Consider the following 72,089-nt stretch of genomic DNA (forward strand, 5'->3'; position numbering starts at 1 on the left):
AGGTAGGTGGATCACCTGAAGTTACAAGCCCGAGACCAGCTTGGCCAACATGTGAAACCCTGTCTCTACTAAAAATACAAAAGTTAGCTGGGTGTGGTAGAGTGTGAACTGATGCCTGTAATCGCAGCTACTCAGGAGGCTGAGGCAAGAGAACTGCTGGAATCCAGCAGGCAGTAAGCTGAGATCATGCCACTGCACTCCAGCCTGGGTGACAGAGCAGGACTCCATCTCAAAAAAAAAAAAAACAGAAAGAAAGAAAGAAAAGAAGGAAAAGAAAAGCTCCGCCCTTGGCCTAGATCATGGCAGGCAGCCAGCTAGAAACCGCAGGGAGAGTCTTCATGCGGACTTGAGACCTGATTTGGGCTGGGGTGCTGAAGGAGAAGCCCCTGTGGTTTGACATGTATAATGTCTTTCCCCCATTGAGGGAGCACATCTTCCAAAGGCCCCGACTGCAATATGGCAAAGCCAAAGCTTCCATCCAAGACATCTGGTACCATGAAGATCGGATCAGAGTGAAGTTTTATTTGGCGTATGGGTCTGGTCAAAGAGCTTTTGATCTGTTCAATCCAAACTTCAAGTCTACCTGTCAACGGTTTGTGGAGAAGTACACTGAGCTGCAGAAATTTGGAGAAACAGATGAAGAGAAGTTATTTGTGAAAACAGGGAAGGCTTTATTGGCAGAAGGTGTCATTTTAAGACAAGTAGGTGAAGTCTTAAGCTGTGTAAATGTTTCTTTGATCTCTAAGGTATTACATTTGCCTTCTCTTAGTTATTTCTGGGTTGTCAAAAAGCTCAGTATCATGGTTTGACAGAAGCAGTTATGTGAACTTTTATATTACTAAATAAAGAATTCCCTAGCTGGGTTATAAAGTAAAACAAAAATAATAATAATAATAATAATAATAATAATAATAATGTCCTTTGCAGGAACATGAACATGGATGGAGCTGCTGGAACCCATTATCCTACACAAACTAACACAGGAACAGAAAACCAAAAACCGCATGTTCTCACTTGTAAGTGGGAGCTAAACGAAGAGAACACATGGACATACAGGGGGGAACATCATACACTGAGGCCTACCGAAGAGCAGGGGTAAAAGGAGAGAGCAGATCAGTAAACGACACAAGTTTACCTATGTAACAAACCTGCACGTCCTGCACATGTACCCCTGAACTTAAAATAAAAGTTAAAGACTGACATACATAGGCCAGGTACAGTGGCTCACACCTCTAATCCCAGCACTTTGGGAGGCCGAGGCGGGTGGACAACGAGGTCAGGAGTTCAAGATCAGCCTGGCCAACATAGTGAAACCCCGTCTCTACTAAAAATCCAAAAAATTAACGGGGCGTGGTGGCAGGCACCTGTAATCCCAGCTACTCAGGAGGCTGAGGCAGGAGAATCGCTTGAACCGGGGAGGTGGAGGTTGCAGTGAAAGGAGATCACGCTACTGCACTCCAGCCTGGGTGACAGTGCAAGACTCTGTCTAAAAAAAAAAAAAACAAACAAAAACCAAAAAAACAAAAACAAACAAACAAAAAAAGGTATATAAAGCACTTAATAGAATTGTGAGTACAAAGTAAAGTGCTCAAAGGTCACTCTGCGGATTTTCGTTTTGTTTTTTTTTTTTAGAGGCAGAACCTTGCTCTTGTTGCCCAGGCTGGAGTGCAGTGGCATGATCTTAGCTCACTGCAACCTCTGCCTCCCAGGTTCAAGTGACTCTCCTGCCTCAGCCTCCTGAGTAGCTGGGATTACAGGTGCCTGCCACCATGCCTGGCTAATTTTTGTACTTTTTTAGTAGAAACAGAGTTTCCCCGTGTTGGCCAGGCTGGTCTCAAACTCCTGACCTCAGGTGATCCATCCGCCTCGACCTTCCAAAGTGCTGGGATTACAGTGCTGGATTACCGCGGCAAGTCAACTTTAGTCATTTTTATTGCAGCATGGTGACATTCTGTCCCTATAAACACTAAGAATAATCTTAAAATAACGTTAGATGATCATAATGTTGGTTAGAATAATAAAGAATGACTGCCTACTGGAACTGTGGTAGAGTGTGAACTAATGTAGAACGTTATAATATAGTTGTACTTTAAAGTCACTCCTGAATAAAAGTCATTACATTTATATTAATCTAATGTGTAATAATTAAAAGTAGAATTGTATGTTTAAAATTATATGATTACATCAAATGATGTAATCCATGATTTTTCCATAAGATTATCTTTCCTGAACATTCTATAATTCATTATAGATGAATTAGCAAAGTCTTCTTATATCTTCTCTTAGGATAAAGCAAGAGAAGGGTTATAGTAAAAGAACATAGCTTCAATAAAAGCAGGAAATAATAATGGGAACCAAGATTAAGGAATTAAACAGTCTATCCCATAAAATATTAACTATTTTAAAGCAGAGTCTTGTATCAAAGGTTGACTTTGAGTCCTCTATTGATCTCTCAGGCCCTCTGCATACTTTGACTGGACAGTTGACCTTATCACATTGTTAGGATAAGTGCTACACAAAGGCATCTTCTAGACCCTCCATTGCTCATAGGTGGCCCCTGCAAACCTCTTGCCTGTGTGTGTTCTGGAGGTGCCACTAAACTCGGTAACAGCATCAGGAGGCACATTTGGAAAATCTTTTTACTCGGGTTTAATTATTGGCTAGCTTTCAATTTTCTTTAGTTTATCAGAAATATCCTTACCTGTAAAGAGGTACAGATTTTACTCTCCAATCAACAGCTATAACTGTCATATTATGAGATTCCAGGGGCTTCTGCTCCTTGAGGCATCCACAGAATCATAGCATTTTCCGGTATTCAAAGACCTGAAAGATCACAGTGCTTTCATTTCAACTGTGAGACGTTAAGTAATTTTCCCAAACCTACAACACTAACTGATGGTGTAGTAAAGGCCAGATTAAAAATCACTTGATATGCAATCATGTTCCCTCCACCCACTTTAGTCCCAAACACACACACACTTGTCCAAACAGCTCCATCTTCAAGGGAGAGATAAATGCTTCTACAAGCCTCAAACTTGTGAACACAAACTGACCAGCACAAAGCTGGCTCACAATAGGAGCCAAATTAAAGTGTTTCACATGCAACTGGATCAAACTTTAAAGTCTAAATTAAAGCAATCCTTTCACGAAGGAAATTTTGTTTCAGAAGAGGATCTTCAATTAGCAGGGTGTTGTTGCGCACGCCTGTAGTCCCAGCTACTGGAGAGGCTGAAGTGTATGGATCACTTAAGCCTGGGAGGTAAAGGCTGCAATGAGCCCTGATCATGCCACTGTACTCCAGCCTGAGTGACAGAGCGAAATCCTGTCTCAATAAATAAATAAATAAATAAATAAACCTTATACTACATCTCATCTCAGACCGGCTATTCACCTCTGAGGCTGATTACTTCTTCAACACTAAGATTACCAATCCAGGAGCAAAGAAATTAGTAACTTGATTCCTATGATTTGGAATGTGGGTGGAGGAACATAAGTCATAGTTCTCTTTGAGTGAGACTTGCCGGCTCCTGTGGCACCTGGTCCTGTCCTGTTCTCCAGCATGGTGTGTCTGAGGCTCCCTGGAGGCTCCTGCATGGCAGCTCTGACAGTGACACTGATGGTGCTGAGCCCTCACCTGGCTTTGGCTGGGGACATGCAAGGTAAGTGCACACTGTGGATGCTGAGCTGCAATAGGGTGGAGGAGAAAGGGAGTTAACTTTGTCACTGTGCCCAGGCTATGCATCTTAAAAAATTGTGACATTTTCTTCAAGGACCACTCATCTTTATCATATGAATTCCCAATTATTTCCGTAACAAAAGAAGCCTGGCTACTTGCCCTCTGCATAAGATCTGCATAAGGGGCCTCCATATAGAACATTCCTTCTCAGATCTCCTACAACAAAACCCCTCCAGCTTTGCATCACATTTTCTTGGGATCTTCAGAGGATTTATAAATAAAAACACTGAAATGAATTCCCCTATACAGCACTTCCCTTTATTATGTTGAGTTTTGCCATAAAAAAAAAATTCTCAGCTGGGCGCAGTGGCTCACGCCTGTAATCCCAGCACTTTGGGAGGCCGAGGCCTTTTCTGTGCAGATCACAAGGTCAAGAGATTGAGACCAGCCTGGCCGACATGGTGAAACCCCGTCTCTACTAAAAATACAAAAATTAGCTGGGCGTAGTGGCACATGCCTGCAGTCCCAGCTACTCAGGAGGCTGAGGCAGGAGAATCGCTTGAACCCGGGAGGCGGAGGTTGCAGTGAGCCAAGATGGCGCCACTGCACTGCAGCCTGGCAACACAGTGAGACTCTGTCAAAAAAAAAAAAAGCAAAAACAAACAAAAAAAATCTCACAGGGAGTCAAAAGGAATTTGAAGGGTCTTTCCTAGAGAATCTTGTGTCATGTCCTCAACAGGATCTGTGAGGTTAGTGTGAGGATGCACCAAGAAGCCGCCCTGTTATCTTCTTTTTTCTCCCTTAACTCCAATGTTTGTAAACCCTTTATCTTTGTACTGTAGATTCCTGACAAAAGTTGAGGTTAGTACCCTCTCTTTCTCTTGGGAAAAACACATTGGAGTTGAAGTAGAGACCCTTAGTACTTGGAATGACCCTATAGATAAGGAGCATCTATGGAGTATTGTTCAGTACCTTAAAGAACTTAAGGTATCCTCTGAAATGCTACTAATGCTACTAACCTGGCTTGAATCTTTCTAGGTTAGTTTCTCCTACATTCTCTGACTTGAGCTTATAAGAAGGGATTCAACTAATGTAGGATAAATTATGTAAAATTCTATTTTTATAAGTCAAAATCATCAAATATCAGCAATTTCATATTGTTCAAACTATACACTTTCAGTGGGGTTACAGACAGATTGTAAAGGTTGCTAAAATCCCATAGGGCTGAAAGCCAACGAGCAAGTCAAGGGGACTCATTGTCCTACTGGGGATATGTCCCAATTTTTAGAGCTGGATTCAGCATGCTCTCTGCTTTCCTTAATTATTCAAGTCTGCTTACCTCTACCTCAAGTTCCTCTCTGTTTTTTACTTAACTATGTCATTGTCATTTCCGAAAATCCCTAAAGCTTATCCAGACATTCGGCACTATGAGACCCATCAAAAGAGATCATTCTTAATGCAAATTTTTCTTTCTTGCAATCACTGTTTCCTTATCTGTGATTCCTTCTTCCAACTAGAAAGAGGAGAGAAAGGAAGTATGCCTAAATTTCTCACAGGGAGGAGAAGGGATACAGCATGTCATTAGAACGAAAGGGTGCAGGAGCTTGAGCCCTTTTCTGCTTTATAGAATACCCAGAATGATCAGTTCCCGGAACCTGGTCTATTCATTTAGACCACAGGTATATTTCTGAGCAACTGTTACATTCTGGGCTCTGTTCTAGGCTCAGAGAATTCTACTTGAATAAGATAGAAAAGGTACCTACTCTCACAGAACTCAATGCCAGAGGAGACAGACAATATCCCAGTAAATATTTAACAAAAAAGAACAAATCAGACAGCAATATTGCCTTTTAAAAAAAGACATCAGGGTGATAGGGCAGAGAGATTTGGATTCACCCAACTTCACTTCACATTGGAGTCACAAGTAGTGAATCTATCACAGAGGGAGATAGATTTTGTGTAGAAAAAATACGAGGGCCACAGGACAGCATAAGGGACTGAGAAGATTTTACCACATTTAGCTAAGACGAGAACAATAAGACAGCCATGTGAAGATCTGAGGGACAAGTGTTCCAGAGAGACAGAAAAGGGAAAAGACCAAGGAATGGGAAGATGTGTGCTGTGCTGAAGAGACAAAAGGAAGGCCAGAGGGGCTGAAGGATGAAAAGCAAGGGCTGGAATGGCAGAGGATGAGGAAGAGGGACAGAAAGTCAGGAGCTGCATCATATTCGGCCTTGGTGGCCATGGTAAGGGATTATATTTTATTTAAACATGTTGGAAGCTCCTGGGAGATTACAAGGAGAGTCCATTAATATTCAATTTTAAAAATAATTCTAGCTACTATCTGGGGATTGGATTGTTGGGGTTCACAAGTGGAGAACAACAGAATTCTCCAGGGAAGACAGAGTTGTGGATTCATGTAATGCAGCTGTGCCAAAGATGGAGATAAAGATAAAGTGAATAGATGGGATGTGTTTTTGCATGACTTGTTAATGGATTAAATGTAAACTTATTTCTAAGTATTTTTCCTTGATAAATAGGTGGATGGTGGTGCTGTTTATTGAAATAGGGAAGAATATGGGAGGAAATGATTTGAAGTGGGTGATTAGAAATGACAATTGTGTTTATTAAAATTGAGATGATTTTTGAAATCACATGAAGCACTCAGGAAGTCAAGTGAATATAAGAGAGGAGTTCATGGTGAGGCCAGGGCTGGAGGTATTTATATTGGGGTCTGTGTTAAATTCCAGGGAAGTGGAAGAAGTTGCAGAGGGAGATAGATTTTGTGTAGAAAAAATATGAGGGCCACAGGACAGCATAAGGGACTGAGAAGATTCACCACAGATGCTGGAGAAAAAAAAAGAGAGAGAATGTGATGCATGGGAATCAAAGAAAAATGATTTTTTCAAGGCGAGGGAGTGGCCAGTTGTGGTAAGAACTACTAACAGGTGAGTAAAGTGAGAACGTGACAGAGAAGCAAGTGCTGGGTTTGGTGGAGTTGATGTTTGCAGTCAAAGAGTATCCAGGATGGAAAGTGGATTGGACCATTTGAAGAATGGGTGGAAGAAGTGAAGCCTGGATGAAGTTTGACTCTTTTGAGTAGTGAGCCTCAGGGAAAGATTATGCTCTGGGATCAGGCAGCCAGCAGGACCTAAAGAAAATTAATAAAGAAGCTGGAGAGAAGCAGGAAGACCTGGGCACCAGAGCCAGATGCTCCGTCGTTGGCAATGAAGCACTAGAAGGCCCCTGTGTACAGTGGTGACTGGTTATGCAAAAGGCCATTCGTTCATACAGTCAATATTTATCAGTGACTTAGAATATACTAGTTATTACTCTAGGTGATGAGAATGGAGTGATAAACAAAGCAAATCTGGTCTGTATCAGCGTGGAGCATTGTAACATTTTGCAGTGACTAATTACCAGGCTTATAAATTTTGGTATAGATATGTAATACCCATCCTATCATAGCTTTGGTATTTAAAAGTATATACATCTTTGGAATCTAAAATTCAAAGGGTATAAGTAACTTACCCACTGTCACAAAGTCTGTGCTAGAAATCAGATTGCAGTTTAAATCTGAGTACATAGAAAGTCCCTCTCTTTGATGTCAGCACTCTCCTTTTGTGTGAGGTTTAGGCATATAAATTATTATTATTATTTTTTTTTTTTTTTTGAGACGGAGTCTCGCTCTGTCGCCCAGGCTGGAGTGCAGTGGCTGGATCCCAGCTCACCACAAGCTCTGCCTCCCGGGTTCCCGCCATTCTCCTGCCTCAGCCTCCCGAGTAGCTGGGACTACAGGTGCCCGCCACCTCGCCCAGCTAGTTTTTTGTATTTTTTTAGTAGAGACGGGGTTTCACCGTGTTAGCCAGGATGGTCCCGATCTCCTGACCTTGTGATCTGCCCGTCTTGGCCTCCCAAAGTGCTGGGATTACAGGCTTGAGCCACCGCGCCCGGCCAGGCATATGAATTATTATATATAAACCAATGTTTCTGCCCTCAAGTGTTTAAAATGGTAATTAGTGATAAATTAATAAAGGACAATTGCCAAATCATGATGTAGACATTATTTGCTTTAGAAGTTAAAGAATAGAAAAATAATGAAGCTTTCCTTTATAGGGATTGTAAAAATAAAATGGTAATATATTAGAGTGATTATTATGTTATCAGCACTAAGAAGAGTCACTACTTTTACCCTTAACAATAATCCGGTGAAGAATATATTATTGTTGGATTCATTTTATATAATTTTTAAAGGTTCATGGTTGTTAAAATTAATCCAAGTAGAAGAGATCATGTTTAAATTCAGATTTCCTGATTCTAGAGCCTGAGCTTACAACCACCGTTAGTGAATAGTGACTAGACTGAGTCTGAATTGTTGATAGAATCTCTTATGTTCATATGTACTGGGTGTGTCTCAGGGTAGGGAAGAGATGCAAGGTCTGTTAGTCCCAATGTAAAGGAGAAACTTTCATTCATTTTGCATTTATCATTTGAAAACTTCCATATGTATAGGCTGTCATTGGCATGTGTTAAAGAACACAAAGTATTCAATTCACTTCTTCTGAGCATTAGTAGCAAGTTGGGCTAAGGTTGCCAAATAAAGTACAGGGTACCCAGTTAAATCTGAACTTTAGATAAACAACAATAATTTATTTGAAATCCAAATTTAACTAGGCATTCTCTATTTTCATTTGCTAAATATGCAATCTAAGCCGGACACATGAGTGTAGACTGCAGTGCTAACCATGCAAGCTACAGTGACGGCAACTTCATATATTTTTATTTTTCAATGTTCTTATCTGTGAAGAAGGTGCTCAGAGAATTTAGGAATAATAAGATAGACCTTATCTCATCCAAAGTGCTCTCCTCCCTGCTATCATTTCTAAAGGGCGATGGGAGCTTGTGGAGCTCTCTACTCAAAATCTGGGGACTCGCTCGTTTTTTGTAAACTATCTGTAAGAGAATGCCATCTTCTTAGTTCCTCCCCGTATTAGTCCGTTTTCAGGCTGCTGATAAAGATATACTCAAGACTGGATAATTTATAAGGAAAAGAGCTTTAATGGATTCACAGTTCCACGTGGCTGGGGAGGCCTCATATCACAGAGGAAGGTGAAAGGCACGTCTCACACGATGGCACACAAGAGAAGAATGACGGTCAAGCAAATGGGTTTTTCCCCTTATAAAACCAGATCTCATAAGACTTATTCACTACCATGAGAACAGCATGGGGAAAGACCTGCCCCCACGACTCGATTATCTCCCCCAGGTCCCTCCCACAACACGTGGGAACTGTGGGAGCTACAATTCAAGACAAGATTTGAGTGGTTACACCGCCAAACTGTATCACTCCCCTTCAGAGAAGACTTAACTACAGAAATGAGAATTCTGCATCTGTCCAAGGTTGGTAATTTGATGCATGCTTGTATTGTTGGGAGTAGGAGACTGAAAGTTAGAAAATGAATTAGCTGAGGCAGCGAGTAGTGGACCAGTGACACAGAAATTAAGAATATGACTTGGTGACTGATTGGCAAGGCAAATAAATCAGTAAAACTTGGTTCTAAATGAATTAATTTTACTGGAAAAATAGTCTGCACTGGGACCAGATTCCTAAAAATCCTGTTTTATGTGGGACCAAGATTTTAAATAGATAGAATATTGGCAGAGTTTTCAATGTACATCTCAAATGTTCCATAATTAATAGCAGCTTTTTAATCATAGATTTATCAGATGGTTTACACTAGTGGGTCTCACTCAGGGATAGTTCACCATCCTTCTGTCCCTCCCTGCCCTCTCACAACTCCCTAGGGAACATTTGGCAATGTCTGGAGCCATTTGTGGTTATCACACCAGGAGTTTCTTCTGACATGTAACAAGTAGAAGCCAGGGACACTAGTAGACAGCTCCTCTCATCAAGAAAATATTATCTATTCCAAAATGTCAATGGTGCCAAGGCTGAGAACACTGGTTTACATTGTGCTTCTTCTAAAAATTCCAGACTCACAGTTTTTAAACACATTTATCTCCTAGTTCGGCTCTTCATGGCTTAGTTTTGCTTGTTTCATTATCAAAAAAAAAACAGTTGCATAAATTCACTGCTTTCTTGGTGAATCCATTTAATCAATGCAGGTTCAAGATCTTCATTTTTACTTTTTGCACATTATGCACTTTCTTTCAAAAGGTTCATTGTGTTCTTGATCATTACTATCTATTAACTTTCAACAACTGGTCATTATAAGTCACGAATGGTGATGACTGTCACAAATATTTTTCAGTAAAATGCCTCAGATTTCTGCAGTAATTCTACCTTTTATACCTTTTATAATGTAAGATGCTTCTATTCATTGTGGTACATATACACCATGGAATATTATGCAGCCATAAAGAGGAATGAGATCATGTCCTTTGCAGGGACATGGATGAAGCTGGAAGCCATTATCCTCAACAAATTAACGCAGGAACAGGAAACCAAACACCGCATGTTCTCACATATAAATGGGAGCTAAACAATGAGAACACGTGGACACAGTGAGGAGAACAACACTTACTGGGGTCTGTTAGGGGAGGGCAGAGCGGGGGTGACCATTAGGGAAAAGAACTAATGCATGCTGGGCTTAATACCTAGGTGATGAGTTGATAGGTGCCGCAAACCACCATAACACACGTTTACCTATGTAACAAACCCATACACCCTGCACATGTACTCAGAACTTGAAAAAACAGTAAAATAATTATTTAAAGAATACTTTCTACTCATCTTATTTTTATTAAACACAAAGATTTTTCTTTTTTTTTTCTGGATAATAAGTTTTATAAACATCACATATCTTCAACATTTTAAATATTCTCAATGGATACATTTCACATAATATAACACAGTTCCACTTTTTAAAAAAATAGCAAAATAAATATAATCTCACTTTTTCTTGATGATTCAGGATCATTATTATCAATGTCACTTTGGAACACAATAATATCCTTAAGGTATAGTAATAAATGTAAGGCTGTTTGCCTTTATCCTAAGTGAATTTGGATTGTTTTTATGATTCTCCGCTTTTCATTTTCTCTGCCTCGTCCTTTTACTTACTGACATTTCTTTGTTTTTGTAATCAGTGTGTTCTGATGGTTATTTTTCAGAAAAGTCTTTAGGTGAAGGCCTGTGAATGGTTACATTCTCCTAAAGAGCTAAGTGTATGGGTGCAGGGGTTTTGTGACTGTCATTTGCTAGTCAGAGGACCTTTTCTTCCCTCATTATTTCTTTTTTAAATTATTATTATTTTACTTTAAGTTCTAGGGTACATGTGCACAACATGCAGGTTTGTTACATAGGTATACCTGTGCCATGTCGGTTTGCTGCATCCATCAACTCGTCATTTACATTAGGTATTTCTCCTAATGCTATCCCTCCCCCAGGCCTCTGCCCCGCAACAGACACTGGTGTGTGATGTTCCCCACCCTGTCTCCATGTTGTTCAACTCCAGCCTATGAGTGAGAATGTGTGGTGTTTGGTTTTCCGTCCTTGTGATAGTTTGCTGAGAATGATGGTTTCCAGCTTCATCCATGTCCCTGCAAAGGACATGAACTCATCCTTTTTTATGGCTGCATAGTATTCCATGGTGTATATGTGTCACATTTTCTTAATCAAGTCTATCACTGATGGACATTTGGATTGGTTCCAATCTTTGCTATTGTGAATAGTGCTGCAATAAACATACATGTGCTTGTGTCTTTATAGTAGCATGATTTGTAATCCTTTGGGTATATACCTAATGGGATTGCTGGGTGAAATGGTATTTCCAGATCCTTGAGGAATTGCCACATTGTCTTCCACAATAGTTGGACTAATTTACACTCCCACCAACAGTGTAAAAGCATTCCTATTTCTCCACATCTTCTCCAGCATCTGCTGTTTCCTGACTTTTTAATGATCACCATTCTAACTGGTGTGGGATATCTCATTGTGGTTTTCTGCATTTCTCTGATGATCTGTGATGATGAGCATTTTCTCATGTGTCTTTTGGCTGCATAAATGTCTTCTTTTGAGAAGTGTCTGTTCATATCCTTTGTCCACTTTTTGATGGGATTGTGTGTGTTTTTTCTTGCAAATTTGTTTAAGTTCTTTGTAGATTCTGGATATCAGCCCTTTGTCAGATGGGTAGATTGCAAAGATTTTCTCCCATTCTGTAGGTTGCCTGTTCACTCTGATGGTAGTTTCTTTTGCTGTGCAGAAGCTCTTTAGTTTAATTAGATCCCATTTGTCAATTTTGGCTTTTGTTGCCATTGTTTTTGGTGTTTTGTCATGAAGTCTTTGCCCATGCCTATGTCCTGAATGGTGTTGCCTAGGCTTTCTTCTAGGGTGATTTTCCTTTAACTGTTTTGATTTTTCACAGTTCATTTAAACATAAATACAAAAAATCAAAAACATATACATGCACAGTATTTGAAATCTGTGAAATCTGTGTATATTTACACAGGTATATGTATGTTTGCATGTTTATATATATTGAAACTACAGATGCACATGTCACCAATAAGAGCTCTGTGACACTTTTGACTCATTACTTCTTCAGATCAGATTTGCCAAATGAGTTTTGGCAACAAATTAAAAACAATAGTGAGTGAATTTCTGAGCTTTCTGGATTTGGAAAATCCAAAAAAGTTTGTGGTTCTGTGTTGGGGTCATGGACTCTTCAATTGTTTCCCATTACATTTAGTATAGATCAAAATTCTAACATGACAAAGATTTTAATTGTTCCCTTCTTGTGATTTCTCCAGTTTAATCTTTTCTTCTCTTCTCTTCCTTCTCTTCCCTTCTCTTCTCTTCTCTTCTCTTCTTTATCTTCTCTTCTCCTTTTCTTTTCTTTTTTCTTTTCTTTTCAGAGAGAGTCTCGCTCTGTCACCCAGACTGGAGTGCAATGGCACGATCTCGGCTCACTGCAACCTCCGCCTCCCAGGTTCAAGTTACTGTTCTGCCTCAGCCTCCTGAGTAGCTGTAACTACAGGCACGCGCCACCACCCCCGTGCCACCACGCCTGGTTAATTTTTGTATTTTTAGTAGAGACGCGGTTTCACCATATTGGCCAGGCTGGTCTCAAACCCCTGATCTTGTGATCTGCCTGCCTCGGCCTCCCAAAATGCTGGGATTACAGGTGTGAGCCACCGTGCCCGGCCCAGTTTAATCTTTTCCCCTCCTTTCCCTCATGCTGTGCTTTAGTAAACTTTCTTCTGGTTTCTTGAAGAAGTTCCATCAGTTCTTTCAAGCTTTTGTGCATGGTTTTATGAGTACCTGAAATGTGCCTGCCTTTTTGTCCGGAGACACACAGGCTCCACTCTGCCCCCTGGCTCACACCCACTAAACCTGTAAGGTCACATGTGAATTGTCACTCTCAGAGTCCTTCTCTGAGAGTAATTTAGATCATCCTATTCTTTGTTCTAGAACTCCACACTTCTCTTAACATTTCTCATTCCTGTATAAGGTGCTGTGTATTTCGTTTTTTGCCATCACTTTCACTACTCTTTAAGCTCCCCCAGCGCGGGGGAGAGGTCTGTCTTTCCCCTGTTTGGATTCCCAGGAGCACTAAGGGAAGCATTTACAGAACGGAGGACACAAGGTCGGCACTAAGGAAGCATTTACAGAATGGAGGAGGTGGGTCTTGTTTAAGGAATGAGTAGAGTGTGGCATGATAAGAGGGAGCAAGAAGTGTCTTTTGGGTGGAGGCTCCCAGAAGGAGGAAGTGCAAGTGGCAGTGATGAGGCAGATGATCCTGGTCCAGAGCCTTGCAAAGAGGCGTCCAGCTCAACTCAGCAATAGGGAACGAATCCCGAATGGTATTCCACGGCCCTCGCAGCCTCCCTCCGCCCCAGGCAGATGGGAGATGAACCCCTGGGATGCTGGTGGTCGGGGTTGGCTGGTGGGGGCCAGTCAAGGTGTTCCATCGCCCCACGCCATGCCGAGGGCGTCCCTGATTGTGGGCATAGCCGTCACTCTTTTCCCAGGATGCCGCCCATGTAATCGGTTCTTCTGTCCCCGCAGCACATTTCTTGGAGCAGATTAAACATGAGTGCTATTTCTCCAACTGGACGGAGACATAGCGGTTTGTGCAGAGACTCATCCATACCCGGAGGAGTATGCGCGCTTCCACAGCGACGTGGGAAAGTTCCGGGCGGTGGCGGAGCTGGAGCGGAGGAGAGTCCAGGAATGGAAACAGCCAGAAGAACCTCCTGGGCTACTTGCGGGGTCTGTTGGACACCTACTGCAGACACAACTATGGGGTTTTGCTCACCGCAGAGGCGCGGTGAGCAAGGCGCGTGGGGGAGGGAGAGCAGGGTTCCTGAGAACGGAGAGGGAGGAAGGAGAGAGAGAGAGAGAGAGAGAGAGAGAGAGAGAGAGAGAGAGAGAGAGAGAGAGAGAGAGAGCGCGAGCGCGAGCGTGTGTGCGCGCGCGCAGTAAGCACCCTGTGGGAGAGTATAGGATTATGAGCAAGAAGGAATTAGGAGGGCTCAGGTAGGTGAGTGTAGAGTGGGGATTTGTCTGTGTCTGTTTTTGGAGGGGACGCAGGAGGGAGCTTCAGCTTGTCCTTCCAGCCCGCTGTGCAGAGATGAGCGGAGGGTGGGAGTGGTGATGCAGGGGCCTGGAGAGGGAGATCTTGATCGCCCGGAGAGGGAAATTTACCTAGTCTGCTGTTGGCATGAAAGTTTAGGGGAGGAGAGATAAGAAATGATAATGTGAGGGATAATGTAAGGAGGCTAGTCACAAACTGTCCTTGGTACACACCCTTTATGCTCCCGAAATCTCTGAAATAAAAGTGTGTGATACTTGTCTGCATAAGCATTTTACTGAGAAAAAGTATTAGACTAATTTCTTTCTTTTTAATTTTAAGTGTTTATTTTAGTTTTAGGGATACGTGTGCAGGTTTGTTCTATAGGTAAACTGCATGTCAGGTGGGTTTGATGTACAGATAATGTCATCACCAGGGTGATAAGCATAGTACCTCCCAGATATTCTTCCTGATCCTCTCCCTCCTCCCATCCTTCACCCTCAAGTAGGTCCCCGTGTCTACTGTTCCCTTCTTTGTATCCACGTGTTCTCAATGTTTAGCTCCCACTTATAAAGTGAGACCATGTGGTATTTGGTCTGTTGTCCCTATGTTAGTTTGCGTAAGATAATGGCCTCCAGCTCCATTCATGTTCCTGCAAAGGACGTGATCTCATTCTTTTTATGGCTCCATACTATTCCATGGTGTATTTGTACCAAATTTCCTTTAACCAGTCGACTGCTCATGGGCATCTAGGTTGATTCAGTGTCTTTGCTATTGTGAACAGTGCTGCAGTGAACATATGTGTGCATGTGTCTTTCTGGTAGAATGGTTTATATTCCTTTAGGTATATACACAGTAATGGGATTGCTGAGTCAAATGGTAATTCTCTTTTAGTTCTTTGCACCACATTGCTTTCCACAATGGCTGAGCTAATTTACATTCCTACTAGCAGTGTATAAGCATTCTCTTTCCTCTGCAATCTCACCGGCATCTGTTATTTTTTGACTTTTTAGTAATAGCCATTCACACTGGTGTGAGATGTCATCTCATTTTGATTTTGATTTGCATATCTCTAATAATTAGTGCTGTTGAGAATTTTTTCCTGTGTTTGTTGGCTGCATGTATGTCTTCTTTTGAAAAGTGTCTGCTCATGTCTGTTCATGCTCATATTTTAATGAGGTTGTTGGTTTGTTTGTTTCTTGTAAATTTGTTTAAGTTGCTTATAGATTCTGGATATTAGACCTTTGTCAGATGCATAGTCTGCAAATATTTTCTGACGCAGGTAAGCAATAACTATCGAGCCAGTGGTGCCAAAGTAAAAGAATTTACCAAGACAGTTGTAGGTAGAAAAAAGCAGATTTACTAGAGAAAGTAGAAAAATACAGTGCAAGGAGGCAACAGGCAGGCCAGTAGAAGAGAAGCCTGCAGGAGATTTTATAGGATGGTTCTTAGGCTGCAGAGTGCTACATGCAGTAGCAATAATGCCAAGGTTGCAGTGAGCTAGCTTACAGATGTCTGATGAAAATTGAGTACAGGAAGACTGTGAATTATTTGCACAGGAGGGCTGTGTGTCCTGGACCATGAAGAAAGACAGACTTATAGCTTATTTGCTTTATCTCTTTGCTTTCTTCTGGTCCCACCAGCCTGACTCCTGTTCCCAAATTAGGACTTGACATTTTCTCCATTCTCTAGGTTGTCTGTTTATTCTGTTGATAGTTTCTTTTACTGCACAGAAGCTCTTAAATTAGGTCCCATTTGTCAATTTTTGTTTTTGTTGTGGTTGCTTTTTGTGTCTTTGCCATGAAATCTTTGCCAAGTCCTACATTCAGAATGGTATATTCTAGGTTACTTTCCAGGGTTTTTATGATTTTAGGTTTTACATTTAAGTCATTAATTCATTTTAAGTTGATTTTTGTATATGGTGTAAGGTAGGGGTCCAGCTTCAGTCTTCTGCATATGGCTAGTCAGTCACTACAGCACTATTTATTGAATGAGGAGTCCTTTCCTCATTGCTTGTTTTTGTCATCTTTGTCAAAGATCTGATGGTTGTAGGTGTGCAGCATTATTTCTGGACTCTCTATTCTGTTCCATTTGTCTATGTGTCTGCTTTTGTACCAGTACCATGCTGTTTTGGTTACTGTGGCCTTGTAGTATAGTTTGAAGTTAAGTAACATAGTACCTCCTACTTTATTCTTTTGCTTAGGATTGCCTTAGCTATTCAGGCTCTGTTTGGCTTCCATATGAATTTTAAAGTAGTTTGTTCTAGTTCTGTAAAGACTGTCAATGGTAGTTTAATGGGAATAGCATTGAATCTATAAATTACTTTGCGCAGTATGGCCATTTTAATGATACTGATTCTTCCTATCCATAAGCATAATAATTTTTTCCATTTGTTTGTGTCATCTCTGATTTCTCTGAGCAGTGTTTTGTAGTTCTCCTTGTAGAGGTCTTTCACCTCCATAGTTAGCTGTATTCTTAGGTAATATGTGTGTGTGTGGAAATTGTGAGCGGGATTATGTTCCTGATATGGGTCTTGGCTTGGGTATTCTTTGTGTATAGGAATGCTGCTGATTTTTATATGTTGATTCTTTTTTTTTATCCTGAAACTTTGCTGAAGTTGTTTATCAGCTAAAGGAACTTTTGGGCCAAAATTTGGAGATTTGGGGTTTTCTGGACACAGGATCGTATCATCTGCACACAGGGATAGTTTGACTTCCGCTCTTCCTCTTTGAATGCCCTTTATTTCTTTCTCTGGCCTAATTGCTCTGGTCAGGACTTCCAATACTATCTTGAATGAGAGTGGTGAGAGAGGGCCAGACACAGTGGCTTATGCCTGTAATCCCAGCACTTTAGGAGGCTGAAGTGGGCAGATCACAAGGTGAGGCTATCAAGACCATCCTGGCTAACGTGATGAAATCCAGTCTCTACTAAAAATTAAAAAAAAAAAAAATTAGCGAGGCGTGGTGGCACGTGCCTGTAGTCCCAGGTACTTGGGAGGCTGAGGCAGGAGAATCGCTTGAACCCAGAAGGCAGAGGTTGCAGTGAGCTGAGATTGCGCCACTGCACTCCAGCCTGGCGACAGAACGAGACTCGGTCTCCAAAAAAAAAAAGCAGTGGTGAGAGAGGACATCCTTGTCTTGTGCTGGTTTTCAAGAGCAATGCTCCCAGCTTTTGCCCATTCACTATGTTTTTGGCTGTGGGTTTGTCATTGATGGCTTTTATTATTTGAAGTATGTTCCTCCAGTGCCTAGTTTACTGAGTTTTGTTTAGTTTTTTTTTTGGAGATGGAGTCTCTCTCTGTCATCAGGCTGGAATGCAGTGGTGCGATCTCGGCTCACTGTAACCTCCGCCTCCCGGGTTCAAGTGATTCTCCTGCATCAGCCTCCTGAGTAGCTGCGACTACAGGCTCGTGCCACCGTGCCTGACTAAGTTTTCATTTTTAGTAGAGATGAGGTTTCACCTGTTGACCAGGATGGTATCAATCTCCTGACCTTGTGATCCACCCGCCTCAGCCTCCCAAAGTGCTGGGATTACAGGCGTGAACTTAGCATTTTTAACAGGAAGTGCTGTTGAATTTTATCAAAAGACTTTTCTGCATGATCATGTGGCTTTTGTCTTTCATTCTGCTTTATGTTATGAATCACATTTGTTGATTTGTATATGTTGAACTAACCTTGCATCCCAGGAATAAAGTCTACTTCATCGTGGTACATTAGCTTTTGATGTGCTGCTGTATTTGGTTTGTTATTATTTTGTTAAGGATGTTTGCATCTGTGTTCATCAAGAATATTGACCTGAAGTTTTCTTTTTTTGTTGTGTCTCTGACAGGTTTTAGTATCAGGATGATGCTGGCCTCATAGAATGAGTTGGGGAGTCATCCCTTCTCCTCAATATTTTTGGAATAATTTTAATAGGAATACTAACAGCTCTTCTTTATACATCTGGTAGAATTCAGCTGTGAATCCATCTGGTCCCGAGCTTTTTTTGGTTGGTAGTTTCTTATTACTGACTCAATTTCAGAACTCATTATTGGTCAGTTTAGAAATTCAGTTTCTTCCTGGTTCAGTCTTGAGAGGTGTATGTGTCCAGGAATTTATCCATTTCTTCTAGATTTTCTAGTTTGTGTGCAAAGGTGTTTATAGTAGTATTAGACTGATTTCTAGAGGAAGTGAAGGGACCTCTGTAGCACCTCTGACCTTTCTGAGGCTTCTTTTAGGTCTAAAGTTCTTGCTACGGTTTTGTTTTCTTAGTATATACATGTATTTCCATAGTTGAAATTATTGTGAAACTAGCTTTTGAATTAAACTTTTGTTATACTGTTAACAGAACCTATGTATGAACACAAAGTATATGTACATAGTAACATGTTACTATATATGTTACTATGTGTACAGTATACATATATGTTGCTATGTATATAGTATATATAATATACATACATATGCTGTGCCTGTGTGTATATACACACACATATGTAACCTGTGCATACATTTTTAGAGACAGAGTCCTGCTCTGTCATCCAGGCTGGAGTACAGTGGTGCAATCATAGCTCATTGCAGCCTTGAACTCCTGGCCCCAAGTAATCCTCCCCCTTCAACCCCCCAAAGCACTGGAATTACAGGCCTGTGCCACCATGGCTACTACAATTTTTATTTTAAAGCTAATAGTATTTAAGTAGTTACATATTATTCCTTTATAAAGTTGTGATACAATTTACCTCACATTTGCCTTGATTAATCTTTTTACAATATGGCCAAATAGTTGAAAAGTTACATCTCTTTTTAATTTTTAGTTAATATTTGATTTCTATTATTGTTCCAAGAATTATTTATTGTATATTTAAAGGAAAGATAAGTATCTCTTTTCTGTTACCTCTGGGATCCTAGTATTTTTTTTTTCAGGGATTTTATGGGTTATCTGTACAGTAAGATTATTGACACTTTTGTGGTATTTGATTCAGCATTTTCTTTTTTTGAGACAGAGTCTCACTCTGTCGCCCAGGCTGGAGTGCAGTGGCACAGTCTCAGCTCACTGCAAGCTCCGCCTCCCGGGTTCACGCCATTCTCCTGCCTCAGCCTCTCAAGTAGCTGGGACTACAGGCACCCACCACCATGTCCGGCTAATTTTTTGCATTTTTAGTAGAGACGGGGTTTCACCGTGTTCGCCAGGTTGGTTTCAATCTCCTGACCTCGTGATTTGCCTGCCTTGGCCTCCCAAAGTGCTGGGATTACAGGCGTGAGCCACTGCACCCAGCCTGATTCAGCATTTTCTCCAGATTGTAGTTTATATTTTTATTTTCAAAATTATTCTCCATGTTACAAACTTGAACATTTTTATTTAATGAAATATATTGCAAAATGTTTGGTAATGATTTACAACCCATCTTACATCTATCATTTTGTAGTATTATAAAAATGTTGTCTCAGGGCCAGGCACAGTGGCTCACACCTGTAATCCCAACACTTTGGGAGGCAGAGGAGGGAGGATCACCTGAGCTCAGGAGTTCGAGACCAGCCCGGTCAACATGGTGAAAATCCATCTCTACTAAAAATATAAAAATTAACCAGGCATGGTGGTGGGAGTCTGTAGTCCCAGCTACTCAGGAGGCTGAAGCAGGAGAATTGCTTGAACTCAGCAGGCTAAGGTTGCAGTGAGCCGAGATCATGCCACCACACTCCAGCCTGGGCGACAAGTGCAAAACTCCGTCTCAGAAAAGAATAAAAAAAGTTGTCTCAGGTTTCTCCTTTTTTCTTTTAAAATGATTGTACTTACTGAGGGGATGCTAGTGTCAGGAATTGTCACAGGCATTAAACACACTGTCCCAGACCCTTCCCTGGCCTCAAATATCAGTCTAGAAAGAGAGGTAGTTAGAAAATTATAGTTCTAACATTGTTATTCTTGTTTTACAGAGGAGATAGATTGATTGGCTGAAGGTAAATATGAGAACTTTTCTTACTCCTTTCTCTCTCCTGTATGACTCATATTTTTCTAGGAACTCAACCCACAGAGGTAGAGAATCACTTCTGTCTGTTCCTCCTTCCCAGTGGCAGAACCATTTCTGTGGTGTTCTAAAGTGTGAGTGCATGGAGCCAGCACAGTTAAAATTTCATGCTCCATCTCCCCATCTACCCAACAGCTGTCCCCCAGTCCATACATACCACTCTGAATCATATTATTCTCTCAGGGTAAACAGGATAAAAAATAGCTAACAAAACTTGAGGGCTACATTCAGTCATCGTCTTATGTATTTTTATGTGAATCCTCACATAACCCCAATAGGGAAATTAGTATTATTAACTTTCATGATAGGTGAGAAAGCTGAGGCATGGAGGAATTGAAAATCTCTTTCAGGACCAATCCGTAAGAGGCAGAGCCTGGATTTGAGCTAGACAGCCTGGCTCCAGAAATGAAAGATTTAGTAAACACACTATATGCTTTCAAGGATTTCTGAACACTTTGATAATTAATAACAGTTTCAAACTATGAAAAAAGCAAACACAATTTTCTTCATCACTCAAATCTAATGGGTCTGCCCTGTAAAGATTAAATTCCAGGCTCTCGACACTGTGAGACCACATGGCCTGCTTTGATGGAGGCCTGGCTGAGACCTGAGCCTGGGTGTGGAGAGAGGCAGAGAGAAAGGCAACCAAGAAGACTTGCTCTGTCTCCCTTACATATTCTTTGTGTTTTTTCTTAGTCCATCCTGAGGTGACTGTGTATCCTGCAGAGACCCAGTCCCTGCAGCACCACACCCTGCTGGTCTGCTCTGCGAATGGTTTCTATCCAGACAGCATTAAAGTCAGGTGGTTCTGGAATGGCCAGAAAGAGAAGGCTGCGGTGGTCTCCACAGGCCTGATCCAGAATGGAGACTAGAACTTCCAGACCCTGGTGATGCTGGAAACAGTTCTTCAGAGTGGAGAGGTTTACACCTGCCAAGTGGAGCACCCAAGCGTGACCAGCCCTCTCACAGTGCAATGGAGTGAGAAGCTTCTAGACCTCATAAATTTCTTACCCACCAGGAAGGGGACATTGATTATCCTTGACTATCAGGTTTCTCCTCTCTCATATCATATTTTCAATTGCTCCATGTTCTTCTGTCTTCAACACAGGTCACTGGGGATAGTCCTAGGAGAGTTTCTAGGAATACCTGTACCCCCTGGAGAAGCAGCCATGCCTAGAAGATAGAAAAGAAGCTGTCCCTGTTTTGAACCTCCTCAAGTCACAGATCCTGGTCATGCCTTAGCCCTGGGCACCAGACTTTGCCTCTGGGGCTGGGACTGTGCTTCTGGCACTGTTGCTCTGAGTTGTTTGTTACCATCTGAGAAGAGGAGCAACATAGGGCCTTCCTGACATGAAGGGAGTCCAGTCTCAGCTCTGCCGCTTATTTATGTATTTTAGGTACATTAATCCTCACAGAACCCCAGTTGGGAAATTAGTATTATTAACTTCCATTATAGGTGAGAAAGTTGAGGTATGGAAGAATTGAAAATCTCTTTCAGGACCAATCAGTAAGAGGCAGAGCCTCGATTTGAGCTAGACAGTCTGGCTCCAGAAATGAAACATTTAGTAAATACACTAAAACAAGCTACTCAACTTCATTGAGTCCCAGGGATTTTCTAGATCAGATGTTGAAGCTGTGCCTTATGTTGGGCTGTGATATTTGAACTCAAGAATGAGTTCAATTCCTGAGCATTTTAGCTACTCAAGGTGATTTTTAAATCTTTTTTCCAGTTATTCCAGGTATTTTGGCCAGTTATTTTGGTTCCTCCAGGGTAGCTTTCATCTCCCATTGTCAAAACTCTGAATCTCCGAGTTTCAATTAGATAAGTTGGATTAGGGTTAAAAATCACTAAATCTGGCTTCTTCTCTCAGGAGCACATTCTGAACCTGCACAGAGCAAGATGCTGAGTGGAGTCGGGGGCTTTGTGCTGGGCCTGCTCTTCCTTGGAGCCGGGTTGTTCCTCTACTTCAGGAATCAGAAAGGTGAGGAGCCTTTGGTAGCTGGCTCTCTCCATAGGCTTTTCTGGAGGAAGAAATATGGCTTTCCTGAGATTAGTTCCCAGTGTGTCAGTGGCCTGGTATTAAGCCTTTCCTTCCCCAGTTGACCTCAAATTTCCTGGAAATCTAGAAATCAACAGTCCATCATTACTGTGCCACAGCATGAGTGCTTGAGTCCTGCAGAGATAAGAGAAAGGTTGACGAGCATGGGGATCTTGGTTTGAAATTCTGGAGCAAATGAGGGAAGAGACACTAAGGCTAATGCAGTTATACTCTGTGTGTGTGTATGTGTGTGTATGTGCGTGCGTGCGTGTGTGTGTGTGCACGCGTGTGTGTGTGTGTATGTGTGTGTGTGTGAGATATGAAAGCTTCATGGGTCACACCGTCTCAGTTTCTGTGTGTGTGCGTGCGTGTGTGTGCGTGTGTGTGCGTGCGTGTGCGTGCATGTGTGTGTGTGAGAGATGAAAGCTTCATGGGTCACACCGTCTCAGTTTCTGCTCTCTTCTCTGCCCTGGCCGGTGTGGGTTGTAGTGTTTGAGAGATTTCAGGAGACAGATCTGGAGCTTGGAACATTGTTTTTGGGGAAAGACTTCCTTCCATATCTTTTAAGTATATATCTTTCCCTCTTTTTCCAGGACACTCTGGACTTCAGCCAACAGGTAATGACCTTTAATCCTCTTTTAGAGACAGATTTGGCTTCCCTAGAAAGATGGCAGAGATGACAAGACATGAGTCAAAAATAATGAGAAACACTTTGGATCCAAAGTTCTACTCATGTAGTTTATACTAGAGCTTCTTCTCTCCGCTTAGTAAAAGGTCTGTGCTCTAAAGTAACAGTGGCTCAGGGAAACTTAGAAGTATTTTTGTTTCTTCTTCTTGCTCTCTTATGAGGTCCTGAAAGAAGGGAGAAGAAGCTTTTTGGTAGAAGAGTGTTGAAAACAACACTGTCTTTTGTATTCTGCAGGCCCCTGAACTGAAGGTGATACTCAGAAAGAACCTTTAAACCTAGCTCGGAAGCATGAAAAGATTGCCTGCCTGGCCTCCTGTTCTTCCACGAAAGGAAAGCTTTCTCAGGACCGGGTCTGCTCCTGCTTCAATGACCTTGCAGAAAATGTCCTGCCTGGTGGCTTTCTCAGCCCTGCCCTTGGCTTGGAAGTCCCGGTATTGATGGCAATACCCCGTCTTCATTCTTTCCTGGTCCCCTTGGTACCCAGCCTTACTGCCTCCCATAAATCTGAAATTACCTTGTATGTAATGTTATTAAATTTTTCTGGAATAAACATGGAGTGAAAAATTATCTGCTTCAATAACTACAAGGACAAGAAATAGAATAAAAAGAAAAATGCAAGATGACATCCCAATACAATAATGGTTTTCTCTTATAAATGGTAACTCTGTGGGTTCACAGATCTATTAAATAGTTTGATTTAGTCATTCTACATTGTAAGCATACATCAAAACATTATGCTGTACACCACAAATACACTATGTAATTTTGACTTGTCAATATTAAAAAAAAAAAAAAATGTGGCCAAGCACAGTGGCTCATGCCTGTAATCCCAGCACTTTGGGAGGCCGAGGCGGGCAATCCCAGCTACTCAGGAGGCTGAGGTAGAAGAATTGCTTGAGCCTGGGAGGCAGAGGTTGCAGTGAGCTGAGATCGTGCCATTGCACTCCAGCCTGGGTGACAGAGCGAAACTCTCTCAAAAAGAAAGTCAGTTCTCCCCAATTTGATATCCAGGTTTAACATAATTTCTCTCTAAATTCAAAATCAAAGATCTTTACCCTAAAACACTGTGTATCTATAATTTAAAACCAGTGCATAGTTCTAATTGCATGGAGTTTGACAATATACTATTATAAGGGAGTTGTATAGATTTCCCAGAAGACAAGTGAACTGGGTAAGAAGATGGAAGGCTCTGTTATCGTATTCTGTCTGAAGAGCAAAAAGTAGATAAAGCTTATTTCAAAATAGAAATCATTTGAACACAATTTATCATGTGTCAGAGACAGCTATTATTTTAATATCTACCAAATTCAAAGTTTATTTTATTCATATTTTATTTTTAAATACATGTTACTTGTGCAAAGCAGCTTATCCTATAGAAACTGAATAAGCTGCTAGTCATGTCTGTTCTGTTTGATCCCACAGTTGCAACTTTACTCTTGCTTTATTCCCTGAGATGAAGATAAGATTTATCTCACTTTATGGGAAACTTGTGGTGTGAAATTATAAGGTGGAATTAAAATGTATGGAATGAACATTTCCATGAAAATGCTTTCTGCTACTAGTAACAGAAAATCCAATCTAATTAGCTTTTTCTTTAACTCATTATCTCACATAGCAGATGGATCTAAGACAGGGCATCTTCAGGGTTGCTCAAGGAAGCAGGCCAGTAGCATCACCAGCGATCCTCGAACTTCATAGCTCATCTCTTTACAGCACGTCAGCTTTCCTGAGATGGTAGGAGGACACCTGTAGCAGTTTTAGGTTTTGTATTCTCTCACAACAACTTCCAAAAGTAAGAAACAGACTATTTCTTCTTGTGTCTCTTTATAAGGAGCAATTAAACTTTTCCTACTCCCTCCCTCACACGTTGGAAGAAACATGGGATCACATGGGTTCAGACAAGCCAGGATCCAACCTTTGTGGAGTGGTCTTGACACATGGGAAGAAAACGAGCAAAATTGGGAGAAAAACGGTAGAATATAAAGTTCCACTGGTTGTGTCCCCTGCAAGGACATCAAGTTAACAACTACCTACACATGAAAAAAACAAAAACAAACAAAAAAAAAACCTTCATAAGAACCAAAAGTCAGATGAGCACTCATAGCACCTGGTTTTAACTTTGTGTCCCTGAAAGAGGCACTGAAGAGATAGGAAGAACAGTCCTGAATTGCCGATATGATAGAATACCAGGTAGAGATCTAAGGTTTTTGACTGTAGTGCCTGAATCCCAGATGGTACTTCCGGACACCCCTGCCATTTGGGAGACCTTGCTATCTTGAACAAAGGACAGAGGACTGGCTGGCTTTCCTAGCTGCTGATTGTACAGCCCCAGGGCCTTGAGTGAATATAGGCAGTAGCCAGGGAGTGGTTGCAGCAGGCCTTAGGCAAGATTTGGCTGACAGACAAAATAGCCAGTATAGAAAAGTACATAACTGACCTGATCGAGCTGAAAAGCACCCTATAAGATTTTCATAATGCAATAACAAGTATTAATAGTAGAGTAGACCAAGCTGAGGAAAGAACCTCAGAGGTTGAAGACTGGCTCTCTGAAATAAGATGATCAGACAAGAATAGAGAAAAAAAATGAAAAGAAATAAGCCTAACCTTCGAGAAATGTGGGATTATGTAGAGACAGAATCTACTACTCATTGGTATCCCTGAAAGAGATGGGAAGAATGGAACTAATGTGGGAAATATATTTCAGGATATCATCCATGAGAAGTTTCCCAACCTAGCTAGAGAGGCCAACATTCAAATTCAGGAAATACTGAGAATCCCAGTAAGATACTTTACAAGATCATCCCTAAGACACATAGTCATCAGATTCTTCAAAGTTGAAATGAAAGAAAAAAATGTTAAAGACAGCTAGAGAGAAAGGTCAGGTCACCTACAAAGGGTGGCCCATCAGACTAACAGTGGACCTTTCAGCAGAAACACTACAAGCCAGAAGAGGTTGGGGGCCAAAATTCAGCATCTTTAAATAAAAGAAATTCCAGGCTGGGCGTGGTGGCTCAAGCCTGTAATCCCAGCACTTAGGGGGGCCGAAGTGGGCAGATCATGAGGTCAAGAGATCGAGACCATCCTGGCCAATGTGGTGAAACCCTGTCTCTATTAAAAATACAAAAATTAGCTGGGTGTGGTGGTGCATGTCTGTAGTCCCAGCTACTCAGGAGGCTGAGGCAGGAGAATCTCTTGAACCCGGGAGGCGGAGGTTGCAGTGAGTTGAGATGGTACCACTGCACTCCAGTCTGGTTGACAGAGTGAGACTCCATCTCAGAAAAAAAAAAAAGAAAAAGAAAAAAGAAAAAAAAAGAAATTTCAACTCAGGATTTCATACCTAGCCAAACTAAACTTCCTAAGCAGAGGAGAAATAAGATCCTTTTCAGACACGTAAATGCCAAGGGAATTTATTACTACCAGACCTCCCTTACTAGAGCTTCTGAAGGAAGCACTGGTTATGGAAAGGAAAGACTGTTACCAACCACTACAAAACACACTGAAGTACACAGACCAGTGACACTATAAAGCAACCACATAATCAAGTCTGCAAAATAACCAACTAACATCAGAATGACAGGATCAAATTCACTCATATCAATACTAACCTTGAATGTAAGTGGATTAAATGTCCCCAATTAAAAGGCACAGAGTGGCAAGCTGGATAAAAATGTAAGATCCATTGGTATGCTGTCTTCAAAAGACCCATCTCACATGATGTAACACCCATAGACTGTAAATAAAGGGATGGATAAAAATCAGCCAAGCAAATGGAAAATGGAAAAAAAGACAGGGGTTGCAACCGTACTTTCAGACCAAAAAAAAAGACTTCAAACCAACAAATATAAAACAGACAAAGAATGTTGACGTGGGTGGATCACTTCAGGTCAGGAGTTCAAGACCAGCCTGGTGAACATGGTAAAATTCCATCTCCACAAAAAATACAAAAATTAGCTGGGTGTTGTGCTGTGTACCTGTAATCCCAGCTACTCAGGAAACTGAGACAAGAGAATCACTTGAACTCAGGAGGTGGAAGTTGCAGTGAGCCAAGATTGCACCACTGCACTCCAGATTGGGTGTCAGAATGAGACTCCATTTCAAAAAAAAGGGAAGGCATTACGTAATGGCCAAGTGTTCAATTCATCAAGAAGATGTAACTATCCTAAATATATATTCACGTATATTAGTCCATTATCATGCTGCTGATAAAGACATACTTGAGACTGGGCAGTTTACAAGAGAAAGAGGTTTAATGGACTTGCAGTTCCGTGTGGCTGGGGAGGCCTCACAATCATGGTGGTAGAAGGTGAAAAGCACATCTCACATGGTAGCAGACAAGAGAAGAGGATTTGTGCAGGAAAACTCCCCTTCATAAAACCATCAAATCTCATGAGACTTATTCACTATCACAAGAATAGCACAGGAAAGACCTACCCCATGATTTAATTACCTCCCACTAGGTCCCTCCCACAACACATGGGTACTATAGGAGCTACAATTCAAGGTGAGATTTGGGTGGGGACACAGCCAAACCATTTCGTTCCACCCCTGGCCCCTCCCAAATCTCATGTCCTCACATTTCAAAACCAATCATGCTTTCCCAAGAGTCCCCCAAAGTCTTATTTCAACATTAACTCGAAGTCAAGTCCCTTCTGCCTATGAGCCTGTAAAATCAAAAGCAAGTTAGTTACTTCTTAGATAACTAACTTGGATAAATATACCCATTCCAAATGGGAGAAATTGGCCAAAATGAAGGGGCTTAAAGGCCCCATGCAACTCTGAAATCCAGCAGAGCACTCAAATCTTAAACTCCAAAAAAAGATCTCCTTTGACTCCATATATCATATCCAGGTCACACTGAAGCAAGAGGTGAGTTTCCCTGGTCTTGGGCAGCTCCACCTCTGTGGCTTTGCAGGATATAGCCTTCCTCCTGGCTGCTTTCATGGGCTGGCATGCAGTGTTTGCAGCTTTTCCAGTGCATGATGTAAGCTGTCAGTGGATCCATCATTCTGAGGTCTGAAGGATGGTGTTCCTCTTCTCAAAAACTCCACTAGGCATTGCCCCAGTGGGAACTCTGTGTGAGGGTGCCAGTTCCACATTTCCTTTTCCTTTCTGCACTGCCCTAGCAGAGGTTCTCCATGAGTGCCCTTCCCAGGCAGCAAACTTCTGCCTGGACATCCAGGTGTTTCCATACATCTTCTGAAATCTAGGTGGAGGTTCCCAAACCTCAATTCTTGACTTCTTTGTACCTGCAGGCTCAGCACCACATGGAAGCTGCCAAGGCTTAGGGCTTGCATCCTCTGAAGCTGTGGCCTGAGCTCTATGTTGGCCCCTTTTAGTCACAGCTGGAGTGGCTGACCCACAGAGCACCAAGTCCAAAGACTGCATACAGCACGGGGACACTGGGCCCAGCCGAAGAAACCATTTTTTTCCTCCTTGGCCTCCAGACCTGGCAGGGCTGCCATCAAGACCTCTGACATGCCTTGGAGACATTTTCCTTATTGTCTCGATGATTAACATTCAGCTCCTCGTTACCCAGGCAAATTTCTGCAGCCAGCTTGAATTTATCCTCAGAAAATTGGATTTTCTTTTCTATCGCATTGTCAGGCTGCAAATTTTCCAAACACATATGCTCTGCTTCCCTTATAAAACTGAATGGCTTTAACGGCACCCAAGTAACCTCTTGAATGCTTTGCGTCTTAGAAATATCTTCTGCTAGATACCCTAAATCATCTCTCTCAAGTTAAAAGTTCCACAAATCTCTAGTACAGGGGCAAAATGCCACCAGTCTCTTTGCTAAAACATAATGAGTCACCTTTGCTCCAGTTCCCAACAAGTTTCTCATTTCCATCTGAGACCACCTTAGCCTGGACTTTATTGTCCACATCACCATCAGCATTTTGGGCAAAGGCATTCAACAAGTCTCGAGGGAGTTCCAAACTTTCCCACATTTTCCTATCTTCTTCTGAGCCCTCCAAACTGTTCCAACCTCTGCCTGTTATCCAGTTCCAAAGTCACTTCCACATTTTCAGGTATCTTTTTAACAGCGCTCCACTCTAGTGGTACCAGTTTACTGTATTAGTCTGTTATCATGCTGCTGACAAAGATATACCTGAGACTGGGCAATTTACAAAAGAAAGTGATTTAAAGGACTGACAATTCCACATGGCTAGAGAGGCCTCACAATCATGATGGAAGGTGAAAGGCACATTTCACATGGTGGCAGACAAGACAAGAGAACTTGTGCAGGGAAACTCCCCTTTATAAAACTATCAGATTTCATGAGACTTATTCACTATCACGAGAATAGCATGGGAAAGACCCACCCCCATGATTCAATTACCTCCCACCGGGTGCCTCCTGTGGCATGTGAGAATTGTGGGAGCTACAATTCAAGGTGAGATTTGGATGAGAACACAGCCAAACCATATCAACACCCAACACAGGAACACCCAGATTCATAAAGTAAGTTCTTAGGAACCTTCAGAGAGACTTAGACTCCCACACAATAATACTTGGAGATATTAACAACCCACTGATAATATTAGACAGATCATCGAGACAAAAAATTAACAAAGATATTCAAGACTTGAACTCAGCACTAAATCAAATGGACCTGATAGACATCAATAGAATGATCCACACCAAAACAACAGAATATACATTCTTCTCATCACCACATGGCACATATTCTAAAATTGATCACATGATTGGAAGTAAAATACTACTCAGCAAATGCACAAGAATTGAAATCATAACAAATAATCTTTCAGACAACAGTGCAATCAAATTAGAAATTAAGACTAAGAAATTCATTCAAAACCATACAATTACATGGAAGTTGAACAGCCTGCTCCTGAATGATTTTTGCATAAATAATGGAATTAAGAAAGAAATTGAGAAGTTCTTTAAAACTGATGAGAACAATGATACAACATACCAGAATCTCTAGGACACAGCTAAGGCGGTGTTAAGAAGGAAATTTATAGCATCAAATGCCCACATGAAAAAGTTAGAAAGACCTTAATTTAACAATCTAACATCACAACTAAAAGAACTAGTCAACCAGGTACAAACCAATCTCAAGGCTAGCAGAAGGCAAGAAATAACCAAAATCAGAGCTGAACTAAAGGAGATTGAGACAGAAAAAAACAAAAACGCTCAAAAGATCAATGAATCCAGGAATTGGTTTCTTGAAAAAAATTAATTAAAAAAATAGACCTCTAGTTAGACTAATAAAGAAGAAAAGACTGAAGATTCAAATAATCACACTCAGAAATGACAATGGTGATATTACCACTGATCCCACAGAAACACAAATAACCATCAGAGAACATTAACAATACCTCTATACACATAAACTAGGAAACCTAGAAGAAATTGATAAATTTCTGGACATATACACCCTCCCAAGACTGAACCAGGAAGAAATTGAATCCCTGAACAGGCTAATAATGAGCTCAGAAATTAAATCAGTAATAAGTAGACTACCAACCAAAAAAAACCCTAGGAATAGAATAATTCACAGCTGAATTCTGCCTGATGTACAAAGAAGAGCCAGTACTATTCCTGTTATAATTATTCCAAAAAATTGAGGAAGAGGGATACCTCTCTAACTTATTCTATGAGGCCAGCATCATCCTGATACCATAACATGGTGGAGACACACACAAAAAGAAAGCTTCAGGCAAATATTATTGATGAATATTGATGCAAAAATCCTCCACAAAATACTGGCAAACTGAATCTAGCAGTACATTCAAAAGCTAATCTACAATGATCAAGTATGCTTTATCCCAGCGATGCAAGGTTAGTTCAACATATGCAAATCAATAAATTTGATACATTACATAAACAGTACTAAAGACAGAAGCCACATGATTAGCTCAATAGATACAAGAATGACTTTTGATAAAACTCAATATCCCTTCGTGTTACAAACTCTTAATAAACTGAGTATTAAGTGAACATAACTTAAAATAATAAGAGCCTTCTGTGACAACCCCACAGCTAATACAGAACTAAATAGGAAAAAACTGGAAGCATTCCCCTTGAAAACCAGTGCAAGACAAGGATACCCTCTCTCACTTCTCCTGTCTAACATAATATTGGAAGCCTAGGCCAGGGCAATCACGCAAGAAAAATAATTAAAGCGCATCCAAACAGGAAGAGAGGAAGTTGAACTATGCCTATTTCAGATGGCATGATCCTATATCAAGAAAACCCCATAGTTTCAACCCAAAAGCTCTTTAAGCTAATGAACAACTTCAGCAAAGTCTTGGCATACAAAATTAATGTGGAAAAATTACTAACATTCCTATACACCAACAACAGTCAAGCTGAGAGCCAAATCAGGAACATAATCCCATTCACGATTGCCGCACACACACAAAATACCTAGGAATAGAGCTAACCAGGGAGGAGAAAGATCTCCACAAGGAAAACTACAAACCATTGCTCAAAGAAATCAGGGATGACACAAATAAATGGTAAAATATATATATACATATGTATATATCATGTTCATGGAAAAGGAAGAATCAATATTGGCTGGGCGCAGTGGCTCATGCCTGTAATCCCAGCACTTCAGGAGACTGAGGCAGGTGAATCAACTGAGGTCAGGTATTTGAGACCAGCCTGGCCAACATGGTGAAACCTCATCTCTAGTAAAAATACAAAAAAATTATCCAGGCGTGGTGGTGGGAGCCTATAATCCCAGCTACTAGGGAGGCTGAGGCAGGAGAATTGCCTGAACCCAGGAGGCAGAGGTTGTATTGAGCCGAAATCGTGCCATTGCACTCCAGTCTGGGTGACAGAGCCAGACTCTATCTCAAAAAAAACAAAAAAGGAAAAATCAATATGATGAAAGTGACCATACTCCCACAAAGCAATTAGAAAATAGTTTATCAGTTTCTTTTTCTTTCTTTCTTTCTCTTTCTTTCTTCTTTCTTTCTTCCTTTATCTCTTTCTTCCTTTTCTTTCTCCTTCCTTCCTTCCTTCTTTCCTTCCTTCCTTTCTCCCTCCCTCCCTTCCTCCCTTCCCTCCCTCCTTCCCTTCTTTCTTCCTTTTCTTTCTGTTTCCCCTTCCTTCCTCCCATCTTTCCTTTCTTCCTTCCTCCCTCCCTCCTTTTTTCCTTCCTTTCTTCTTTCCTTTCTTTTTTCCTCCCTCCCTTCCTCCCTCCCTCCCTTCTTTTTTCTTTATTCTTCTTCCTCCCTTCCTCCCTCCCTCCCTCCCTCCCTTCCTTCCTTTTGGAGACAGGATCTCTCTCTGTCAGACAGGCTAAAGTGCAGTGGCTTACTGCACCCTCAAATTCCTGGGCTCAAGCAATCCTCTCACCTTAGCCTCCCAAATAGCTGTGACTATAGGGGCATGCCACCACATCCACCTGATAAAAAACAAAAACCAAACCAAAACAAAACATTTGGCCGGTCACGGTGGCTCATGCCTGTAATCTCAGCACTTTGGGAGGCCAAGGCAAGCGGATCACAAGGTCATGAGATCAAGACCATGCTGGCCAACATAGTGAAACCCTGTCTCTACTAAAACTATCAAAATTAGCTGGGCGTGGTGGTGTGCACCTGTAATCCCAGCTACTCAGGAGGCTGAGGCGGGAGAATTGCTTGAACCTGGGAGGCAGAGGTTGCAGTGAGCCAAGATCATGCCACTACACTTCAGCCTGGCGACAGACTGAGATTCTGTCTCAAAAAAAAAAAAAAAAAGTAGACACTGGGGTCTTGCTGTGTTGTCAAGCTGGTCTCAAATTCCTGGCCTCAATTTGTCCTTCCTCCTTGGCCTCCCGAAGTGCTGGGATTACAGGTATAAGCCATCATACTTGGCTAAGTTTGGCAGTTTCTTGAAAAACTAAACGTATATTTCCATATGACCCATGAATTATATCCCAGACATTTATACCAGAGAAATGAAAACTCATGAACTCATGCTCATAGAAAAACCTTACACACATGTTCAAAACAGCTTTATTTGTAATGGCCCCAGACTAGAAACAGCAAAAGTGTCCTTCAATAGGCAAATAGTTAAGCAAACTATGCTGCATTTAGACCATGGAATACTACTTAGCAATTAAAAAACCAGATTGTCAATATATGCAGCAGCTTGGATGGATCTCAAGGGTATTATGCCAAGTGAAAAACACCAGTCACATACTGCATGATTCCATTTAACTAGTATTTTCAAAATGACAGTATTCTGGAAATTAATAGAGAAGAAATTAGTGGTTTTAAGTTGTTAAGGTGATTGTGTGTGGGAATTTGGCTAGAAAGGGAAACATGACGAAGATCTCTGTGATACAGAATAGCTCTGTGCTTGATTGTGGTGGTGGTGACATGAATCTACAAATGTGATAATACATATGCATAAAACTATACACACATTGTATTAAAGTATTATCTTGGTTTTCCTACTGTGCTATAGTTACTTAAAATATAAACATTTGGAGAAACTGGGTGAAGGCGCATGCAGAATGTCTCTGTACTGTCTTTGCAATTTCCCATAATCTACAATTATTCTAAAATAAAAAAATATTAAAATGGTTTTCTTGCTGAAATCCCAAACCCCAGAATACCAAATGTTGGCAAGGATATAGATAGAACAACAGGGACTCTCGTTCATTGCTCGTAGGAATGCAAAATGATACAACCATTTTGGAAGATATTCTAGTCGTTTCTTTTTTTTTTTTTTTTTTTTTTTTTTTTTTTTTTTTTTTTGAGACGGAGTCTCGCTCTGTCGCCCAGGCTGGAGTGCAGTAGCCGGATCTCAGCTCACTGCAAGCTCCGCCTCCCAGGTGCCCGCCATTCTCCTGCCTCAGCCTCTCGAGTAGCTGGGACTACAGGCGCCCGCCACCTCACCTGGCTAAGTTTTTGTATTTTTAGTAGAGACAGAGTTTCACCGTGTTAGCCAGGATGGTCTCGATCTCCTGATCTCGTGATCCTCCCACCTCGGCCTCCCAGAGTGCTGGGATTGCAGGCGTGATTACACCCTGCCCGGCCAAAAATGGTTTTCTTACATGGTAGTATATCGGTTTACTTTTTGCTTTCTTAATCCGTGCTTGTCTAAGTTTTGGTGTATTCTCTGTGCTAAGCTGTTTATTTTATAATAAAGTTTGTAGTCATGTAAGAAAGACACTCGTACCTATTCTACCTTCAATAGTCTCAAGATTCTGCTTTCATTCTCTGAACCAACAGAAGAGAAACTTCTTTTCTTTTTTTTTCTTTTTTGAGACGGAGTCTCAGTCTGTTGCCGGGCAGAAGCGCAGTGGTGCAATCTCAGCTTACTGCAACCTCTGCCTCCCGGATTCAAGAGATTCTCCTGCCTCAACCTCCTGAGTAGCTGGGATTACAGGCGCCTATCACCACGCCCGGCTAATTTTTGTAGTTTTAGTAGAGATGGGGTTTCACCATGTTGACCAGGATGGTCTTGATCTCTTGACCTCGTGATCCACCTGCCTCAGCCTTCCAAAATGCTGGAATTACAGGCGTGAGCCACTGGGCCCAGCCGAAAAACTTCTTATTTATTAGTAAATCTTAGAAGGTCATGATGCTTTGGTTTATCCTTGTTTTGTTTAGTTTATCTTAGATTTTTATCACCAGGCTGTAGACATTTTGAGAAAAACAACAGAACGTATAATTTTTTGCAATATTTTATTATCACTAAGCATGTATCTAATTACTTTACTTGTGTTTTCATTTTAATTCTGATATTAATTAATGTAGTAAAAATTAACACCAGTATTTTCATGAGTAATGTGAGGCTAAGTAAGATACCAGTGAAAACATAGCTAGTAAATGATACAGCCAAGATGAAACCCAGGCCTAGCTCATTTCAACAGCGTTTATTTGCAATCTACCACACTTTCATAAATAGTTTATCTTTATGATTTATGGCAGGTTCTGGAAACCATTTTGGAAATAAGTATCAAGTCATAGCTTTATAGACAAATGAGCAATAGTTCATTGTGTTTCAAATATTCTTTCCTCTCATCTTAATGTCATATTTTCTCCCCAACCCCAAATTTCACTCAGCTTTTTCACTCAAAGACACATCTTCAAATATAAGACGGTTTCAAGAATCAGTCAGACTACTCTCCCAGTAATAAAATAGGCATCTGAAACTATGTCTAACAGAATGGGTAAGGCCAATCTTCAGTGTACATTCTCTTTGCTCATTAAGTCTGGAATGAACAACATTGATGTGTAAAATCCTGTAATGTTTGTGGATCCTCCTCTCTTCCTTCTCCCCACTCTAACCCCATCTGCTTCCCTCCATCCAATGCATTCTGAAACCTTGGAGTTTCAGATTCACTCTATTGAAGATACAGTTAGGTCATTGCTCAGTAGAGCTCTCCCAACAAACCAATCCTACTTCAGGTTTTCCTGAAGGACTAGACCACAACAAGAGGGTTGCCTGCAGATGCACAAAATGAGGCTAAGCCCAAATGAACTGATGAACATGTCTGATGAATTTCAGAATTTATAAGATAAATTCAACATTCAGATATTTTACCAGGAAAGGATCACATATATTTCCCAATATATTTCCCAGCACCGACTCCCCACTCCCCACCGCCACCCAAAGAACTGGCTTAAACACCAAAAATTCCACCCAAGATCATCAAAATATTTTATTGTGTTCAGAAAAAATCACAGTTTGAGGAAACCTTAAACAAAAAGTACACAAGAGATGTCCCCGTGGGATGTTCAGAAAGTTCCATAGCCAAGACAGTCTCCAGTGTGTTTTATTCCAGAGGCGTTGCATGGTGATAATAAAATGTGAGAAATAGAGGAAAATAGATAGAGGAAAAGGCAATAGAGAGGGAAGCCAGCTAGATGTTAGAGTATGGAGCAATCGAGGAGGCATAACCACACTTGGGGTGGCTATAGGGCTGGAAAATGCTGAAGATCACTGCCTTCACTGAGGTCAAGGACTGGAATATTGCCAGCTTTGTGAAGTCATTAAAGCAGAAGTTTCTTCAGTGATCTTCTCTCTAAGAAACACCATCACCTATAGCAAGACACACATAGTTACTAAGGAGTTTAAGATGAGTTCTGAGCTCTTTGCTTCAGATTCCTTCCTCTTCTCTCTTAATCCTTTGACTTTGCAAAAGTCTTTTAATGTTCATCTAACCTTTCCAACATGAATTAACTGTATACCCTACTCTCCATCTGAACATAATAAGCAACCACGCTTTACCATTTTTTAGAGTTTTGATACTACATTTGAGACTAAAGGAGCAAAAGCAGGCATTGGCCTCTAAGAGATTCCCATTTCATACAATGGATCTACCCTAAACCCAAAGGAGCCAGGATCTGGAAATGCTTCTGAACTGATGACCTGTCCCATGAAATACAAGCTAGGATGTGCCTAAATCTTGAGGCTTATTTTTCTAGATCCCTAGACTCAGTATTCTAATGTGAAACAATGGTTTTAGGTTCTGGAGATGATTTCTAAGACCGGAGCCATGACTGAAGTGCCCATCTATGGAAAGGGATGACAGATCCTGAAGCTTTGGGATACCAGATGATACCAGTGTCTGATTCGTTCTAGCAAAGAGAAATCAATAGCCACATCTGTTCCTACCTTGTCTCTTAAATGCATTACATTTCCTTTCCCCACCCTGTTTTCCTCCCTCAGATACCTCCATATATGTCTTCCCCTGGCCACACCTAACCCACCTGCATAGGTCTCACAGAGGCCCCCTGCGTTCTGCAGCATTGCTTTTGCGCACACCCTTGATGATGAAGACGGTCCCAACGATGATGCCCACCAGACCCACAATCAGGCCCAGGGCACACACCACGTTCTCTGTAGTCTCTGGGAGAGGGCTTGGTGCATCAAACTCTGGGGGGAAATAAGGCAGAGTACATGGTAATGAGTGTGGGAAGAAGTAACACTCAGAATCAAATGTAGGGTACTTAATAAAGAGAAAAGTTATTCATAGGTTAAAGAAGAGGAAGACAGAATGATGTGTTGAGAGAATTACAGATTAAAAAGAGGAGGAAGCTGGGTAGTAGTAGAAGACAGTTATATTAATTGTAGCAGGTATTATGAAACAGTTAGAACACCGAGTTTCACACAAGCATCATAGGAGGAAACTTTGAAATAAAGGAGATTGAGTGATGGTCCATACCCCAGTGCTTGAGAAGAGGTGCATCCAAGCCCCAGTGCTCCACCTTGCAGTCATAAATGTCCTCAGTTGAGGGCAGGAAGGGGAGATAGTGGAACTTGCGGAAAAGGTGGTCTTCCCTGGGCAGGAAGACTGTCTCTGACACTCCTGTGGTGACAGGTTTTCCATTTTTAAGCCATGTAACTTTGACCACTGGTGGAGAGAACTTGTCGATGAAACAGATGAGGACGTTGGGCTCTCCCAGTTCCACAGGGCTGTTTGTGAGCACAGTTACCTCTGGAGGTACTGGGGGACACATGACAGACATGACAGAAATCAGCCATTACTGCTTAGGCTCACCCCTCTCCCTCCCATGCTGAATTGTGGTACAAACCTATCTGAAAACCCTGAAGCTGGAAAAGTAGTTGAAATTGTGCCCTGAGAAATCTATGTCACATCCTCAGATAACAATCTCTGACTGCCCCTCCTCCCCAAGAAATTGAGCCAATATTGAGGTATAAGATATCCAAGGACTTCCCTTCTGGCTCCCTCAGCATGAACTCAGGGCAATGACTCCATAGGAGACCATGGATGACAGAGACAAGACTTGAGCACATCAAGATAGGAACAAACCCATAAAGTTCTCAGACCTCTGGCATGAGAATTTGGGACCTGTTGATGGCAAGGTTAGGCCCCTTAGAGGGAAAATCAGTTACAATAATCTAACACAAAGAGCTGAAGCATCTGCTTTCAAACTATGGATTCCCATGTCCAGGAGTGCAGCAGAGAGGGAGGTACCATTGGTGATTGGAGTATTGTTGGAGCGCTTTGTCATGATTTCCAGGTTGGCTTTGTCCACAGCTATGTTCGCCAGTGCACCTTGAGCCTCAAAGCTGGCAAATCGTCCAAATTCTTCAAGCCGCCAGACCGTCTCCTTCTTTGCCATATCCACGTGGAAAAGCTCATCACCATCAAAGTCAAACATATACTCGCCTGATTGGTCAGGGTTCAGATAGAACTCGGCCTGGATGATCACATGATCTTCTGAAAGGCAAGAAAGGGAAAAAGAGAGTTGGGTGGGGGGAATCAGGAGAGGGAAATGAATAACCCACACACATGTAGGCGGGAAGTGGTGGAGAGAGATTGGGCTAAGAGGAATGAAAGAATGATGGCGAGTAGGGATGAGTGACAAGACAAGGTCTGGGTGAAGGGCAAGTTGCTGAACAAAGCTGGGAGGGGAGAAATAGGGACTGGTTATAAGGATTGAAGGAGATGAGGGCTAAAGAACTCAGAGTCTTGTGAAGCTGTTGTTTGGCTACATGTTACTAGCTGAGAAGTTATTTTCTTTTCAGAAATCCAGCAGTCCCTAAAGAGAAATGTTCTCTCACTCTCTTTACCCAGGCATTAAATACACTTAGGCCAGAATTCCAGAGCAGCTCTTTCTCAGAACATTGTACTCTAAGAAGAGAGACATGTTGTTTGAAAGGTTGTGTTTTAAACTCTGGAATCAAATAAAATCTTGAATTCTTATTCAGCAACTTACCTAGTTATCCTGAGCAGATTTTTCTACCTATTCATGTGTAGTTTTCCTATTATGTAGCCCTGCTATGGTTTTGATCCTGTCAGGGGTTTGTTTTTAAGATTAAATGAGATAAGGTGAGTAATTTCTTAATATATCAACAAGCCTGTAACAAGTACTATTTACATTTTAGGGTCAGAAGCTTCTTTTTATGTAAGGGCCAAATCTATGGAAAACGTAACTGGAAACTGAAGCACTCCAAAAATTAAGACGGAGACCTTGTAGTGTCGTAGAGCCTCTGCTTCCCTGCATCCAAACCCACACGGTGGTTACCTCTATGCAAAGGTTCACATTTGGATTGACCTTGGCAATTCCACCTTTTATCTTAATGCTTCTTAAATTGGGACTGTTATTATGAAACATGTTCTATTATGATTGACACTGAGAATAACCAACATGGGTTATATGGGAATAATGAACATGAAAAAGGAAAGCTACAATTGGAGAGTATGCTGCCTCTGTGGAGTATGTAGATCAGTGGGAGATTTTTTCTCTCCTTAGTCTTCAAAGATAAGGTGAGAGATTTTGGTTTGTTTTGGTTAGGTTTGTTTGAGATGGAGTCTCACTCTGTCGCCAGGCTGGAGTGCAATGGCATGATCTCAGCTCACTGCAACCTCCACCTCCCGGGTTCAAGTGATCCTCCTGCCTCAGCCTCCCGAGTATCTGGGACTACAGGCGTGAGCCACCACACCCAGCTAATTTTTTGTATTTTTAGTAGAGACGGGGTTTCACCATGCTGGCCCAGATGGTCTCAATCTCTTGACCTCATGATCCACCTGCCTCAGCCTCCCAAAGTGCTGGGATTATAGGTGTGAGCCACCCTGCCTGGCCAAGGTGAGAGATTTTAATGTTTGACTATGTATTGATAAACCTAGGAATTCATTTACCATTTGCATCTATGCAAACACACACAAATATACTAACTGCCTCTTCACAAACCAAGGGAAGAGCCTCTATCTTTCCAGGTAAGTATCCCTATGTATGGCTCTTTTTGGGCAATAGAAATCTACAATTGCCACTATTGGTATGGGAGCTGGGTTATTACTTTGCTTATTTCAGGTCTACCTGACACCTTCTGTGGGCATCACTCTAGGTGAAGAATACTTTTCTACAGTACATCTTTACAACAGCACAAATGTTGCTCTGGAGATGAGAGAAAATAATATCAGATTCCCCACTTCCTTACATATTTTTCTACTCTGTTGGAAATATTACTAAGTTAACATGATATAAGATCTACTGTACCACGGAGATGGGAAGGCAGGGGATGGCTATCACTGTCCCATGGGGCAACTCATATCAGCATGCCTTCCCTGCCCTTTTCCTGGGGTAAATTGTTGCTTTTTGATGGCTTCCTTCTAGTAATCTTCAACATGATATATGTGCTCAATATATACCGACAGGATTTACACTCCAAAAAATAGCTACTGTATCATGTATTCAGATAAGAACAGGGTTAATAACTTCTTTTTTTTCATTTAATTCTAGCAAAATTATGTGCAGTTTTTAGTTTTTAATTTTACTAATTTTCCAGAAAGAATAATTAAAACCTAGAGATAAAACTTGTTAATGCTTGCCAGAAAATATTCTTCTTCCCACCCCCAATTTGGCTTGTAGCAGGACCGTGCTGTTCATCAATACACAACTCAGTTTCGTTCCTGTAAATCAACTTTGATTTACTTCAATTTGTAAGTTGACTTACTTCAATTTGTGTTGAGGGAAGAACTCCACCAAACCACAATTTGTTATACTTTCTGTCTAGATCACATAATACCTGTTACGCTTTTCTTTCACTCCACAGATTACCTTGCAAATGTCCATAGGTCATTTCTCCAATGCTTCATAGTCTATTCTCCCAGATTTTATTCCCTCAGCACCTACCTTTGATAGCCCATGATTCTTGAGCGCTCATCAGCACAGCTGTGATGAAAAATCCTAGCACGGGGACTCCACTTGCGGCCATTTTCTTCTTGGGGGCTCTGTTGGGAGTCAGTAGAGCTCAGGAGTGAGGCAGAACAGACAAGAATAAAAGAAAAGAGAATGTGAGGTGTGATAGAGTCTGATCATTAAAATGCAAATCAATTACTCATTGGCCAATCAGAAAAATATTTTGAGATGACACATCTGTTGCTAGGGGAACGGTTCTTGCAAAGGGTCCAGGACATAAGATACTCAGTTTATTGGATGAAGAAGTAAAGTTCTTAATCAAACAAACAGGACAACAACAACAACAACAAATCAAGTATTTAAGAATGTTGGTCAATCACGGACAGACTCTTTAATCTCAATCTGAGTTCTAGACAGGGATATACCTGAAGAAAGTTAGTGAGAATAGAATCAATGGAAACACCTAAAGTGAGAGCTAAATACAGATCATACGTCTGTGCCATGACAGCTGGAGAGTTTGCGTAAGGGACAATATTAATTACCCAAATAGAAAGTAAATTGTCAGGCCATGGAGAATGTCTGAATTTTGGCAGTATTGAAGACATAGCTTCACTAAAGAAGCTCTTTCATGCTTCTTGGAGTTCTAGACTTCAAGATGACCAACTCAGGCCAAGAGCTTGGGATGGCTGGCATTGTGCCTTATTTAGAGAAAATCAGAGGAGAAACTCTGAGGTTCAACACTCTCTACACTGGAGAAGGGTGGAAGGTTATATTTTGAAACACAAGTAGTAGTTAGTGGAAATAGTGGGCTATAAAGGAGCTACCTTCTTCTCATCTTCTCATCTCTACCATCTTAAATACGACAAGAGATTGGAATTGACTAATGGACATACCTCATTTGAGAATTCAGGCCAATGAATATGAGAGAGTATAGTGGGCAAAGCCTATTCTTTTTTTTTTTTTTTTTTTTTTTTTTTTGACAGAATCTTGCTCATTTGCCAAGGCTGGAGTCAGTGGCGTGATCTCAGCTCATTGCAATCTCCACCTCCCGGGTTCAAGCGGTTCTCCTGCCTCAGGCTCCCGAGTAGCTGGGATTACAGGTGCCCACCACCACGCCCAGCTAATTTTTGTATTTTTAGTAGAGATGGGATTTCACCATGTTGGTCAGGCTGGTCTCAAACTCCTGACCTTGTGATTTGCCTGCCTTGGGCTCGCAAAGTGCTGGGATTACAGGCATGAGCCACTGCACCTGGCCAGCAAAGCCTATTCTATTGGGAATGTTAGAGATAATAACCCACAGGAGGGCTTTAATATTCCTTCCTTCATGTCATATGATTATGAAAGTTTTTCTCTTGTCATATGATTATTAAAGATCTGCTCTAAAGAATATATTTTGATGTTCAGCATAGACAGTCCTGAAAATTAAGAGACATCGACTCTCATGTTTCCGAAAATACAGTGTTATGAAAAGGAAAATGTTAAGTTCTTTCCATAGAAAGGACTGGAATACAAATACTTCCATGAAGAGTGACCTGGCAGTGAGGGAGCCTATCGGATGGTGAGTCCACTGTTCAACATCAGTCATGACACATCTGCTTAGGGTGGATTTACCACACTGTTGTGCTGAGGTCTTATCCTGCCATGCAGCCGTTCTCACAAGTTATGAACACAAATATTCTATACATTACTGATTATCTGATCACATCAAAGGGCTCTGAACACACTGTGACATTAACTCCTAGATCACTAGAAAGAGACCCACAGCATGATCTCTCCTGCAATTTTTCAGGAATACCTTTCCTGAAAGGTAAACAGTCAGGAGAATGGGCCAGATGACAACCTACGGTATCAGTCTGTGCTGAGAGACTGATCCTATGATTTAAGTTTGTCATCTCCTATTTTAGAGGCAAAACCATGTATAATTTTCTCTGTCTGCCCTTTGCTGGCTGCCATAATGCCTTTTTCTTAAATGGTGCTTAAGAAAAACATGGTAAATTCAAAGACATTTCATGTATCATGACAGCACCTTCAACCCAAGTTGTTGCTCAGCAACTTATGACACTGTTTAGTCCTAAAACACTGATTGGTTCTTCTTGTGAGATTACCAAATTTGGGAGACTTGAGAAATGACTTTCAGTTCCCTTTCTCTGTGATAGGAGAGAAGTTCCTATTTGGACGGTGCTCATGGTTCTCCATTTTCTTTCAAACTCTAATTTCCTGTGTGTTTGAGGGAATTTCCAAAGGCACCTGAATGAGGACTTCTTGGTGATATTAAACGGGGAGGAGCCACTGTAGCCATGAGAATTCACTCAGGAAACAGGAATCCCTGTAAGCAGTCTAAGCAGAACTGAATATACTACAGGGAATTAGCCCTTAAAACTGTTAGGGGGTCTGGAAGAGCACAAGTCAGTGCAGACCCCTAACTTTAAAAGATCAGGAACCCCTAGGAAGCCTCTGCTGATGTTGCAGATCCTCTAGCACCCCTAGGAGTAAATGTCTTTAGGACACAAGGCTGCTGCCAAAACTCATGTCTATGAGACCTGTCCCTGAGATGGCTGAGGCCTAACTTCCGCCTCCCAAATCTCATAATACTGATTTCACTGGAGAAATGTATTCCACATTCAGAAACCTGGGGCACAGCAAACCTGGGAGAAGTCATATTCTTACTTCTATTCCTTAAGATATGGACAGGACCAGAGAAGCAAATGGAAATTTTACAAAAATTACTAAATGCACATATGTGTGTCTGTGTTTGTGTGTATATCCACCACAGATCACTCTGGTTCTCCCCACAGTGCCAAGTCTAAATCCAGAGGACACATTCTTCTGGAGAAATAGGTTAGGGCTTTCACACTGGGTCCAGATCAAGTCTGGGACCTCAATATTTCATTTGTTTGTGTCGTTTGAGTTCTGAGAACCTCCAGCCTCTTCTTTTAGCTTCCCTTCCACCACCCCCTACCCCCTTTTCCTTCTGCACTAAGGGTCTTCACAGTGTTTTTCCCCTACTAAGGACTTCCTGCCAGAAGTGCTGAGGGAATATTGATCTAGGTATTTCCTTCTCAATTCACTACATAAGAAATTTTTCTTGTGTCACTTCTTCGCGTCCTGAGAGGTCGCAGAAGCTGGTCTGCAGGAATAGATCCCTATCAGAATAAAAACTGTGAACTGTTGATAACAACAAATGCACTAGGACATTAACAAATGTGCTAGGGCAATGGGTTAATGGGCCTTCCTAGAATGTCCTGTGTTAACAGGGGGCTCCATGATGACTGGACTCATCTTTAACCTGGGAGGATGGCAGTTTGAGTTTGATTCATTCTCTCTTCACCTTTACCTGAAACCTGATGCTTTAAAGACCAGAGTTATCTTTATACAGACCTCCTGAGGTGTGAAATTACCCCGCTTTACTTGAGTAGTCTTTGTAAATTAGAAAATGCAGGTAGGGGTGTGTGTGTGTGTGCGTGTGTGTGTGTGTGTGTGTGTACGTGCACATGTTTAGAAATTTCGAATCCACATCTCAGAATATTTTCCTGCCGGCCAACTACAAGTTTCATTGCTATAACTTGAGCATCTATAGTCAGATTGTTCTATAATTCTCTGTGTTCTTGTCTGTTCTAAATGGCACAAGCTAAGCCTTATCATTGGGAGAGTCTGAAGGAAGAGATTAGCTTGACCAATCACCAAAGAAGCCTCAGGGTGGTTGCCTCTAATAGCTGCCCGCATATGGCCAGTCCGTGGCTCGATTCACTCACTCAGCACCTCCTGTTCCTTAGAAATTCTGGCAATTTGTTTTCAGAGTTCCTTCCATTTCTATCACCTTGGCCACTCCAAAGCCAGCACACAGAATTAGGATATCGGACATTCTGATGCTCTCATCTTCTCATCTTCTGAAAAAAATGCATCCTCTCACCTGTGAATCCTTTCTTAGCTATTCTTCCAGGAATAGGGAATGATTGTATTCAACCATCCATGTAAAACACAGCCCAGAAACTTCATTTAAACATGATGTTCTGTTTCATGAGTAAACTATGGAATCTCATCAAGGTCAGAATGATTTTATAGAATTCAGGTGTGTTTGTATGCATACGTGTGTGTGTGTGTGTGTGTGTGTGTTGAAGGAGGAGAACTGGGAAAGTATCAATTTCAATCAATCTAATTCATATAACTTTTTTAATTTACTGACTTTTTAAATTAAAGAATAATTAATTAATTATTCTTTAAATACTATGTGATCACACTCTTTATTTAAGGTACTTTCTTTTGTTTATTTTTTAAAACATCTGAAGCATACAAATGTAATTGCTAGGTTGGAAAAGCACTAAATGGAATCCTTAAATCAAACAAAAACTCATTGTGTCTGCTATTGCCCCTTTAGATAATTTCATTAGAGATGCTACTCCCCTGTGCTTGGGTAGGAATTGTAGCATACTTCATGAATGATTTGCTCGATTCTAATTAATATTCTATTCTACCATTCCCTTAAATTGCACAAGTATATCTTAGTTTCAGCAATTAGATTGTTTGGTACTACATAATAATTGAAAGTCCCAACTTGATTTGAGATAAATCTTTTTCTATCTCTGTGTAAACTGCTGCAGTCAGGAATGAGTGTGGTTCTCCTTCCTTCTAACACTCTACTGGCGCTTTGAGGCCATAGCCCATCTAGGGCAGGTTCAGGGAAGGGGAGGAAGAGAAAAAGACTGGAAATGTCTTACTGAAAATGAAATATTTGTGTTCTCTTAGCCTGGGTGACGTTCCAAGTAAAGCTTTTCTCTTGTGCAAGGTTTGGTAGGCTCCTCAGATTCTCTCATGGCCCATGTCTGGTGTGTAGGGAACACTAAAACATCCTTTGTGTCCACAAACTCCGGGAGTGTGACCATTCCCAATGCGTCACTGTGTCAAGATCCAATACCAACTAATCCATATACCCCGCTCTTCAGGATTCTGATGGGAACAGAAGCCAATTCCATCATCTTCAACCACCCAACTTCATATCAAGTAGAGGAAACTCTTGGTACCCCTAGAAAACAGTTTCACTAAATTCCAGGCAAGTAAGTTGGTCCCTTTCCCACATACATTGGGAGTAGATGATAGAATTCATAGTAAAGAGCAGATCTATTCAAGGATATCACAAATCTGCTTCATCCTACATTCTCTGACCGCCCTTTGATCAGTAGAGAGACAATAATAGAAACCTATTTTTCCCATCATTCCTTATTTATTTATTTGTTTTATTATACTTTAAGTTTCTGGGATACATGTGCAGAACATGCAGGTTTGTTACATAGGTATACATGTACCGTGGTGGTTTGCTGCCCCCATCAACCCGTCATCTAGGTTTTAAGCTCCTCAAGCACTAGGAATTTGTCTTAATGCTCTCCCTCCCCTTGCCCCCCACCCCCCAACAGGCCCCTGTATCCATGTATTCTCATTGTTCAACTCCCACTTATGAGTGAGAAAATTCAGTGTTTGGTTTTCTGTTCCTGTGGTATTTTGCTGAGAATGATGGTTTCCAGCTTCATCCATGTCCCTGCAAAGGACATGAACTTGTTCTTTTTCATGGCTGCATAGTATTCCATGGTGTATATGTGCCACATTTCTTTATCCACTCTATCATTGAAGTGTTTTCCCCATCATTTCTTTATGAATTCTGAAAAAGAGGTGAAGAGCAGTCTCACATGTCCATAAATAGATATCTGTGTTAATGACCTCTTAGCTGATACTGAGGAAAGACCACAAACATTAAAAACAAAACAACAAACATATGAAAAAGTATAAATCATGGTCATTGTCTGTTACTGGTCACATAGACATATTTATAACACAGTTTAGGAAATGGAGGCAGAACTGGCCAATTAAGCTGTGTTTCCTAGTCCAGTTTTCTTACAAGATAATGGAAAAGAGTATGCATATAACATGCTTTTTGTTAGATTAAGCATCACTCTATTAAGGAATAAATCGGAGTTACTTTCAACCACTTTTAAGGATCCTGCTCTTTTTCCCAAAGGAAAGTTGATATTTGAGGCCTCAGTAAGTTCCATGTTCTGTCCAATTATTCAGCATTACAGTGCCTGTGTATCTCCAAGTGACTAAAGACTTATACTCTTGGCCATGTGCCACACAACTGAAGATTATTCTTTCAGGTGAAAGTGGCAGGATTCCTATAAGAACCTTAAGAGGCTTTTCCTTTAGTTAGAAGGGAATTTAGGGACTGGAGTTCTGAGAACTGGCCACGTCCAGACCATAGTGCCCCCAGATGACAGTCATTTCTGCCACCTTTTCTCCGGACATAAGCAGCATTATTTGGAAATCTTTTTTCATTAAGCATGATCTCTGCTCATTTCTGAATATCGTAAGAATGTCTGTGTAGCAGTCTTTTTCTACTTTTAATTCTTTTCTAAAAGGTATAATTGAGAGTAAGAAACAAAAAACTAGAAGATGGTTTATTTCATGTACACGGTCAGCAATCATAGTAAAGGAGCTGGGTTCCAAACATGTAAAACACTTACTGTAGCGAAGTTAGGAGGAAGACAAGGAGGGTGAAGATGAGAAGTTAGAAGTGTGAAGAATGAATCACTAGAGCCTTCTGATAAGAAAGGTAGTAGAAAATGATTTTTAAAGTACTTAAGTAGGTAAGATTTCAAATCCAAAAGTCGTGAATGAATGAAGGAAATTTTCACAAAAAAATAGAAGTCATGAGAAGAAAGTAGCTCTTGTTCACCCTGAGCATATCATGGGTCAAGCACAGAATGTAAGAGGGGAATTAGTTCTCACAATAAAATAGAAGAGAATATGAGTGGCTAAATGGCACCTAAAAAAAAAAAACCATCCCAAGACTTAAGCTAATACAGATGGTCTCTGACTTACGATAATTTGGCTTATGATTGTTCAACTTTATGGTGGGTTTATTGGCGTATTAAATGCATTTTTAGCTTAAGATATTTTCAAGTTATGATGGGTTTATTGGGACATAACCCTATTGTTAAGTTGAAGAGCATCTCTGTACACGAGCAGTGGTCCATGCTGCAAAATGTTTTTTAAAAACCAACAGTGAGGATAGAAAATAAACTATTTTAGGTTTCTGAGATTACTTATGAACTTTGAACCTTTAAGGTAGAAAGAAAGGTGAGAAATATGCCAGAAGATTGTTACTGCTTTCACTGAAATTCTCTTTTGGGGTACAGTTTCTTTTTACAGATTAAAAATACTACTATTATGACTAAGACACTAAAGTTTACTTCTATGTATTAGATAATGGTTGTATTTCCATTTTACCTGAGAAAACTGGGTTTAAAGAAATCTAATCTTTTGGTCAAGGGCTTACTTAGAAAGTGGCAATTGTGGTTTTCTAAATCAAGTCTCTAGCTCTGTAGCCAATAATATGTGGAGTCCAAGAACCAGTCCACTCAAAACACTGAAACCACTCAAACCACAAACATGTCCTTGGGTAGGGATGACAGCTGGTTTTTTCTTGTATACTATGTTTATATCTGACTATTTCAAAGGTTCTCAGGACACATCTTTTTCCCTTGATTTTCTAAGGTGTAGTATAAGTGGGACTAGGTTTCCCTCTTGTGGTCAACAGTGTTTAATTCTTCATAAGTGTTTTTTACATTGAGTATTCAGACACCTTAGGAAAGATCAAGGATTTCTTAAGTCAGGATGCTTCAACTAATTTTTTTCATATGTGCATACTCCAAGTGTGCTTGATTTAATTAGGTCACTTAAACGGTTTGTAATTTTAAAATATTTAAAGTCTTTTTATAAGTATTACCATGCCATTTTTGAATAAGCACACGAAATATAGGATATACTTTTAAATAATTTGAAGGTTGAAATAATCTCTTTAAACGGACAAAATTAACTCCATTTCATTTTGAATCTTGTGGATAAATGCCTTATAACATCCTTTCTACTTCTCCATGATATGTTTAATCTTACGCTGATTTTCTAGTTGTTTTCTGGAAACCTGATGGAGGAAGAACATCAGCTGGATCTTTAGACAACATTGCTTGTGGCACAAATGGCTGCTGGTTGGCGTTTTGTATCTTTACCAGGAAGAATACTCGATGAACCATAACAAATGACGGGGACCCATAGTTTGGGTATCTCTGAACGCAATGACCCCTGTAACTGAGCATGCCCTTTACAGGGACTCTGCAAGCTGTGCCCTTGGGTTTGTTATAAGAGGTAGTAGCTCCTGGATGGCATGGGGATTCTAAGCCGGGGTGGACACAACTTCCACAGGTGTAAATTCAGCTCCTTGTGCCTGAGCTGTCACTTTGGGGATGGGGGCAGAGGATGAAACTAGCACCTGGAATAAGTTATAGACTGTTTCAAGAACTTCTCCCACTGAAGAAAAAAACCTGATTTAGCACTTTGGCATACTTTGACTTCTGTCTAATATCCTTCTAAGTGAATCTGAGGGCCAGGTGTGGCCTATGGTAAAAACTTGAATATGAGTATTTAGTTAAACCTAAGAATACTCCCTGCCCCCAGGTATTGATACACGGACAATTTTCATTTTATGTCTTTTTTTTACATGTGTATATGTCACATGGTATAGTGTATACATAGGAGATACACACACACACATTTCCCATATTTTGGGGAAAAAAATCTGCGTATTTTTTATGGCTTTAACATAATTAATAGTTTTAGTCTTTTATTTTTGTAAGCAAATTAACTTACGTTAAATACACATATCATCTAAGGATAGCTGATATGTTTATTTAAGGATCTAAGGATAGATGTACAATATTTTAATATATGCCAAAGACATATTTTTAAAAATACGTTGAGAAATTTCTGGTTCCAAGACAAGATGGAGTAGGTGCAATTCTTCCTATTCCTCCTACTAAGTACAGCTATAGACAGACGTAAGAAGCCCTTGAATGACGGAGAGGAGAAGCAGGTTGGCCTCAGACCACGGGACTGGGGAATGACAGAGTGGTGAGTTCCATGGGTTTACTTTCTGCCTAATATATCCAGGAATGAGTGCTGGAGAAACTGGAAAACAGGAAACATCAGTAGTCACAGACAAAAATATCCTAAGGAAAGCATGTTTCTCTATCCAACGGAATGAGGAAGAGCAACCTACCAGGCAGATAACCGATAGTAACCGCACTACTCCAGTCAAATACAGAAAAATCAGTGGCTCCCAACCCGCCTCAGTCAGCAAATGCTGAGTGAGGAGCTTTGTCTTATCCCATTGCCTGGTGATAATGAGATACCTCCTGGACCCATCAGGCTTACGTCAGAGGAAGCCACCTGGGGATTTAGGACTTTCACCACTGCCCATCCGTAATCAGCCACCTCCGCATTGTGGTGTTGCCCACATTGTGGGCATAGTGAAGCCCATGCGAAGAGCCTGGACTTCCACCTGCCCTGTTGGAAGGAAGCGCTCCTCACCCACTTTGCCAGGGTGCTGTCAGAGGATGCCAAGTAGAAAGCTGGGGCTTTCACCACTGCCCAGGTGTAAGGAGGCACTCCTACCCTCCTGGGGTCAGTAGAATCCACGTTGGAGCACCGATAAGACCCTCTCCCTCCCAGTCAGGATTCTGTAAATGGAGGCCTAGTGGGGAGCCTGAATTCCTATACCCAGCCTACAGCCACAAGGCGCCCCTGCCAAAGAGCCTTCAGTTCTAAGTTCACCAGGAATCGAACCTGTCAACACCTTGATCTTTGACTTCCCAGCCTCCAGGACCGTGAGAAACACAGAGGGTCCTCCGATAGCATTGCTTTGTTCAACATTGTTTTGTTGCAATGTTGGTGAGAAAATAAATAGATTCCTGGCCAGGGCCACTGTCCATGTGGAGTTTGTGTGTTCTCCCTACGTCTGCATGGGTTTTCTTTGTGTACTTTAGTTTTGTCCCACATCCCAAAGACGTGCATGTTAGGTTAATTGGTGAGTCTGAATTGTCCCAGCAGACAGAAAAAGCAAAATTGTGCTTCCAAAGATCAGGAACTACAGGAAGCTACTATTGGCATTAAATAGCACTAAACAGACCCACACTCCTAGCAGCTGCTGCTACTTGCTGTCAGAAGCAGAATGACAGCAATTCTCCACTCTCTTCTAATTGCAAGTGAGTGTCTTCCTAAGAAAGGGACCCTAGAAGAAGTGGTGTCCAGGCTTCAACCCCAAGTGATATGGAAAAAAGCACAAAACAGGGGAAAATTGATTTAGTACCAACAGACAGTATCTCCAACTTAAAATATCTTGAATATTTATTCCTGAATACATTACCCTTTTCTAGTATCTCTGTTTACATTTTCCTTATTTGTGTTTACATATCTATTTGATGAATTTTTAGCATTTTTAGTAATTTACTAAATCTATATTCAATAGAAATATCAAACCTAATATAATGTATGACATTATCAGATATAGAAGATCTTAATGCCATTAATTAAATGTTAGCCTCTTGGGTTTTAATTTATATAAAGCTTAGTTATGTGAAAATACATGAAGATCAACCAAATGAAAAGAGGAAAGATTATTCACAAATGGCTTTAACAAAGGAGTCAGCCACCATTATTTGCATTTTGGCAGAGACTACAAGGCAGGCAGAGAAGTAGGAAACTTTATAGTGGTAAAAAGGGACCTGACTGGAGGCTGCTGGCCTGGGGAATGTTTAAGGGAAAACTAGAAGTGGAATATCCTATGTAATTGGCTAGGGTGCATATTGAGCTTTCCCTGGTTGGTCCTAAGTTGGAAGCAGGCACAAATATTGGGGAAACTGTCAGTTATTAATCAAGTCCTGGCCATTTTAGAACAATTGTTATAAAAGTTATTATTTAGCTTCCTGGATTATCACTGGAGACAGCAATCTGACTTCCTGCACGTCTGACTTATAGCAGACTATCTTGCTGGATTGTTTATTGTAGATAAGGGGATTGGTTCCCTGGGCAGGTTGCTGTAGGCTGTGGGTCAAAGGTCTTTCAGAGCAACAGGCTGGAGTGCAGTGGCGCAATCTCGGCTCACTGCAACCTCTGCCTCCTGGGCTCAAGTGATTTTCCTGCCTCAGCCTCCCAAGTAGCTGGGACTACAGCTGCACGCCACCATGCCCAGCTAAATTTGTAGTTTTAGTAGAGGCGGGGGTTTCACCATGTTGGCCAGGATGGTCTCGATCTCTTGACCTCATGATCCATCTGTCTTGGCCTCCCAAAGTGCTGGGATTAGAGGCATGAGCCACCGTGCCCAGCCAGTCCTATTTTTATATATGGTCTGGCCATTGCCTCTTTCTATATCCAGTTTTTCAGTGAGCACAATTTAAAATCTTATTCTTTTTTCCACCACAGTATAAGATGCATTAGGGTCACAGTAGGACAATTGTTTAGCTAAGAAAGTAAATAGGACTAGATGAACTAAAATTCCAAAGAAGAACCATGCAAATGTAAGCTGATGTTTGGACATCACATTTTCTCTTGGTAGCATTTGCTGTTTGTAAGTGTGCGCTGCATTTTAGTGTCATTTTTCTGCTACAGTTTTCTGCTGTAGGAAAATTTTCGCTACAATTTTCCTAGTTTTCTGTTGTAAGAAAGAAACCAGCAGCAATTATGGGGTCAGATTGATGTAACTAGAAAACTGAGGCATCTCAAACACTCTGGTTTCCTCAAAACACATTGGTTAACTTCTGATGCTATGGTAAAAGGTAAAACAAAAAAACTAGAGTGTCAACTTCTGAAAGGCAGTGCAAAATCTTTCACTGTCCAGTGGTGTTGAGGAAACAAAGACCTACCATTGATAAGGGGCCTAAAACAAAACAGACGTAAGTTTCACAAGAACTGGTGAATTGATGCCAAGTAGCAACAACCACTTATCACCTGAGGACACTTACTGATCTGAGTGCTTGTGTGGAGTTAATAATCCAGGTTTGGCCTCTGACAATGGGCTCCTCCAATGAGCTAAGAAATTAGAAAGTTTTGTGTCATTTGATGTGGTGCTGAAATGACAAGATTTGAGAGTCAATGACCTCAAGCGCTTTGTAGGTGTCCTTTTCAAAACACTTGTTAAATGTTGAAGATGTATGGAGTAAAAGACTAATGAGCTAAGCTGAAAATTTCTTTAAGTTCAGCTTAAATCTCCTTCAGCCCTTCAGGGTTGAGAAGATGAAAACTATTGAGTTATTCACTGAAAGTCATGGAGGACCATGCTCTAGAAATGGGGCAAAACTTAAGTCATGCGTCACTTAGCTAAAGGGACAGGCTCTGAGAAATGTGTCATTAGGTGATTTCATCTTTGTGTGAACATCACAGAGTGTCCTGACGCAAACTAGATGTTATAGCCTACTACACAATTAGGCTACACGGTACAGCCTATTACCCCTAGGCGACAAACCTGTACAGCATGTGACTGTACTGAATACTACTGGTAATTGTAACACAATGCTAACTGTTCGTGTATCTAAACATAGAAAAGGTATAGTGAAAATACCATATGAAAGATTTTTAAATGGTATATCTGTCTAGGACACTTACAATGAATGGAGCTTGCAGGACTGAAGTTGCCCTGGGTGAGTCAGTGAGTGAGTGGTGAGTGAATGTGAGGGCCTAGGGCATTACCCTACACTACTGTAGACTTTATAAATACTGTAACTAAGACTTCACTAAACTTACGAAAAATTTTTTTTCTACAATAATGAATTAACTTTAGCTTACTGTAACTTTTTAAACTTTATAAACTTACTTTTTTAACTTTTCGACTGTTTTGTAATAGCACAGTTTCACTGTACAAAAATATTTTCTTTATATCCTTATACTATGAGTTTTTTCTATTTAATTTTTTTTTTTTTTTTTTTTTTTTTTTTTTTTTTTTTTTTTTTTTACTTTTTAAACTTAAAAAAAAAAGCTAAGAAACACACACATTAGCTTAGGCTTACTCAGGGTCAGGATCATCAATATCAGTTTTCCACTCCCACATCTTGTCCTATAAAAACGTCTTCAGAAGCCATGGCACACATGGAGATGCCATCTCCTATGATAACTACACTTTCTTCTGGAATTCCTCCTGAAGAACCTGCTTGAGGTTCTTCTTGAGAAGATGTCACTCTTCAGAAACAGGTCCATGGTGGTTTGCTCGGTTTCCTTTTTTCATCATAGATTTGTTTATAAGCAGATAGTTCACCATGAACATTCCTCTTTATTAATGAAAACCTTTTTGTGCTGGGGTTCAAGTTTTCAAAATTTTTAAGGACTTTGTTGAGGTCTGCAAAAGCTCCTGCTAAACCCTGAGTGAATTTTATTTGGGGTTCTTCTTCTTCTCCTTCAGTTTCCTTTTTTTCTGACCACTACTTCAGCTATGCATTCCTGTCTCAGTTCCAACAACTCCTCATTAGTCAATTCCAAGGAACTACCTCTAGGAGCTCCTGATGCCATCCTCATCCATACTCAGTTTAAAGTTGTTTACCATCTCAACTAAAGCCTTGTAGATTTTTGCAATCTCCTCATACCTGGCAAACCCTTTGAACTCACAGACAAACCTCCTGAGTGTCTTCTTCAAGATGCCATTCACACACTCCTTGGTGACATCATCCCTCCCAAGCAAGGTTCTTGATGTAGCCATAGCTGTTCTTATCCTTCCAGAATTGCATCAGCGTCTTCTCAATGTCTTCCTGAGTTGCCCTAATAACCTGGGCAAAGGCCCTCCTCAGATAGTAAACCTTAAAAGCTGCTATAATTCCTTGATGCATTGGTTGGATGAAAGAGGTAGTGTTTGGAGGGAGAAACACCACTTCAATATTGGGATAAAGATCGCTAATAACAGGAGGATGTGCAGAAGAACTAATAACCATAAACAAAATCTTGAAAGTTATGGTATTCTTCAAACAATGCCTCTCTATTTCTCTGGCATAGAAATTTAGGTTGTAATCATGGAAGAGGAGATGGGTCATCCATGATGTTTTATTGCACCTGTAGTGTACTGGCAGGGTTTGCTGTGTGTGTGTGTGTGTGTGTGTGTGTGTGTGTGTAAATATATATATATATATATATATATATATTTTTAGACGGATTCTCACTCTGTCGTCCAGGCTGGACTGCAGTGGCACGATCTCAACTCACTGCAAGCTCCACCCCAGGTTCACGCCATTCTCCTGCCTCAGCCTCCCGAATAACTGGGACTACAGGTGCCTGCCACCACGCCTGGCTAATTTTTTGTGTTTTTAGTAGAGACAGGGTTTTACCATGTTAGCCAGCACAGTCTCGATCTCCTGACCTCATGATCCACCCGCCTTGGCCTCCTAAAGTGCTGGGATTACAAGCGTGAGCCACTGTGTCAGGTCTCTTTTTATATTCTTAAAGGAAGGTTCTGGGGTTTTCACCATGCCAGATCACAACGGGCTTTAATTCGTAGCCTGCAACATTGCCCTCAAGCAAGACCATTATCTGTACTTAAAAGCCTTGAAAGCTAGCATTGACTTGGCCTCCTGTGGATTAAATTCCTTTCAGGCAATGAGAACAAAGACACAACTTACCAGAATCTCTGGGACATATTTAAAGCAATGTGTAAAGGGAAATTTATAACAGTAAATGCCCATGAGAGAAAGCAGGAGAGATCTAAAATCAACACCCTAACATCACAATTAAAAGAACTAGAGAAGCAAGGGCAAACAAATTCAAAAGCTAACAGAAGGTAAGAAATAACTAAGATCAGAGAAGAACTGAAGGAGATAGAGACACGAAAAACCCTTAAAAAAAAATCAGTGAATCCAGAAGCTGGTAAAAAAAGATCAATGGATAGACTGCTGACCAGACTAATAAAGAAGAAAAGAGAGAAGAATCAAATAGATACAATAAAACATGATAAAGGGGATATCACCACCGACCCCACAGAAATACAAACTATCATCAGAGAATATGATAAACACCTCTGATAAAACAGACTTTAAACCAGCAAAGATCAAAAGAGACAAAGGAGTGTAATGCCCAGACTGTTTGTTCCCCAAAGAAGACCACCAGAGTCCAGAGTCAAAGCCAAGCAGCAAGGATCTTTTACTGCAAGTTCGAACTTGGTCCCTCCATTCCACAGCATACAAGAGGGCCCCGAACAATGCGAGTGCTTGCTTTTTATAGCCCAATGTAAATAGGATATGTAAAGTTACAGAGGAATAAGGGAATTCTTTTGGTTACAGCACTATAATTGGTTAACATTTTAAGTTATACATTTAGCAGTTTTCTATTGGTTCCCGCGCTACTTTCCAGGTGGTGTTTTTCTAAAGTTGAGAGATATATGGAGGAATGTGTTTGTACTGGGCCTGTTTGTGTTGAGCCCGGGGCTGAGGAATGTGCCTGATTTCTTTCAGGAGGGCGTTACATAATGGTAAAGGGATCAATTCGACAAAAAGAGCTAACTATCCTAAATATATATGCACCCAATACAGGAGCACCCAGATTCATAAAGCAAGTTCTTAGAGACCTACAAAGAGACTTAGACTCCTACATAATAATAGTGGGAGACTTTAACACTCCACTGTCTATATTAGACAGATCAACAAGACAGAAAATTAACAAGGATATCCAGGACTTGACTTAGCTCTGGACCAAGCAGACCTAATAGACATCTACAGAACTCTCCACCCCAAATCAACAGAATATACATTCTCAGCACCACATCGCACTTATTCTAAAATTGACCACAGAATTGGAAGTAAAACACTCCTCAGCAAATGAAAAAGAATGGAAATCATAACAAATAGTTTCTCAGACCACAGTGCAATCAAATTAGAACTCAGGATTATGAAACTCACTAAAACTGCACAACTGCATGCAAACTGAACAACCTGGTCCTGAATGACTACGGGGTAAATAACAAAATGAAGACAGGAATAAAGACGTTCTTTAAATTTCCACTCTTACCCTCACTTTTTGTGTGTCTGCATCCTCGATCTCCATGGCCACGAAACAACGAACCTCAGGTCACCCCAGACAAATGAGGCTGCTTCAATCCCACTTATATGAGATGTCTAGGTAGCCAGTCTCATAGAAACAGACAGTAGGTTGGTAGTTGCCAGAGACTGGGGGCAAGGTAAATGGGGGAGTCACTGTTCAACAAATATAACATTTTAGTTATGCAAGATGAATAAGTTCTAGAGATAGACTATACAACATTGTGCCTATAGTTAACAATACTGTGTTATAGTTAAAAACTTATAAAGAGGGTATATTTCATGTAATATGTTCTTATCACAATAATACAATGAAATAAACTGGAAAATGAAGGTGATCCAGAATTTATCATTGCTACCAGCAAGAGGGTTATTTCACTACAAACTACTCCACCAATACCAGAGGCCATAGCTCTCCTTTCAGAGCTTTTAATTAAGACCCAGGTAGGTCTCTGTTCCTACAAATGTCAGTGAGAGATTCAACCCTGAATTTCAGTTCTTGCTGGCCCAGCTCCCTGGCCTCCTTCTCAGGTAGCTCAGGAGCTGGCACATGTGAAAAGGGGGAGACCCACCTTGTGCTCGACAGACCCAGGCTGAAGGCAGTTCTCTGTGTCCTGAACACAAGCAACCCAGAATGAGGAAGCCTCATTCTGCCTTTGGAGTTTGGGGCCTGGCTCATAGCTCAGTGCTGCACCAAAGCTCAAGAAATATCTTGTGGGGAAATCTGGCCATGAATTTGAGAATTTGAGAACCTCAAATATCTAATGTCTAACTCAGTCTCTGTGTCCCTTACTTGGTTCCCCTTTCTCCAGCAGATTCCCTCCTGAGCCCATGACACCTCTTCTGCATGAACAATGAGTTGGCAAATGCCCCATGGGTGGCAGGGGAAGAGCTGTATTGTCAGCTCAGCTCAAAAGGATCACCTGTTCTCTGCTATTGTATTTCATCTAGTGCACGTTGCTTCCACAGCCCTCCTTTTCCTTTAAAGTATGAATTTTGTGTTTTAAATTTTTAACTTTAGCGGTTGTACTGGGAGTGTTGAGTTAATCTAGCGATATCCCACAGAGAAGTCAATGTCCTATATTTATTTTCTGTTATGTTTTTCCTGGCTTTTATTATTTTTCGTTTTCTTATATTTTTTTTAATTGATGCCATGCAGAAGAAAATATAAGTGATAATTTGAGGCTCCAGGAAATATTATATTTCTCTAGAGGTTATTTAGTTTAGCTTGTGTCAGGCAATGAGACTAATGGCATTAATATCTCAAATCACCCAAATCTAGTCTAGGATTGGTTAGATAGAACTCAGGATTCAGTTCCTATGAAGGATGATCGGTTTCTATTTCACCTTATTCCACATATTAGACTTCCAAGGTTTCTACGGAAAGTGTATTTTTATCTTATGGGGCCCTTCCTTTATTTGTGAGGCATGAAATCCAAATTTGTCCCTCTAGCCCTTTGAACATTTTGTGAGGTTTTTGTGCTTAATGGAAGTTGAGCCACATGAAAAGGAACACAGGTATCAAACACCACGTGGAAGCTGAAGCAGCTAGCTGTATTGAACATGTCTCCCCCTCACATAATAGCATATATTCTTATCCAGCTGGAGCAGCATTATAGGAAGCACCTTTTCTCTTTGCCTTTACATCTTCTGGTCTTTGACAGGGAAAGAAAATCTTCTGTATATGTGATTCTTTCCTACTTGGTCGTGTTCCCTTACTCCAAGGAATTATCTAGATGTTGGATGATTTGGGGCTGGATAATGATGGATGGTTAGCTGGGACGTTTCCCTCTCCACCATCTACCTAAGTAGTTTCCAGGCTCCCTGTATCAGATCAAACAGGTCCAGGTGAGCAACTGTAGAATCCAGAGATGCCACATACACTGGGACATGAGGATGTCTGTTCAGTCGTGTTTTGTATAAATTGTGAAAGAAAAATAAAAACTGGGAACCCCAATTCCCATGCCAAAAGGAAAAAATTAAGCTGAAAGCTGAGTCATGCAAGAAATTGCCTTTCCTTTGGTTTCCAAGCAGATAGCTACAGATAAAAAGTTAAAAATATCCCCACCGGTAGCTATGCTACGTTCACTTAGTCATAAGCAAAATGACAATTTACTGAGTGCAAGATGAATACATAACGGCCTCTTCCCCTACCTGCCCCTTTTTCTTTGCAACACGTGGGTTGCCAAACCTTCTCTCTTTCCCTGTCAGCCCACTTTTCCCCTTTACATATTGATGCCTTCAAAATCATCTTTGGAGAAAGACACAGACCAGATTGCCTGTGTCATTCGATGATTTTTTTTTTCTTTCCAGCATGTCCCTAATCTTGGGAAAATAAACTTCTAAATTGCTTAAGACCTGTCTCAGATACTTTTTGGTTTACAACCTTGACACGTATCAGAGTTTCAACCTATGTGACAGTCCAAGGAAGAGTGAAAATTACCAAGGAAAGTGCACTATTGGAGCTATTGGTCTGCTTTCTTCGCTTCGAAAGATGGGCATAGTTGGGTTCTTCCTTTATAATGCCATATATCTTGTTCTTGTGGCATGGGCTGTAGCTATATGGTGCCTGTGCCACACAGGCATCATCAGGCAGGTAAGTGCATTGAGATTTCCAACCTTTACCAAAGCTTCTCCCCTTTAAATAGAGCTACAAAAATATATCTTGATGACACTGAGCTTCTTTTTTCTGTTTTTATACACTTTATTCCTTGTTTATGCTTTATAAAAATTGGTTTTTATAGCATCTTCAGTGGATGGGATACACCTCTGCCTTTCTGTCTGGCTGCTTCCCAACTCCCAGGCTCTTTATGCTGATTACCAGGGGCATCCACATTTGTCATTGTTACAAAATATGGGGAGAAGAATAACTTGAATCTAGTGATATGTCGTGTCACCCTACATGTCCCTTGCAGTCATGCTCTGTGATAGAGCTCTCGTGAAAAATTATTCCTGAGACTACCTCAAGCAGAAAAATGAAATATGCTAACCAAAACTTTTGGTTACAAAGGACAGTAAATAAAGCAGCTCTGGAGGAATGACAGTGGCTTCATTTATTCTCACATACAGTAATCAAATGGTTGTGGACATAGTCTGGAGTGTGAGAAAGACTGAGAACCCACGTACTGATGTGGGAGATACACCTCTTTATGCCTCCTTCATCCACAAAGGGCTGAAATTTGTAATGTTGGGGAAAATGGTATGAGCATCTTGTTACTTCAGGAATATAACAGTAGGAAAGAGAAATTTCTCTAAAATGACCATTTTTTTGAAGTGAATGAGTAACTGTGATGGCACCCGAGAGGGCAGAAATTCCTGGGAAGGAAATCAAGGAAGTAGATAATGTGAGCAGAAACACCCACCGAAGGTCCACCTAAGACTGAGGCACAGCGCGGAATGATACTTGGGCTGAGAAGGGCAAAGCGTGAACCACCTGTAAGGATGCCATCCTCAAAGATGGCATGGGGACCTCCACCAGCTACCCGTGAAATGAAATGGCACTGTGGGGAGGCCCTTTCCTAGGTAGCTGGTGGAGGTCCTCACGCTATCTTTAGGGGTGGGGGTAGTCTGTCCCCATCAAAGAATGGAAAGAATTGGTAAAATTATGCATTGTGTACAAAAATAAGGACCATTATGAGAATTTTTTGGAAATCATTAAACATGAGAATTATTTTATTCCCCATTCCTTTTTCCCTCCTTTTGACTCCTTCTTTCCTCCCTCTGTCCCCTTGCTCCCATTTTTTTTCCTTCCTTCCTTCCTTTTTTCCTTCCTCCCTCCCATTCTTCCTTTCTTTCTTTTATACATCCTTTTCTATTCTTGCTTAATTTTTTGTATTAAAGATCATGTTCAGGTGAGCATCTCAGAAGCTGGTGTTACACTAAGTGACAGATAGAAACCAGCCAGCGAACTCAATCTCAAGATTGAGATCACTGAACTATAGTTTCTAAGCTCAGTATCAGAAAGGGAAGCATCCAGCTTAAATTAGGAATAACTTGCTAGAAAAATTGAATATTCCTGTCTAGAGGACAAAGGCCTCTACAAAAAAGCAAAGAGCCCCAGTCCATGGTCGCTTCCCCTAAAACCTCCATCTCTCCCTTTAATTATCTGTGAATAAGTATTAGAAGAAACATAATGTGGAAAACACTACAGGATGAGATTTTCCTTTTTCCTCCTAAAGGAGAGTTTAATAAAGGCAGGGCTCAGATCCAGCAGGAGTGAGTCCTCCCAGGAGCTCACACATAGCAGCCTGGGGACGGCACCAACCACACGCCAGACACCACTGGAACAACTGTGGGACCAGAATCAGGTCACATCAGGCTCACACCTGGAGATCTCCCAAGCTCACCTTCCCCATCCTTATCCAGGCCACCTGAGAATGGAAATGGCCAAACAGCACGTAGGGCAGAGTGAGAAGCAGGGCTTGGACCAAAGGGAGAAAGAACAGTCCTGAACTTGCCTTAGAATCAAAGTGCATTGCAGCAGGAGGAATCATTGTAGAGAGAATTAGTAGTGTGTAGAAAACAATGGAAAAATTTAACTAAGTGGAAAATAAAAAGAAAAGTTGATCTTAGAGAAGTTTTAGGCTTTTTGATTGAAGAAGAGATGAAGCAGATCTCAGAACCTACAATGTTATTCTCACATTCTAGAGTAAAAATCCCTGGTTTATTTTAGGGCTGTTCCAAAATCCATTTACTGCCCCAACGAACAGTCTGCATCAGTTCTACGTCCCCTTCCACTCCGGGCAGAAGGTTTTCCCTGTCAGTATTTGTTTCGAGGCTGAGGCATCAGGAGACACTTACCAGGCAATTCTCAGCTCCAGAAACCTCTCAGGAAATCAATGTGATGAGGGAGCTACACACTCAGCGTCTAAAATGTAGTAACTTGTAGCCAGCAGCCCTGAGGGCCGAGAGCTGCCATGCTCCTGTCAGCTAAAAGGATGGGACTCTGACCGGACAGGGAATTAACTTTTGTTCTGCCTGTAAATCCTCATCCTGTCATCCTCTGACAGTTTCAACCAACTGACATGTGCCCCTCTGAAAGCACTAGAAAAGGAAAATGTGTAACGTCTGAGGCCGGTGGCATGAGAAAGTCCCTCACTGCCCTTTAGGGAGGAGTTACAAGTGCCAGGGCATGCAGACCCGAAGACAACCAAGCCTATGTCACCTGCTCTGAACCGCCACCCCCCCCTTCCCCCAGTGCTCCCTCTGCATGACCCTGGCTCTGTTATCAATTTTAAACGATCTCTCATCTCACCGTCTAGGTCATCAGTGTTACTGAAAGGCCCACTGAAGTGTCTGCTTCTACACTTCCCCAGCTAAGGGCTTCACCAACTTTCCATCTTGCTTTGATTCCTCTTACCTCGCTTTTTCTACTGCAAGACCATAGCCCACACCAAGTTCCTATAGCCATCATTTTGCAGTTCACCAAAGTGGCAGGAAGTTGGGGAGTAGCGCCCCCTTTAGGTTCATGATTAAGTCTAATGATCAATGAGCTTAATTTCCATGTGACATTTAACATTTATATTTCTCTAGATTTGCTCCAACCCTCATCACATACAGACACAAAAAAAGCCTATCAGTATTTAAAACCAGGTATTTGAATATACTTGATGCACTCTTTCCACTCTTTAGGCTCATATATTTATTTTCTACATAAAGTCACTCCACTTAACTCTCAGTCCTGCTTTTGGAATCAAGAAATCTTATCATTTTTCTTTATGAATTGCTTAGCTTCTACCTGAAAGGACGGTTTATGTTTTCAATATATGCAGATTGCTGGAAACACTGATTATTTATACTCTTGGTATCTGTTGCCCTGAGCTAGCTGTAAACTTTTGTGAAGGGTTTGGCACCTTGTCATTTGTCCCTGAGAAGAGATCCTCGTTCCCTGGACAGCATTCAAATTCTGAAGGCATCCCTGACCCTTGAAAATCTGAGGAAGAAGGTGGCACTACCCACCTGCTCAGCAGATGCCAAGGTGAACGTCTGTGGCAAATTGGAGCAACAAAGATACAGAAAGTTAGGGCCTATAATCAGTGAAAGAATTGGTTCTAAGATTGTTCTGACCCTGAAATCTGCCTAATTGTCCCATAGAATGAATGTTTGGCGGGGGTTGCATAAACATAAAAATGGACCCTCCCTAGTCTTAAAAGTTGAAATTTACATTTGTCTTATCTGAGTTACCTTCTGACCCTCAGACAAGGAACTGACCCTCAGACAAGGAACTGAAACTCATCAGCTCACCACATCCAGACAATGAGATGCCAGACCCCTCATCTGCCATGATCGCTTCCTTGTGCCCCCCAATTCCTGTTTTCCTGCACGTCATTCTCCTCAGCTGACATCACCCAAATAAAAAGGCTTTTCTTCTGGCAATTTTTGTTGTCTTCGTAACTGGTTTTCTCTGTGGTGAGCAACAGCCCCTAACCCCTGGCATTTCAGTCACAATGCACAGGTGGCATGCCAGGGCTGGAGGGAGCTCCAGTACTTTGCTGAACAAAGTTGCCTGCCAGACCTCTGCCGTCACTCTTCCCATTGCATTTTCATTGTTCCCCAGTCCTGCCACAGTGAAGGTTACCCAAAGGAAATGCGGAGCTATTCATTGCGGAATTATGCTCATCCGAAAAGACTAGAAATAGTCCACATGTTCATTAACCAGTGACTGTTGAGTAAATATAGTAAGGTCACACAATTCAGTGCAGTGCAGCTGTTAAAAAGGAACAATCAGGGAAGACGGGGGGGGGGGGGGGGGCAGAGAGGCCCTAGAGAAAAGCGCTTGAGGTTTAGGTTTTGTGGCAAATAGTAGCTGTGTTAGCAGAAACTGCAGCTGAAGGTAGAAGCTGGAATTGGTTCTGGAAAGCAATCATGTGACTGAATGTTGGGGAAACCAGCCCCACAGCACCTGGCAGGTACCCCGAGTCCGGCAGAGACAAAGGTGTTAGAAAGAGACAGAATCAGAGTTTAAAAGGTGGGTCCAGGGTACCAGAGCGTCCGAGGCTTGCTCACGGCCCAGAGCTCTCCAGAGCTCTCGCGTTTACAAGCTGGTTTACAAGAGCTTGGTTTACAAGCTCTTTGTTCTTAGGGCAGATGGGAGCGGGAAAAAGGGATGAGGAAAAGGATTAATCCGTGAAGGAGAACTCGTGAGTCATTCAATAAGATGTACAGCAGTGGCGGTTTCCGTGAATTTCCTTGAGCAAAGGTGTGTGTCTAAACTACTTAAGATCTTTAACTTATTGGGACTGAAACGGGTGGGAGCAGGTTTCAGGAGTGTGGGGAAAAGGAAGAGAGATCAGCCTGTTACTGTGTCTATATAGAAAGAAGGAGACATAAGAGACTCCATTTTGTTCTGTATTTGAGATGCTGTTAGTCTGTGACCCTACCCCCAACCTTGTCCTTGCAAGAGACATGTGCTGTGGTAACTCAAGGTTTAATGGATTTTGGGCGTGCAGGGTGTGACTTTGTTCCTAGATAAGCTAGGTATTGTCTAAGGTTTCTCCCCATGTGATAGACAAACTATGCTGCCTAAAGGTTTATGGAGATGTTTGCATATGCATCTCAAGGCACAGCTTTGTCCTTTGAACTTATTCATGTCACAGAGGTTTTTGTTCCTATGTCTTACTGCCGATTTCCTCTTTTTTCTTGTTTATATTGTCCTGCCACTCCCCTGTCTTTAAGATGGTAAAGATAATTATCAATAAATACTAAGGGAACTCAGAGACCGGGGCCGGCGTGGGTCCTCTGTAAGCTGAGCGCCGGTCCCCTGGGCCCCGCTTTTCTTTCTCTATACTTTGTCTCTGTGTCTTATTTCTTTTCTCAAGTCTCTCGTTCCACCTTACGAGAAACACCCACAGGTGTGGAGGGGCAGGCCACCCCTTCATCTGGTGCCCAACGTGGAGGCTTTTCTCTAAGGTGAAGGTACGCTGGAGCGTGGTCATTGAGGACAAGTCGACGAGAGACTCCCGAGTACGTCTACAGTCAGCCTTGCGGTAAGCTTGTGCGCTCGGAAGAACCTAGGGTAACAATGGGGCAAACTAAGAGTAAATATGCCTCTTATCGCAGCTTTATTAAAATTCTCTTAAAAAGAGGGGGAGTTAAAGTCTCTACCAAAAATCTAATTACGCTATTTCAAACAATAGAGCAGTTTTGTCCATGGTTTCCGGAACAGGGAACTTTAGATCTAAAAGACTGGGAAAAAATTGGCAAAGAATTAAAACAAGCAAGTAGGGAAGGTAAAATCATTCCGCTCACAGTATGGAATGATTGGGTCATTATTAAAGTAGCTTTAGAACCATTTCAAACAGAAGAAGATAGCGTTCCAATTTCTGATGTCCCTAAAAGCTGTGCAGTAGATTGTGAAAAAGAGGCAGGGATAGAATCCCGGAAAGGAAAGGAAAGTTCACACTGTGAATGTGTATCAGAGCCGGCTATGGCTCGGTCAACGCAAAATGTTGACAATAATCAATTACAGGAGGTAGTATATCCTGAAACGTTAAAATTAGAAGAAAAAAATCCAGAATTAGCAGAGCCATCAGAGTCTAGACCACGATGGCCAACTGCTCTTCCAGCAGTTCAGATGCCTGTAAATTTACAACCTCAAACGCAGGTTAAACAAGTACAAACTCCAAAAGAAGATCAAATAGAAAAAGATAGAGTCTCTGTCATGGCAATGCCGTTCCAAATGCAGTGTCCACAATATCAGCTGGTAGAAGATAAGACCCAGCCGCCAGTAGCCTATCAATACTGGCCGCCAGCTGAACTACAGTATCAGCAGCCCCCAGAAAATCCGTATGGACAGCCAGGAACATTTCCAGTGCCACAGGGCAGGGTGCCATATCCTCAACCGCCCACCATGAAACTTAATCCTACAGCACCGCCTAGTACACAGGGTAGTGCGTTACATAAAATTATTGATGAGGCAAGAAAACAAGGAGATATTGAGGCGTGGCAATTCCCAGTAATATTAGAAGCAAGACCACCTGGAGAAGGGGCCCAAGAGGGAGAGCTTCCTGTAGCTGAAGCCAGATATAAGTCCTTTTCTATAAAAATGCTAAAAGAAATGAAAGAGGGAGTAAAACAGTATGGACCCAACTCTCCTTACATGAGAACATTATTAGATTCCATTGCTCATGGACATAGACTTATTCCTTATGATTGGGAGATTCTGGCAAAATCCTCACTCTCACCCTCTCAATTTTTACAATTTAAGACTTGGTGGATTGATGGGGCACAAGTACAGGTCCGAAAAAATAGGACTGCCAATCCTCCAATTGACATAGATGCAGATCAACTATTAGGAATAGGTCAAAATTGGAGCACTGTTGACCAACAAGTAATAATGCCAAATGAGGCCATTGAGCAAATCAGGGCTATCTGCCTTAGGGCCTGGGAGAAAATCCAAGACCCAGGAACCGCCTGCCCCTCCTTTAATACAATAAGACAAGGCTCTAAAGAGCCCTACCCTGATTTTGTAGCAAGACTTCAAGATGCTGCTCAAAAGTCAATTACCGATGAGAATGCCCGTAAGGTCATAGTGGAGTTGATGGCATATGAAAACGCCAATCCTGATTGTCAATCAGCCATTAAGCCATTAAAAGGAAGGGTTCCCGCAGGATCAGATGTAATCTCAGAGTACGTTAAGGCCTGCGATGGAATTGGAGGAGCTATGCATAAAGCTATGCTTATGGCTCAAGCAATCACAGGAGTTGCTTTAGGAGGACAGGTTAGAACATTTGGGGGAAGATGTTATAATTGTGGTCAAATTGGTCATCTAAAAAAGAATTGCCTAGTCTCAAATAAACAAAATGTATCTACTCAAGCTACTACAAGAACAGATAAAAAGCCACCTGGCCTATGTCCAAGATGTAAAAAAGGAAAACATTGGGGTGATCAATGTCGTTCTAAATTTGATAAAAATGGGCAACTACTGTCGGGAAACGAGAGGAGGGGCCAGCCTCAGGCCCCGCAACAAACTGGGGCATTCCAAATTCAGCCCTTTGTTCCTCAGGGTTTTCAGGAACAACAACCCCCACTGCCACAAGTGTCTCAGGGAATAAGCCAGTTATCACAATACAGCAATTATCCCCCGCCACAAACGGCAGTGCATCAGTAGATTTATGCACCATACAAGCAGTCTCTCTGCTTCCAGGGGAGCCTCCACAAAAAATCCCCACAGGGGTATATGGCCCATTGCCTGAGGGGACTGTAGGACTAATCTTAGGAAGATCAAGTTTAAATCTAAAAGGAGTTCAAATTCATACTGGTGTGGTTGATTCAGACTTTAAAGGCGAAATTCAATTGGTTATTAGTTCCTCAGTTCCTTGGAGTGCCAGTCCAGGAGACAGGATTGCTCAATTATTACTCCTACCTTATATTAAAGTTGGAAACAGTGAGATAAAAAGAACAGGAGGGTTCGGAAGCACTGATCCGGCAGGAAAGGCTGCATATTGGGCAAATCTGGTCTCTGAGAGCAGACCTGTGTGTAAGGCCATTATTCAAGGAAAACAGTTTGAAGGGTTGGTAGACACTGGAGTAGATATCTCTGTCATTGCTTTAAATCAATGGCCAAAAAATTGGCCTAAACAAAAGGCTGTTACAAGACTTGTCGGCGTAGGCACAGCTTCAGAAGTGTACGAAAGTACAATGATTTTACATTGTTTAGGACCAGATAATCAAGAAAGTACTGTTCAGCCAATGATTACTTCAATTCCTGTTAATCTATGGGGTCGAGATTTATTACAGCAATGGGGTGCGGAAATCATTATGCCCGCTCCATTATACAGCCCCACGAGTCAAAAAATCATGACTAAGATGGGATATATACCAGGAAAGGGGTTAGGAAAAAATGAAAATGGCATTAAAGTCCCAATTGAGACTAAGAAAAATCAAGAAAGAAAAGGAATAGGGTATCCTTTTTAGGGGCGGCCACTGTAGCGCCTCCTAAACCCATTCCATTAACTTGGAAAACAGAAAAACCGGTATGGGTAAATCAGTGGCCGCTACCGAAGCAAAAACTGGAGGCTTTACATTCATTAGCAAAGGAACAATTTAAAAAAGGACACATTGAGCCTTCATTCTCACCCTGGAATTCTCCTGTATTTGTAATTCAGAAAAAATCAGGCAAATGGCGTATGTTAATGGACTTAAGAGCCGTAAATGCTGTAATTCAACCCATAGGGCCTCTTCAACCCGGGTTGCCCTCTCCGGCCATGATCCCAAAAGACTGGCCTTTAATTATAATTGATCTTAAGGATTGCTTTTTTACCATTCCTCTGGCAGAGCAAGATTGTGAAAAATTTGCCTTTACTATACCAGCCATAAATAATAAAGAACCAGCCACCAGGTTTCAGGAGAAAGTACTTCCCATGTTAAAAAACATTTATTATCTTGTTTTGCTGTAATGGGAGTTCCAGAAAAAATTAAAACTAACAATGGACCAGGTTATTGTAGTAAAGCTTTCCAAAAATTCTTAAATCAGTGGAATATTACACATACAACAGGAATTCCTTATAATTCCCAAGGACAGGCCATAGTTGAAAGAACTAATAGAACACTCAAAACTCAGTTAGTTAAACAAAAAAAAGGGGGAGACAGTAAGGAGTGTACCACTCCTCAGATGCAGCTTAATCTAGCACTCTATACTTTAAATTTTTTAAACATTTATAGAAATCAGACTACTACTTCTGCAGAACAACATCTTACTGGTAAAAAGAACAGTCCACATGAAGGAAAACTGATTTGGTGGAAAGACAACAAAAATAAGACATGGGAAATAGGGAAGGTGATAACCTGGGGAAGAGGTTTTGCTTGTGTTTCACCAGGAGAAAATCAGCTTCCTGTTTGGATACCCACTAAACATTTGAAGTTCTACAATGAACCCATCGGAGATGCAAAGAAAAGCGCCTCCACGGAGACAGAAACACCGCAATCGAGCACCATTGACTCGCATGATGAACCAAGTGATGATATCAAAAGAACAGATGAAGTCACCACACACCGAGAAGGCGGAGCTGCCGACCTGGGCACAGTTAAAGAAGCTGACACCGTTAGCTGGAAAAAGCCTAGCTAGCACAAAGGTGACACAAACCCCAGAAAAAATGCTGCTTACAGCTTTAATGATTGTATCAACGGTGGTAAGTCTCCCCATGCCTGCAGGAGCAGCTGCAGCTAATTATACCTACTGGGCCTATGTGCCTTTCCCGCCCTTAATTCGGGCAGTTACATGGATGGATAATCCTATTGAAGTATATGTTAATAATAGTGTGTGGGTACCTGGTCCCACAGATGATCGTTGCCCTGCAAAACCGGAGGAAGAAGGAATGATGATAAATATTTCCATTGGGTATCGTTATCCTCCTATTTGCCTAGGGAGAGCACCAGGATGTTTAATGCCTGCTATTCAAAATTGGTTGGTAGAAGTACCTACTGTCAGTCCCACCAGTAGATTTACTTATCACATGGTAAGCGGAATGTCACTCAAACCACAGGTAAACTATTTACAAGACTTTTCTTATCAAAGATCATTAAAATTTAGGCCAAAAGGGAAACCTTGCCCCAAAGAGATTTCCAGAGAATCAAAAGATTTAGTTTGGGAAAAATGTGTGGCCAATAGTGCAGTGATATTACAAAACAATACATTCGGAACAGTTATAGATTGGGCACCTAGAGGTCAATTCTACCACGATTGCACAGGACAAACTCAATTCTGTCCCAGTGCACTAGTGAGTCCAACTGTTGATAGTGACTTAACGGAAAATTTAGACAAACAGAAGCACAAAAAATTACAGTCTTTCTACCCTTGGATATGGGGAGAAAAGGGAATCTCTACTCCAAGACCAAAAATGATAAGTCCTGTTTTTGGTCCTGAACATCCAGAATTATGGAGACTTACTGTGGCTTCATACCGCCTTAGAATTTGGTCTGGAAATCAAACTATAGAAACAAGAGATTATAAGCCATTTTACTCTATCAACCTAAATTCCAGTCTAACAGTTCCTTTACAAAGTTGTGTAAAGCCCCCTTATATGTTAGTCATAGGAAATATAGTTATTAAACCAGACTCCCAAACTATAACTTGTGAAAATTGCAGATTGTTTACTTGCATTGATTCAACTTTTGATTGGCAGCACCGTATTCTGCTGGTGAGAGCAAGAGAAGGCGTGTGGATCCCTGTGTCCATGGACCGACCATGGGAGGCCTCACCATCCATCCATATTTTGACTGAAGTATTAAAAGGCGTTTTAAGTAGATCCAAAAGATTCATTTTTACTTTAATTGCAGTGATTATGGGATTAATTGCAGTCACAGCTACAGCCGCTGTGGCAGGAGTTGCATTGCACTCTTCTGTTCAGACAGTAAGCTTTGTTGACAATTGGCAAAAGAATTCCACAAGGTTGTGGAATTCACAATCTGGTATCGATCAAAAATTGGCAAATCAAATTAATGATCTTAGACAAACCGTCATTTGGATGGGAGATAGACTCATGAGCTTGGAACATCGTTTCCAGTTACAGTGTGACTGGAATACGTCAGATTTTTGTATTACACCCCAAGTTTATAATGAGTCTAAACATCACTGGGACATGGTTAGACGCCATCTACAGGGAAGAGAAGATAATCTCACTTTAGACATTTCTAAATTAAAAGAACAAATTTTTGAAGCCTCTCAAAGTCACTTAAATATTGTGCCTGGAGCTGAGGCGTTAGATCAAGTGGCAAAAAATCTTTATGGATTAAACCCCACGACTTGGATTAAGTCTATTGGGAACTCTACTGCAGTAAATTTTGGAATTATGTGTCTCTGTTTAATCGGCTTGTTTTTAGTGTGCCGGACCAGTCAAAGAATCCTGCGTCAAAATCGAGAGAACGAACAAGCCTTCATCGCCATGGCACATTTATATAGAGGAAAAGGGAGGGAGAACGTTGCGGGAAGTCAGGGACCTTGAACGCAGGGACTGGCTGAAGCCACGGCAGAAAAACATAAAATGTGAAGATTCCATGGACATTTATTAGTTCTCCAAAATTAATACTTTTGTAATTTCTTATGTCTGTCTTTACTTTAATCTCTTAATTCTATCATCTTCTTTGTAAACTGAGGAGGATATATGTCACCTCAGGACCCTGTGATGATTGCCTTAACTGTACAAATTGTTTGTGGAGCATGTGTGTTTGAACAATATAAAATCTGGGCATCTTGGAAAAAGAACAGGATAACAGCAATGTTCAGGGAACTAGGGAGGCAACCTTGAACTGGCCGCCGGTGAGCCGGACGGAACAGAGCCATATTTCTTCTCTTTTCATTATGCAAATAGGAGAAATATCGCTGAATTCTTTTTCTCAGCAAGGAACATCCCTGAGAAAGAGAATGCGCTCTGAGGGTAGGCCTATAAACGACCCCCTTGGAGGCGTGCCGCCTTTTACGGTTGAAGCCGAAGGGATGAAATAAGCCCCGGCCTCCTGTAGCGCTCCCAGGCTTATTAGGACGAGGAAATTCCCACCTAATAAATTTTGGTCAGACAAGTTGTCTGCTCTCAAACCGTGTTTTCTGATAAGATGTTATCCATGACTATGCATGCCCAAAAATTTTAAATTTAACACCATCCTGTGATCTCATCCTGCCTCCACTTGCTTTGTGATATTCTGTTACTTTGTGAAGTATGTAATCTCGGTGTCATGATGACAATGGTGGTTTTGTTGAAAAGAAAAGGGGGAAATGTGGGGAAAAGGAAGAGAGATCAGCCTGTTACTGTGTCTATATAGAAAGAAGGAGACATAAGAGACTCCATTTTGTTCTGTATTTGAGATGCTGTTAGTCTGTGACCCTACCCCCAACCTTGTCCTTGCAAGAGACATGTGCTGTGGTAACTCAAGGTTTAATGGATTTTGGGCGTGCAGGGTGTGACTTTGTTCCTAGATAAGCTAGGTATTGTCTAAGGTTTCTCCCCATGTGATAGACAAACTATGCTGCCTAAAGGTTTATGGAGATGTTTGCATATGCATCTCAAGGCACAGCTTTGTCCTTTGAACTTATTCATGTCACAGAGGTTTTTGTTCCTATGTCTTACTGCCGATTTCCTCTTTTTTCTTGTTTATATTGTCCTGCCACTCCCCTGTCTTTAAGATGGTAAAGATAATTATCAATAAATACTAAGGGAACTCAGAGACCGGGGCCGGCGTGGGTCCTCTGTAAGCTGAGCGCCGGTCCCCTGGGCCCCGCTTTTCTTTCTCTATACTTTGTCTCTGTGTCTTATTTCTTTTCTCAAGTCTCTCGTTCCACCTTACGAGAAACACCCACAGGTGTGGAGGGGCAGGCCACCCCTTCACAGGAGGAACCAAGTTGTTTGATTATACTCCGCTGCTTCAAGGGAGTGTTACCTCCCTGAGCAACTGTGGAATGCCACTGAGCGGTTATGCTCTCGGGGCATAAAGACATGAAGGCAATAAGGAGACTTTTCTCCTCAGATGCCACCCATGCTCCCTATGGGTGTCTCACACAGGGGAGACCAACTCATCTGGCACCCCAGAAACTCTCTTTCCCACAACTGAACACTGGAGCAAAAAGCGTAACTCACCATGGAGAGGTGCCTAGCTTTACCAACCGTTCCTGGATTTCCTGGCCGTTATCCTCTGCTCATTTAGAATACCTAAACAAACTCCATAATAAACAAACTCCATAATAAACAAACTCAG

The 72,089-nt window shown here is 41.3% G+C and overlaps 2 protein-coding genes and 1 long non-coding RNA gene across 4 annotated transcripts; 2 read left to right on the top strand and 1 right to left on the bottom strand.

Moving 5' to 3' along the window:
- The first annotated feature begins 21,708 nt into the window (after positions 1 to 21,708).
- On the top strand, positions 21,709 to 23,506 carry LOC139363434 (uncharacterized). Its single transcript, XR_011623824.1, has 3 exons — positions 21,709 to 22,194; positions 22,845 to 22,868; positions 23,174 to 23,506. It is a non-coding gene; the product is annotated as an uncharacterized lncRNA (long non-coding RNA).
- A 12,042-nt stretch (positions 23,507 to 35,548) lies between these two features.
- Positions 35,549 to 40,664, bottom strand: LOC105467357 (mamu class II histocompatibility antigen, DR alpha chain). 2 transcript variants are annotated; one of them, XM_011716898.2, is made up of 5 exons: positions 40,516 to 40,664; positions 37,854 to 38,099; positions 37,080 to 37,361; positions 36,625 to 36,790; positions 35,549 to 35,953 (listed from the first exon to the last, which is right to left on the bottom strand). In XM_011716898.2, exons 1-4 carry the CDS (start codon positions 40,595 to 40,597, stop codon positions 36,636 to 36,638), a joined length of 765 nt encoding a protein of 254 aa, XP_011715200.2. In that variant the 5' UTR covers positions 40,598 to 40,664; the 3' UTR covers positions 35,549 to 35,953; positions 36,625 to 36,635.
- A 27,420-nt stretch (positions 40,665 to 68,084) lies between these two features.
- On the top strand, positions 68,085 to 69,475 carry LOC139363435 (endogenous retrovirus group K member 5 Env polyprotein-like). The gene is given in 2 exon segments (XM_071097223.1): positions 68,085 to 69,304; positions 69,306 to 69,475. Coding segments are annotated over 2 exon segments (1,065 nt in total). The 5' UTR covers positions 68,085 to 68,272; the 3' UTR covers positions 69,339 to 69,475.
- Positions 69,476 to 72,089: the final 2,614 nt, after the last annotated feature.

Source organism: Macaca nemestrina, chromosome 5 (genome assembly GCF_043159975.1).
Source record: "Macaca nemestrina isolate mMacNem1 chromosome 5, mMacNem.hap1, whole genome shotgun sequence".
NCBI lineage: Eukaryota > Metazoa > Chordata > Mammalia > Primates > Cercopithecidae > Macaca > Macaca nemestrina.

Bases quoted from the DNA above. Each gene is read 5' to 3' on its own strand.
- LOC105467357 (XM_011716898.2), bottom strand. From the start codon at position 40,597: ATGGCCGCAAGTGGAGTCCCCGTGCTAGGATTTTTCATCACAGCTGTG. The intron at 38,100-40,515 runs GTAGGTGCTGAG...CTTGCCTTTCAG, and splicing joins AGAATCATGGGCTATCAAAG to AAGATCATGTGATCATCCAG. The intron at 36,791-37,079 runs GTATGGACCATC...ATTTCCCCCCAG, and splicing joins ACCTCTTCTCAAGCACTGGG to AGTTTGATGCACCAAGCCCT.